We start from the raw sequence: 72,089 nt of genomic DNA, 5'->3' as shown, positions 1-72,089 counted from the left end.
CATTATCTTCTTTGAATGAGCAGCAAGATCAAGCTGGTAAGCTGAGAGAGGAACCTAGGAAGCCAAATCATTGTTTCTTAGGGACTCTTCTCCATGCAACAGAGCTTCTGAGAGTGGATCTGGACCCATGAACTGCTACATGTTTCTGGAGTTTCTACTCCCAAGTTGGACATTTTATTGTTGAGGTACTGATTTTTGCCAATTTGCAATATTTTTGAGCAGGGGCTACCTTGTATTCTTTTGGAACGGTTTGAGGCAATGCAGGACTGCTGCCAATTGTAGTTCTCTGCCACTTTGATATTTTGCTTTAGGTGTTACCAGAGCTCTTCGGTGCTATAGCTTCATAGGTTTTTGCACTGTCCAGGAGAACTTTGCCCTCCCCCTTGCTTCCTGGGCACCTCTGCCTGCCTTGATGCCAAGGGCTACTGCACAGTGTAACAGTCTATAAAGCCAGATCACAGAGAGGCTATGGTAGTCACTGATGCTTATTAGCATCATTTTCTAAGTTTATTTTAAAAGGAAGGATGTCATGAATAACAAATAGACATATTTGCTATTGTACAACACTTTGACAACTGCAATTAACATTTCACATCATGCAATTAAGCATTGTAAATCCTTCAGCCTTAAGATAGATTCTTATGAGTAGTACTTCTTGGCAAGTGTGTGGTGTGTCCATTCCATTTTATTTCTTCTATCTTACTTTTTTTTTTTTTTTTAAATAACTGGGGCTACGGAGGAATATGCAGCTGCAATGGCTAAAGTATAATATTTTTATTCTCTAGCAGGAAAAAAAAGCATCACTCACTGATGCAGTCACAATGGGGGTCATTTACTAAGGGCCCGAATGGCTCTTTTTAGTCGGGTTTCACGAAAATTACCGGTTTGCGCTGAATTGCCCTGGGTTTTTGGTGCACGCGATTGGAATTTGGCGCATCGGCGCCGGCATGCATGCAATGGAAATGGGGGGCGTGGCCCTCCGAAAAAACCCGACGGATTCAGAAAAACCACGGTGTTAAAAAAAAAATGTGTCACTTGACACACGCTTACCTGCACCCAGGATAGGATGGGGAACTCCGGCGGACTTCATTGCAGCAGCGACACCTGGTGGACATCTGGCGCACTGCCTTAGTGAATCGCGGGACCCGAATCCTCAACGGAGGACAAGCTGCTAGATTGCGACAGGACCGGGTAATAGTGGACACCACATACGGTCAGGCAATATGCTGTTTTGCATATGCTCGAGCATAAATGCTGATACGTACAGGTTTAGATACCCAATTTGGTTACGTCATCATGATACATATTGTACAAACAGAGACACTAATGTTTAAAAACAAATCAAATGCATCAATAAGACAAGTAATACAACTAGGAGAAGTACTGAAGTATGTCTCTATAGAAAATTGGGGAACATCATGGTGCAGTTGTGGGTGTAGGAAGAGGGCTCACAAACACCAAGTGTTTGCTGTCTTGCATAGCAAACACCCACCACTAACATCCCTTATCAGTGCTGGCACCAATTGTGGGTGTTAACTATTTAAATGGCACCGTCTCAATTTCAAAGCCCTGTGGGTATGGTTGCTGCCATTTTGAATCAGCCTTCCCCACATGTTGCATCACTCAACATGTTTGTATGGTCCCCAAGTCGTCCCATAAGAATGAAAGCTTTCATAGCTTTGTACACTGACAATACAAGTTAGCTCTTATTTGGGTAGTGTTCAAACTAACAATTGACCTATACCTTTCGACTATAAACTTTTTAAACCTGATGAAAAGAGCAATTTGCCCTTGAAATACATGGTTTGAAAATTTGTTTAAGCCAATAAAAACTGCTAAAAATGATCCAATTTTGTGGTCCCTTTATCAAGGCAGTGCAGTGGAAAATCTCTATTTTTTCTCTTTAAAATGCAAAACTCCAATAAAATGGAATACAACCTTGTACAAATGTGGTATCCTTGTGATTGTACCAATCCAAAGAGGAGGTGTCATTTGGTCACACAGGAAAATCTGTAAAAACGAGAAAATGGTTCAAATGTGTTTTTTTTTAAATTTCACTGCATTTGAATTTATTTCCTGCTTCCCAGTATATTGCATGGAATATTAAAAAGAGTCACTAGGAGGTACAATTTGTTACAAAGAAAACAAGGCCTCTTACAGTTCTGTATATGGAAAAATAAAAAATGTAGGGGAGCACCTCCTTTGTACCCCCTTTTTAGTTCAGCATTTGTGTTTTTGGATATTTTGGTATGCATCAGGCCATGCCTCTTTTGGCACACCAGTCACAAAGGTGAATGTGGTGCAAGGTGTTTCAGACCGCAATCTATATCTATGCCTGAGTTATTACATATATAATCATGGGCATGTATAATCATATGAATACAATAAGCAGTCATGTACAGGCAGTCCCCAGGTTACATACAAGATAGGTTCTGTAGGTTTGTTCTTAAGTTGAATTTGTATGTAAGTCGGAACTGTATATTTTATAATTCTAACTCCAGATAATTTTTTTTTTGGTCTCTGTGACAATTGGATTTTAAAAATGTTGGATTCTCATAATAACCATTAGTAACAATAAAGCTTCATTACAGGCACATGTGATAACTGTTATTAGCTGTTTATTGTAGCCTAGTGCTAAAGTACAGTAAATTACCAACATCCAGATGTCCGTTTGTAACTAGGGGTCGTCTGTAAGTCGGGTGTTCTTAAATAGGGGACCGCTTGAACTGTAAATGCTTCTTTTCACTTTGTGAGGGATTTTGCAGTAACGGAAGTAGATTTCAGTAGCACAGAACAGGTACCACTGCCACTTTCTAAGATCTTCTCTCTGTCTCTACCTGGTGGTTTATTTAGTCATAGATATTTCACTATCCACTACAATGTCTCTGGGAGACTACAAAATATGCTGAATGGCGGCCGCGATCCGAGCTATAAATTCAGCTTCATAGGAATTAAGTCTGAGAAATGGCCCAAATATCCTTTAGGAAAACAAGTTGAACATTAGACGTCTATGAATCTTTTATGATCACTTAGAAATCCCCTTTGTTTTCTTCTTCCCCTTGAAGTGCTGAATAATTATTCCATTTATTTTCTTTCATATTTTGCTTAATCTTGAATTGTATTTCTCATTACCATGTTGGGAGGGGATGGCGCCTTTTCCTTTGGTATCACTCAATTGCTTTTATGTTTCCGTTGTACAAAATTAATTACATTCTACCTTCAAGCATCGGGTTTTTTTCGGCAATGTCTCCGTTGCACTATGCCTGTTTTTAATTAATCTTCTAATACAGGTTTTACAGCCAAATGGGATGAGATTCTCAGCATCAAAGAAACAAAGGCTCTAACAAAGCTGAAATGTGAGATGAAGGAAATGTGTCAGAAGAGACTCAGTTACAAGTATGAAGCCCAACTGCTTCTTGTAGTTCCTCGTGAAGTGGCAAACCATTGTTTTATGGAAAATAATGGTAGTAATCACCCCCTTCCACTCTCCGACATTACTTTCTGAATGCAGGGGGGAAACTAACTATGCTTCAACACATATGAGAATCTGGAATGCTGGAATGAATTAATATGCCGCAACTTTAATGATTATATTAGGGAATGGCCGAGCTATTATTTCCCTAATATGTTATTATCTGAATAGCTTTCTTTATAAGCCGATTACTCTGAAGGACTGAGTGGATTTTTAGAGAGTTACCAACTATGGGCAATTCTATTTCTGTTATCACAATCCCCTAAAATGAATATGATTGAAAGGTGTCCTGTTGCTGGAATCCCCAGTAATAAGCAGAAATCTATAGGGGAACTTAGCAAAAAGTGATTTATTTCCCTACAGTGTAAAAACTAAGAAAATTCAGTTTTGCATTTCACAGTTCCCATAGAAATCGGCAAATGTTAAAACTGTAATTATCTATGCAATTATCTATGGGCTATACATGCAATGTAAGTTCTTCTGGTACGCACCACACTAGGTCAGGAAAGAGGGAAGAGCTCCTATTTTGGACTGAAAATACCCTATGGCCAGTGCCTCACGACTGTGATCAGTCTGTGAATCCCAAACAGCGCATTAGCTGGATTTCACATGCTGACCACAGTGGAGACTCCATGCATCGTATTCAATATGGCAGAAGCACCAAACTGTAATCATGATTGTTTTTTGTTGCCTGGGAAGCAGGGACACCTTATATAACATATATAACTTCAATACAGTCCTTGGTACTGTGGTCAGTCCATTAAATCCAGCTAGTGCATGATCCATGATTTAAGCACCGACCATGGTCATGTGCCACTGGACTTAAAGAGTATTTAAAATTGGATATCCTAAAACATATGTTTAATATTCCAGATAGGCAATTTAATCTGAATACATTGAATAAATGATGATTTTAGATTATTTTTTTTACAGTTTTCTGTTTTTTTGTGAGTTTATTTAGGAAGATTTACTAATCCAAATATTCCATAATTACAGAGCAGCCTTGACCATAACTCTGCCTTGTACAAAACCCAACAAGTGTTTTAGAGAGAAAAGCTTTTTTTAAAAAAAGTTTTATACTTAAATGAAGAGGTTTTAAAGAAAAGTGACTATAAGACTCTCTCTAATCTTGCACCTGCTATAAATTGGTCTATTGTACGCTAGAACATGCATCAAGCATTTGCATATTTTTTGGAACATTTTCTTGTTCCAAAAAGCCGTTGTGCCCCTTTTTATTGAAAAAATGTTAAACCATGATAAATCATCATCATTGTGTGCAAAACAGTGTTACAGGGTCCTTCAAACTACATTAGGGAGAAAACAGAAAGCATAATGTACCAGAATTCTTGCAGGATTTGTGCAATAAAATCAAAGGCAAAGGGAGATTTCCTAAAAAGTGGGCATGGCGAAAATTTGTATGGTGCATCGCTAGACAAGAGGATCTAATAGCGCAGCAAGTATTCACCAGGCAGCGACGATTCTCACAAGTGAAAAATGGAAAGTTTCAATGCTTTAAGTTTCAACCATTTTAATGTTGTACATAAGCATCAGTAGTCTGCATTGGAACAAAGAAAAGGAACTCTGTTATATTATATAGGAGACAAAATGTAATAAATAAACATACTGTTCCTTTAACCTCCGTACCACTTACGTAATATGGTCAATACAGGAATAAGCCAAGTGTTGCCTTATGTGCCCACAACATCAATAAAGACGCCAATATGTTTTATCAAGTTTGAGCTATTTTACAAGCTCAATACTTCTCATAGCTTCACAGAAACCTGGACATTAACCTCTTCTGTAACAGGTTCAGTCTTCTGCTGAATTCTGTTCAAAATGAATACAATATTCCTCATTCCTTGTACAATGTTAGCATGTTACTTACATGAGGGGCTATAAGTGTCTATCTCCCAAGAAAGAACAGACATAGGTGGATGGCGTGTGTGGCATTTCCATTTTGTATCCTATGCATTATGTTTTGCTTTTGCTTGTCTACAAGTCTGCAAAGAAAAACTGAAGGTTCAACATTTCTTAGAAAACACAACAACTGGTTCCCCAGCCTATAATCATTGGAAAAAAACTGACCCATCATCAGACTTCTATTTCCTTCCATGATCTGCATGCATGAAAATAGGACAGGTATCAAAATGTTTTCCACGGACAATGAAAAAAACACCAACAGAAAACAATGGCTCAGTAAGCCTTCAATGAAAATCACTGAAACACAGATGTGAAAACAACGCCAGTGTGAAAGAGGTAACATTTATCATATGATGAAAGCCACTGGATACATCAGGAGGCACCAGCAACACTGGCATACAATTCTACTTGAATGGTCACAGCCTATAGGGAGTACATATCTACTCCTATCAGCCCACTCGCCCATGACCCTTCACACCCATCTGACCTGGAGGTGGTGGAAAGGGGTAGGCAGTGCAATTATTTCAAGGCTTTTACACTGATGTCCTCCACAGTCGGAATAGTTTTATAGTAACCATTTCTGATTGTCCGGGGGAAAAAAGGTCCCTGTCTCATTACTTGAATATACAATGCCCATATGATCTTTGTGAATATTTTTGTCCCCAGTAGCCTCTTCTCAATATTTTAACCCCTTTCTGACCAGGCATTAAAAGGCTTTAATGACTGGATATTTTTTGTGAATTTTCGTACTTGGCCATAATTTTATTTTTTGGGCCATACCTTATCAGTTTTTGCAGCATTTATTAATTATTCTCGGGGATAGTTAAAAATAAAAAATGTTAAAGATTTTCTAGTATTTTTTTGTCATTTATAGTATTTTAAATTAACTCAAAATGACCATTATAAATCAATTTTCTAGTTTATGATGGTCATTTGGATATATAATGGACCACATTTATAAAAAGCGCAATTTACCTCACGATTATGCAGGGTGTGCCACATTATTGAAAAATGGTACCTGCACTATGCACTACTCGGGAAGCGTGCACCTGTTTTTTTTTTGTTTTTTTTTGGTGCACCTTTAACATACAGGATGCAACACAATTCTGTTAATTTGCTGTATTAAATGTGTCGTAAACTCTGACTAAGCACTGACACTCTCCTTTAGGCGCAATTTTTTTTGGTCTGGTTGACACAGTACAAGGATAAAAAAAACTGCTGCAGACACTTCTAGTGCAAAGTCATAAAACTGATGCAGCTAATTTAATAGATCTTGCCCAGTGTGTATATTCTCAGACAAACTGGGTGATTATTGAAATGTTGTTTTATAGTGTAGCGGTGGATTTCTTTTTTATTCGGAAATATAAATGTTTATTTTTAAATATTTATTAATATTTTGTGTGTGTGTTTTTTTACTTTGTGTCCCCCGTGGAGTCATAAAAGACCCATGGGGGCACTTCCTCAGTTCCTCAGCATCTATAAGAGCCCCAGTTACAGGGGGGAAACCACCCCTTGTGGGGGCAGATGTTTGATCAGCGCTGTACTTCATCTTATCAGACCCTGCAGTTCCTGTTAATCCCTGCAGACCTGGCAATCACTCTATTTGGTGAAGAAAGAGCATATGCAAACTGTGGGGAAAGGGAAGTGCAGAGAACATTGAGGGAGAAGAAAACAGGGTGTGGCGTCTACAAAGACTACAGAACGACAAAGACCATATCACCAGTAGAGGTCGATATCACTAGAGAATTGCAAGTCATGTAATTAAGTTGTAAAGCGGATGAATGGAACAAAACAGATAAATGAAGTATGTTAGGCACCTGCGGCCGGTCCATAGTAGAATGCAAAGATGAATAAAACCTTTATCCTAGACAACCCCTTAACAACCTTAATGTATAAAAACGTTTTCTCAATTTTGTTGTCCTATATCTAGCCCCTAATATTTTTGTATTTCCAATGACAGAGATGATTGAGGGTTTGGTTTTTGCAGCACAACCATATTTATACTATATTGCAGTCTGTTTGAATTTATATAGTGATTTTCAGGTATTTTTTGAGAAAACAAGTCACACCATTTTTTGTCTTTTACTATGGCTATATGAGGGTTTTTTGTAGTACAATGCTTAAATTTAAAATTCTTTAATTTGAGTGCACATATTAATTAATAATTAACTTCTATAAACTCTTCATCCGGCTTTGTAAAGCTAACTTTATTTTTGTTTTTCTACTGGAAGTGTTTCCCCTTATTAAAGCGGCTGCTGTTTTTGTGGATATTAATAGTCTTTAGTGAATTTGCAATTATTTTAACAAAGGTTGCAAAAAGTATCAAAAAATGTAGCTCAAAAACAGCTCTAATCTACTTCTTACACCTGGTAGGAGGCAGGAATGTTTATGAACAAAAATTTGTGACTTGTTTGTGACTTTAAAAAAACAAAAAAATCGAAATTCCATATTTGGAGTCTGCTGCTAAGTGGCAAACTTTGAAAGGAAATAGTCTTGGACTAAAAAAATGGCAAAATGGACCTTCAGAAAAAAGGCACAGATAAAGAAGAAAAAGCAAAGCCAAAAAAATAAATACATGTGCCCCAAAGTCTCATTGTTAATCTGCTTGAATGGGCATAGAGAGCTTTGGGCCTTGTCAGGCACTAGGTCCAGGACCGCTCCTATAGTTTCACCTTCTTTATAGGTGCTCTCACAATAAACAGAGCAAGCATGGAATTACTGACATGAGCCAGAATGTGTCTCATGATTTGACAGAACAGGCCCAACCATTTAATAAGCTGGCAAGCAATACTGTATTTACCCAGTAGTGGTCTCTACAAGGAGGTGCATGGCTAGCAGATGGTCTTGTGATTAATTCTAAGCAAAAATAAGTATTCATAGATCATAAATGTGCCGTGAACCGATGTATAACCCTATCCATATCCAATCTTATTTAATATGATATTCAACATCTTGTGAAAAGGTGAAAAAACAGAACATTATACAAGATCGTTTTACTAAAATAACATTTTGGCTTATCCGTCAGAAATTACTCTTGGAATGAAGCAAACGTTGATATATATGCCGTGACATTAAAAATCTTCTCACAACTAATTAGAACAATTTTCTGTAAGCGCTGCTGTAACCTCACTTGATATATGACAAATGTCATTTTACTAGACACCCCTAAAGCAATTAAAAATAGGACTTTCCTTTCTTGTGGTTGTGTTGTCATAAGTAGCTGAACAGTGGAATCCCAAGTCTCATTAATGATAGTAATAGAAAAGTAATCCCCAACATGCAAAGGGAGCATCCAGTCAAAAACACGCAAGTTCTGACTCAATGGTACATGTCTGGATTTTGCAAATAAGAGATAGCTCCACAGATGCATATGTTAGCACTTTAAATGCTATAGATCCTAAGGCTAATAGCCCATGGTCTATGGCAAAGTATCTCTGTCTCAGCTTCTTCTTCTGGTGGTTAAGGTAGACTGGCAGTAGTCTTCTCCAAGCTCTGTTCACTAACTGAAAAACACTAAGCAGGGGTGGAGTAAATACATTTTAGCACAAACACAATGACAAAGTGTTCTCCCATAGACTTACATTGAGTTCCCATAATATTCTATGGCACAGTTTCTAAAGTGTAAACAAGCTTCCAGACAGCACCCCTGATTCTAAAGGTCAGGCTGTCTGCTTGTCAAGTAAAGAATAGAGATGAGCGAACATGCTCGTCCGAGCTTGATGCTCGGTCGAGCATTAGGGTACTCGAAACTGCTCGTTACTCGGACGAATACTTCGCCCGCTCGAGAAAATGGCAGCTCCCGCCGTTTTGCTTTTTGGCGGCCAGAAACAGAGCCAATCACAAGCCAGGAGACTCTGCACTCCACCCAGCATGACGTGGTACCCTTACACGTCGATAGCAGTGGTTGGCTGGCCAGATCAGGTGACCCTGGGATAGACTAGCCGCTGGCCGCGCTGCTCGGATCATTCTGTCTCTGGATGCCGCTAGGGAGAGAGCTGCTGCTGGTCAGGGAAAGCGTTAGGGTGTTCTATTAGCTTACTGTTAGGCAGGAGTGATTCTCAAAGAACCCAACAGCCCTTCTTAGGGCTACAATAACGTTCTACTTTTTTTATTTTAATTTGCATCTTTTACCATTTTGTGAGGAATTAGCAGGGGGACTTGCTACCGTTGTGTTTAGCTCTTAGTGGCACACATATCCATAGCAAAGACCGAAGTGGGAAAATTCAGTAGGGGTTGGATTTCTATTAGGCAATAACTCAGTGTCATCTCATCTGGCATAGTAGTGTGCTTCCTTTGATACTTGGCTAGAAAATAGCCATAGGAGAATACAAACAGCTTCTTGAAGCCTACAGTAGCGTTCTATATATTTGATTTCTGGTTGATCTGCTGGTGGCTGTAGTTTCTGCAGTGCATGTACTTGCCAATTCTGAGCAATTTGTAGTGAGACTTGCGACCGCTGTGTTCTGCGCTTAGTGGCGCACATATCCATAGCAAAGGCCGAAGTGGCAAAATTCAGTAGGGGTTGGATTTCTATTAGGCAATAACTCAGTGTCATCTCATCTGGCATAGTACTGTGCTTCCTTTGATACTTGGCTAGAAAATAGCCATAGGAGAATACAAACAGCTTCTTGAAGCCTACAGTAGCGTTCTATATATTTGATTTCTGGTTGATCTGCTGGTGGCTGTAGTTTCTGCAGTGCATGTACTTGCCAATTCTGAGCAATTTGTAGTGAGACTTGCGACCGCTGTGTTCTGCGCTTAGTGGCGCACATATCCATAGCAAAGGCCGAAGTGGCAAAATTCAGTAGGGGTTGGATTTCTATTAGGCAATAACTCAGTGTCATCTCATCTGGCATAGTACTGTGCTTCCTTTGATACTTGGCTAGAAAATAGCCATAGGAGAATACAAACAGCTTCTTGAAGCCTACAGTAGCGTTCTATATATTTGATTTCTGGTTGATCTGCTGGTGGCTGTAGTTTCTGCAGTGCATGTACTTGCCAATTCTGAGCAATTTGTAGTGAGACTTGCGACCGCTGTGTTCTGCGCTTAGTGGCGCACATATCCATAGCAAAGGCCGAAGTGGCAAAATTCAGTAGGGGTTGGATTTCTATTAGCCAATAACTCAGTGTCATCTCATCTGGCATAGTACTGTGCTTCCTTTGATACTTGGCTAGAAAATAGCCATAGGAGAATACAAACAGCTTCTTGAAGCCTACAGTAGCGTTCTATATATTTGATTTCTGGTTGATCTGCTGGTGGCTGTAGTTTCTGCAGTGCATGTACTTGCCAATTCTGAGCAATTTGTAGTGAGACTTGCGACCGCTGTGTTCTGCGCTTAGTGGCGCACATATCCATAGCAAAGGCCGAAGTGGCAAAATTCAGTAGGGGTTGGATTTCTATTAGCCAATAACTCAGTGTCATCTCATCTGGCATAGTACTGTGCTTCCTTTGATACTTGGCTAGAAAATAGCCATAGGAGAATACAAACAGCTTCTTGAAGCCTACAGTAGCGTTCTATATATTTGATTTCTGGTTGATCTGCTGGTGGCTGTAGTTTCTGCAGTGCATGTACTTGCCAATTCTGAGCAATTTGTAGTGAGACTTGCGACCGCTGTGTTCTGCGCTTAGTGGCGCACATATCCATAGCAAAGGCCGAAGTGGCAAAATTCAGTAGGGGTTGGATTTCTATTAGCCAATAACTCAGTGTCATCTCATCTGGCATAGTACTGTGCTTCCTTTGATACTTGGCTAGAAAATAGCCATAGGAGAATACAAACAGCTTCTTGAAGCCTACAGTAGCGTTCTATATATTTGATTTCTGGTTGATCTGCTGGTGGCTGTAGTTTCTGCAGTGCATGTACTTGCCAATTCTGAGCAATTTGTAGTGAGACTTGCGACCGCTGTGTTCTGCGCTTAGTGGCGCACATATCCATAGCAAAGGCCGAAGTGGCAAAATTCAGTAGGGGTTGGATTTCTATTAGCCAATAACTCAGTGTCATCTCATCTGGCATAGTACTGTGCTTCCTTTGATACTTGGCTAGAAAATAGCCATAGGAGAATACAAACAGCTTCTTGAAGCCTACAGTAGCGTTCTATATATTTGATTTCTGGTTGATCTGCTGGTGGCTGTAGTTTCTGCAGTGCATGTACTTGCCAATTCTGAGCAATTTGTAGTGAGACTTGCGACCGCTGTGTTCTGCGCTTAGTGGCGCACATATCCATAGCAAAGGCCGAAGTGGCAAAATTCAGTAGGGGTTGGATTTCTATTAGCCAATAACTCAGTGTCATCTCATCTGGCATAGTAGTGTGCTTTGATACTTGGCTAGAAAATAGCCATAGCAATAGGATAGCATTGTTTGGTTTTAAAAACTCAAAAAAAAACAAAAAACACAAAAAAAAACAAAAAACACAAAAAAAAACAAAAAAAAGTAAAAAAAAAAAAATAAAGTTATAACTCTCATTTTAAAAATGTTTAACCCGAGGGCTAGGGGTAGAGGACGAGGGCGGGGACGTGGGCGTCCAACTACTGCAGGGGTCAGAGGCCGTGGTCCTGGGCGGGGTGAGACACCACCTGCTGATGAGGGAGCAGGGGAACGCCGCAGAGCTACACTCCCTAGGTTCATGTCTGAAGTTACTGGGACTCGTGGTAGAGCACTGTTGAGGCCAGAACAATGCGAACAGGTGATGTCGTGGATTGCTGACAATGCTTCGAGCAATTTGTCCACCACCAGTCAGTCTTCCACGCAGTCCACCCATGTCACCGAAATCGCCACTCCTCCAGCTCCTGCACCTCAGCCTCCTCCCCCCCAGTCTGCCCCCTCCCAGGAAAATTTGGCATTTGAACCGGCATACTCTGAGGAACTGTTTTCTGGACCCTTCCCACAGTCACAAACCACTTGTCCGGTTGCTGCTGAGCAATTTTCCGATGCCCAGGTTTTCCACCAGTCACAGTCTGTGGGTGATGATGACCTTCTTGACGTAGTGGAAGTGTGTAAAGAGGTGTCCGACGATGAGGAGACACGGTTGTCAGACAGTGGGGAAGTTGTTGTCAGGGCAGGAAGTCCGAGGGGGGAGCAGACTGAGGGATCGGAGGATGATGAGGTGACAGACCCAAGCTGGGTTGAGAGGCCGGGTGAACACAGTGCTTCTGAGACGGAGGAGAGTCCTCGACCTGAACAGGTTGGAAGAGGCAGTGGTGGGGCCAGACGGAGAGGCAGGGCCAGAGCTGGTGCATCAGCGCCACTGTCAACTAGTGAAGCTCCCGTGGTGAGGGCTCTTGCGGCGAGGGCTAGATCTTCAGAAGTGTGGAGGTTCTTTAAGGAAACACCGGATGACCGACGGACTGTGGTGTGCAACATTTGCCAAACCAGGCTCAGCAGGGGTTCCACCACTACTAGCTTAACTACCACCAGTATGCGCAGGCATATGAATGCTAAGCACCCCACTCAGTGGCAACAAGCCCGTTCACCTCCGGCCGTGCACACCACTGCTCCTTCCCCTGTGTCAGCTGCTAGTCAGCCCCCTGCCCAGGACCCTGGCACAAAAACCCCATCGTCGCCTCCACGATCCTCCACAGCATCCACCAGCGTTCAGCTCTCCATACCCCAGACGCTGGAGCGGAAACGCAAATATAGTGCAACCCACCCGCACGCCCAAGCCCTTAATGTGCACATCTCCAGATTGCTTAGCCTGGAGATGCTGCCCTATAGGCTAGTAGAGACCGAGGCCTTTCGCAACCTCATGGCGGCGGCCGCCCCTCGGTATTCGGTCCCCAGCCGCCACTACTTTTCCCGATGTGCCGTCCCAGCCCTGCACCAGCACGTGTCAGACAACATCATCCGTGCCCTGACCAACGCCGTTTCTGACAAGGTCCACCTGACCACGGACACGTGGACGAGTGCTGCCGGGCAGGGCCACTATATATCGCTGACGGCACATTGGGTTAACTTGGTGGAGGCTGGGACCGAGTCTGACCCTGGGGCTGCTCATATACTGCCGACGCCGAGGATTGCGGGGCCTACCTCGGTCCAGGTGTTTCAGGCCTACTATGCCTCCTCCTCCTCCCACCCCTCCTCCACCTCCTCCTCCGAACTACCATCCGTGGGCACGGCGCCATCAGTCGGTAGCTCTAGGCACAGCAGCAGTGCCGTCGCTAAGCGACAGCAGGCGGTGCTCAAACTGCTGAGCCTAGGCGACAAAAGGCACACCGCCCAAGAGCTATTACAGGGCATCACGGCGCAGACTGATCTGTGGCTGGCACCGCTGAACCTCAAGCCGGGAATGGTTGTGTGTGACAACGGCCGTAACCTGGTGGCGGCTCTGCAACTCGGCAGACTGACACATGTGCCATGCCTGGCCCATGTGTTAAATCTGATAGTGCAGCGTTTCCTCAAGACATACCCCAATCTGTCTGATTTGCTCACGAAGGTGCGCCGCATCTGTGCGCATTTCAGGAAGTCCAGCCCAGATGCTGCCACTCTCAGGGCAGCGCAGCGCCGCCTCCAACTGCCCGCTCACCGACTGTTGTGCGACGTGCCCACGAGGTGGAATTCAACACTGACCATGTTATCCAGAGTTTACCAGCAGCGCAGAGCGATTGTAGACTGCCAGATGTCAACTTCCACCAGAACTGGTAGTCAGGTCAGTCAGCTTCCTCAAGTCTACAATGAGGAGTGGACGTGGATGTCTGATATCTGTCAGGTGCTGAGTAACTTTGAGGAGTCAACACAGATGGTCAGTGGCGATGCCGCCATCATCAGCCTCACCATCCCGCTGCTTGGCCTGTTGAAAAACTCTCTGGTCAGCATGAAGTCGGAAGCTTTGCGCTCCTCACAAGAGACGGGGGAAGAAGATTCCCTTGTTGATAGCCAAAGCACCCTGAGGTCTGTTTCTCAGCGCATATCGGAGGAGGTGGAGGTGGAGGAGGATGAGGAGGAAGAGGAGGAGAATGTTGGCGAGACACAAGAGGGGACCATTGTTGAGTCCTTCACTGTTCAGCGTGTATGGGCAGAAGAAGAGGAGTTGGAGGAGTTGGAGGAGGAGGAAATGGACAGTCAGGCCAGTGAGGGGAGTGAATTCTTACGCGTTGGTACTCTGGCGCATATGGCAGATTTCATGCTAGGCTGCCTATCCCGTGACCCTCGCGTTCAAAGAATTTATTCCAGCACCGATTACTGGGTGTTCACTCTCCTGGACCCACGGTACAAGCAAAATCTTCCCACTCTCATCCCTGGAGAGGAAAGGAGTGTGAGAATGCATGAATACCAGCAGGCCCTGGTGCACAAGCTGAAACAGTATTTCCCTTCTGACAGCGCTAGCGGCAGAGTGCGTAGTTCTGCGGGACAAGTAGCGAGGGAGAGTAGGCGAGCAGGCAGCTTGTCCAGCACTGGCAAGGGTACGCTTTACAAGGCTTTTGCCAGCTTTATGTCACCCCAGCAAGACACTGTCACCTGTCCCCAGTCTCGGCAGAGTAGGGCTGATCTTTACAGAAAGATGGTGAGGGAGTACGTAGCTGACCATACCATCGTCCTAAATGATCACACAGCTCCCTACAACTACTGGGTTTCAAAGCTGGACATGTGGCACGAACTGGCGCTCTACGCCTTGGAGATTCTTGCCTGCCCTGCCGCTAGCGTCTTGTCCGAGCGGGTTTTCAGTGCAGCTGGTGGCATCATCACCGATAAGCGTACACGCCTGTCGACTGACAGCGCTGACAGGCTGACGCTTATTAAAATGAATAAAGGCTGGATTTCTCAGAATTTCCAATCTCCACCAGGTGAAGGAAGCTCAACCTGAATAATTGATCCACTCCTCCTCCTCCTCCTCATTTTCCTCCTTCTCCTCCTCTTTGTACAGTAAAGCAGAGGAAACTGGCTATTTTTTGACAGGGCCCACTGGCTCTTGCTATAGTACTTCATGCATTTAATTTTTCTGGAGGGCCACCTACCCGGTCCTCTGTTTGAAACAATTTTTGTGAGTGCCACATACAGGCACTCAATCTATTCCATTTTAATGCAGGGCCACCTACCTGCTCCTCTGGTTTGAAACATTTTTGGGACTGCCACATACAGGCACTCAATCTATTCCATTTTACTGCAGGGCCACCTACCTGCTCCTCTGGTTTGAACAATTTTTGGGACTGCCACATACAGGCACTCAATCTATTCCATTTTACTGCAGGGCCACCTACCTGCTCCTCTGGTTTGAACAATTTTTGGGACTGCCACATACAGGCACTCAATCTATTCCATTTTACTGCAGGGCCACCTACCTGCTCCTCTGGTTTGAACAATTTTTGGGACTGCCACATACAGGCACTCAATCTATTCCATTTTACTGCAGGGCCACCTACCTGCTCCTCTGGTTTGAACAATTTTTGGGACTGCCACATACAGGCACTCAATCTATTCCATTTTACTGCAGGGCCACCTACCTGCTCCTCTGGTTTGAACAATTTTTGGGACTGCCACATACAGGCACTCAATCTATTCCATTTTACTGCAGGGCCACCTACCTGCTCCTCTGGTTTGAACAATTTTTGGGACTGCCACATACAGGCACTCAATCTATTCCATTTTACTGGAGGGCCACCTACCTGCTCCTCTGGTTTGAAACATTTTTGGGACTGCCACATACAGGCACTCAATCTATTCCATTTTACTGCAGGGCCACCTACCTGCTCCTCTGGTTTGAACAATTTTTGGGACTGCCACATACAGGCACTCAATCTATTCCATTTTACTGCAGGGCCACCTACCTGCTCCTCTGGTTTGAAACATTTTTGGGACTGCCACATACAGGCACTCAATCTATTCCATTTTACTGCAGGGCCACCTACCTGCTCCTCTGGTTTGAACAATTTTTGGGACTGCCACATACAGGCACTCAATCTATTCCATTTTACTGCAGGGCCACCTACCTGCTCCTCTGGTTTGAACAATTTTTGGGACTGCCACATACAGGCACTCAATCTATTCCATTTTACTGGAGGGCCACCTACCTGCTCCTCTGGTTTGAAACATTTTTGGGACTGCCACATACAGGCACTCAATCTATCCCATTTTACTGGAGGGCCACCTACCTGCTCCTCTGGTTTGAAAAATGTTTGGGACTGCCACATACAGGCACTATCCAAATTAAATTGTCTCCATAGCAGCCTCCACACGTTGTCTCCATTGCTACCTCCAAAAGTCGTCCATATAGCTGCCTCCATACATCGTCCCTTTATCAAACGAGGTGTGTCAGGCAGAAATTTGGGTTGTTTTCATGGATTCCACATCAAAGTTGTTAACTTTGTCGCCACCCTGCTGTGTTATCCACAAAATATACTGGCAAACTTTTACCATTTAGGGATATTATTTCAGCGCTTCTTGCGCATCTGTTTACATTCCCCTCACCCGGCATATCCTAAACTTATAAGAACGCTACTACACTTGATCTTATACAAAAGGTTCTTAGAAGTGCTGTTTGGGGAGTAGCCTAGAGACAGGGGCTTGGATTGGCGAAAGCTCGCCTGGCAGCGGAACGCCAGCTCCATGCGCATCATGCGCTTCTTGCGCATCTGTTTACATTCCCCTCACCCGCCATATCCCAAACTTATGAGAACGCTACTACACTTAACTTGGTGCAGGCTGGGACCGAGTCTGACCCTGGGGCTGGTCATATACTGCCGACGCAGAGAATTGCGGGGCCTACCTCGGTCCAGGTCTCAAAGGCCTACTATACCTCCTCCCACCCCTCCTCCACCTCCTCCTCCTCCGAATTACCATCCGTGGGCATGGCGCCATCAGTCGGTAGCTCTAGGCACAGCAGCAGTGCCGTCGCTAAGCGACAGCAGGCGGTGCTGAAACTGCTGAGCCTAGGCGATAAAAGGCACACCGCCCAAGAGCTATTACAGGGCATTCCACATCAAAGTTGTTAACTTTGTCGCCACCCTGCTGTGTAATCCCCAAAATATACTTGCAAACTTTTACCATTTAGGGATATTATTTCAGCGCTTCTTGCGCATCTGTTTACATTCCCCTCACCCGCCATATCCTAAACTTATAAGAACGCTACTACACTTGATCTTATACAAAAGGTTCTTAGAAGTGCTGTTTGGGGAGTAGCCTATAGACAGGGGCTTGGATTGGCGAAAGCTCGCCTGGCAGCGGAGCGCCAGCTCCATGCCAAGATCCAAGATACTACTAGTTCACTGCCTCCATACATCGTCCCCTTATCAAACGAGCTGTGTCAGGCAGAATTTTGGGTTGTTTTCATGGCTTCCATGTTAACTTTGTCGCCACCCTGCTGTGTAATCCACAAAATATACTGGCAAACTTTTATCATGTACCGATATTATTTGAGCGCTTCTTGCTCACCTCCTTTGGTTCCTCTCTGCCACCCATTGGTTTGAAGCCTGAGTCCATTTAGGGTATGTCGCCATGACACTCTCTAGCCTGCTGCCGCTGCCTCTGCATGCCGTCCCCTATAGTGTCAGGGTCAATTATTGGATGTTTTAGATGCTATCTAGCTTCATTCTGTCACTCTGTCATGGCCATGCTGTTGCCCATAATTTTGGCATAATGGTGCGATTATGCAGCCTCAGAGGCATCCATGCATGCTGCCCCTGCTGTTTCCTGTCCATTTCCGTGGTGTTTCCATCCTTTTCTGAGGTTCCCAGGTGTTTGGCCAAGCTTCCCTGTGCAGAGCCTTGGTCCCCTTGAAAAATGCTCGAGTCTCCCATTGACTTCAATGGGGTTCGTTATTCGAGACGAGCACTCGAGCATCGGGAAAAGTTCGTCTCGAATAACGAGTACCCGAGCATTTTAGTGTTCGCTCATCTCTAGTAAAGAAGCCTGTTTTTCTTTCTTTTACAAAACAATCGGTGAAAAATTAGCTTCTATGAGCGATAGAGATGCACAGTCAGAAATGTCTCTCAATGTTTAATAACTCTTTCTGCTAGTCAATGCAGATACAGAATGTATATAACAAAACACTATAGATTAATGTAAGTTAACCCTTGATGTAAAAGAAAGTAAGAAGTGTTTAGTTTCATAGGAAAAATATTCAAATGGCCAGAAATGTCTATAAAAGTTCAGTGCTTCTCTGTTACAGTGCAGTACATATATTTAGCTTTAAGATGACTCCTTAAAGGATATCTACCACAGCTTATTAGGAGCTGAGTTACTGCAGTTTAGTTAAAAATGTATGCTCTGGCACTTCTCCTCCTCTTCCTCCTCCTTACTCCATGTACACTCTCTGCCCGGCCCCCCATCTTCCCAATCTCACAACAGCACAGAGGATGTGTTACCTGTGCTGCATCACGATTTCAACAGACAGAGGGAGGAGGCTGGGTATACTGGGGGAGGCTGTGTATACTGGGGGAGGCCATGTATACAGGGGAGGGACGGCTGTGTATACAGGGAGGAGGCTGTGTAAGACTGGGGAGGCTAAATTAGGGAACATAATAAATTGTGGGTGCTATATGTGCAATAATTTATTCTGGTGACTATATAAAGGATGTTTTATGTGGGATTTTAGGGTATTTGCTGCCTGAATCAAAAATTGAAATGGCCCCCCACCCCCCTCAACACCAGATCTCCTCTGCTTCCAGGATATGTTTGGCCCACTGAATTTCCAAATTTTGAAAAAGCATTTACATTTACTCACAGGTGACAATCTCCATCTGAAAGAGAACTTCATTACGTCTTCTCCCGCCCAGGACTGTTGAATTTGCTTGCAGATGTCTTCAGTTCTCAATACCACATCTCCGCACTGCACCCATAAAATACCACAGTCCCTTACAGTATAAAGTGACCTAAATAGTAGTGTTCCTAAATCATATACTGTACACCTCTCATGACACAACGGACCATTGTGCCTCCACCATACACACAGAGTGGATATAGAATCAACAATGTGGCCCTTCTTCATTTATTTTAAAATATACAATAAAGGCTCCTCTCCCCCAATTAAATTATAAACAGATCCTTTAATTTAATTAAAATCCAACCCCTATATCCAGGTTCTCTAACATGTTTAACTATATACAGATTTACCGCACCAAAATTATATTTAAATTGTGCCCTATATATAGCCCTCACTCAATTAAATTACATACAGTGCCCCATATAAACTCCCCTACCTTTTAAATACAGCCCCTCCTATATTTACATTATATACAGTCCCCTCCAATAGTGTTATAATGATTTACCCTTAAGTTATATTATATATAGCCCACCTTGATTAAATAATATGCAGTTCAATTATGGTTAAAAGCCACCCCCAGGTTATATAATGTCCAGCTCACCTCCCATATTGTATAATATGCAGCACCCTTATTATAAAATATATAGCCCCCATTATATTATACACAGTCCCCTCTTATAAAATATGCAGCCCCCATATTCCATAATATACAACCCCCTTATATAATATATAGCCCCTTTTTTAAATGATATGCAACCCCCCTATTATTATTTAATAATATGCAGCCCCTTATATTATATACAGCCCACAATATTATTTTATATACAGCCTCCTTTTTATATCATATATAGCCCCCTTATATTATATGTGCCCCCTTATATTATATACATCCACTTTTTATATTATATACAGCCCCCTTATATTACATACAGCCCCTTTATTCTATAGTATACAGCCCCACTTAAATAATATTTAGCCCCCTTATTCTATAAAATATCATCCCCCGTATTGTGATATCCAGACACCCTTATCATATAATATGTAGCCCCCTAATATTATATATAGCCCCCTTGTTATTACATACAGCCGCCTTTTTCTATTATATACAGCCCCCTTTTCTGTTATATAAAGTCCCCCTTTTCTGTTATAAACAGCCCTCCTTTTACTATTATATACAGTCCCCTTTTTGCATTAAATACAGTTCCCCTCTTCTGTTATATACCTCCTCCTTTTATATTATGTATAGCCCCTTTATATTATATGCACCCCCTTATATTATATACATCCTTTTTATATTATATACAGCCTCCTTTTTTTATTATATACAGCCCCCCTTTTCTGTTATAAACAGCCCTCCTTTTTCTATTATATACAGCCCCCTTTTTGTATTAAATACAACCCCTTTTTTCTTAAAATAATAAAGAAAATACATCGACTCCAGTCATGCTCTCCAATCAGTGTGCTCACATCCTCTTCTGTTTCCTTGTGCTCTGTGCAGAGATGCAGGCAACATGATGTCATCCCACGCTTCCTGGTCCTCCAGAGCAACAGAGCGACACAGACAGAAGGATATATACATCATTCACATCTGTAACTTAAAGATACAGACATGATTGATTTTTCATGTGGGTGATTCGGGCAAGAATGGCCACCCTAATTGCTCACATTGTGGCCCCATATTTTCCCCTCCTGCCTCAGGGCATGGACATCTGCCACCTGAGGCGAGATTCTCATCTCGCCTTAAGGCAGATGCGGCCCTGCAGGCAGTTGCAGGACATATGATGTGGACAAATGACCATCTTCTGTTCTGTGTCTCTTCCACAGGGACAAAGTCATAGGACTGATAAAAGGGACAGTAGTATTTTAATTCTTCATTATAGCCTATATTCACAACATTTTTCTGGTAAGAGGAGAAAATTTTTAAATAACTAATAACATGTTAGCATACATTTTAATCAGTCATTTGAATACGAATTATACTTATTAGTGGAATACCCCATTAATGTTTAGTGCAATGTGCCACAACCTTTTATTTCCTAAAAATCTTTTGTCAGGATAGAGTAATTATAATTTATCAGTTGTCAGATTGAGAACTTTCTTTCCTTATTTGTAAAACTTACTGGTAAGACTACTGTCACGGGTGCTCCCGCGATCCCTGTCACGGAACGCGGACGCATCCGTGCTCCTTCATGTGCCCCCGCTGCTGCCCGGTGTCTCTTACCTCTCCCGGCTCCTGCACTTCCTCGGACTGCCGTGCGCGCGCGTCCCCGCCTCCTAGGGCGCGCGCGCGGCTCCGGCCGAAAATTTAAAGGGCCAGCGCACCGCTAATTGGTGCACTGGCTGAACACCTCACCTTTAAGAATCCTGCCTCTTCCTGTGTTCCTTGCCGGATCTTTGTGCCTCATAGCCTTAGAGAAAGCTTCCAAGCGAGTATTCCTGCGTTCCCGTGTATTCCTGCGTTCCTGTGTATTCCTGTGTGTTCCTGTGTGTTCCCGCTCCTGAGTCCTGTGTTACCTGAGTTCCTCCATGTTGCTGTGTTCCGTGTGCCTGTGTTCCCGTTCCCACCTGCCTGGACCTCCCGTTGCTGACCCCGGACTTGGACCTGACGTTGCATCTCTGCCGCCTGCCCTGACCCTGTGCCTGGACCTGTCTACGAGATTGTCATCCGCTAAGGTACCTCGACCTCGGCTGCCACCGTGGGCTAGTCACACCTGGGAACGACCTAGTGGTATCCTGCCGCAGCAAGTCCAACCCGCTTTGCGGCGGGCTCTGGTGAATACCAGGTGCCGCTAGGCTCCGGTTCCGGGTGTTGGCTAGTTACATCTCCCGCGGTGGTCCAGAGGATCCACTGATCCTAACAGTAAGATCCGGCCATGGATCCCGCCGAGGCTCCTTCTCCCAGTCAGCCTGATCTCGCCACCATCGTGATCCACCAGTCCCGGCAGATTGCAGCACAGCGGAATCAGCTAGAGCAAGTCACCGCCATGCTACAACAACTACTTGCTACCCAACATCAGCAACAGTCTCCTGAAGCGGCCGCTGCGACCCCTGCTACCCCGGCTTATCTTCCTGCTGCTGAACCCAGGCTACGCCTCTCTTTGCCCGGCAAGTATGATGGAGATCCCAAGATGTGCAGGGGCTTCATAACCCAGTGCTCCTTGCACATAGAACTCATGCCGTCGCAATTTGCCACAGAGCGGTCCAAGGTGGCATTTGTCCTCAGCCTTCTTTCCGGGAAAGCCCTGGCCTGGGCTACTCCGCTTTGGGACAGAGATGACCCGGTTGTGTCTAGCCTCACTGCGTTTCTGTCAGAGTTCCGGTCAGTCTTCGAGGAACCAGCACGAGCCTCCTCTGCGGAGTCTGCATTGTTGAACTTGCGTCAGGGCAACTCATCGGTGGGAGAGTACGCAGTTCAATTCCGCACTCTGGCTTCTGAACTTGCTTGGAACGATGCAGCCCTCATCGCTACATTTAAGAAAGGGCTCTCTGCGCAGGTCAAGGACGCACTGGCAGCTCGGGATCTTCCATCTACTCTGAGTGACCTCATCACCTTGGCCACTCGAATTGATGTTCGGTTTAAGGAGCGAGCTGAGGAACTACGCTCCGAGTATCCCCAAGGCCGTGTTAGACGCATTCCTCGCCTGGCGCCAGTCTTCCAAAGGCCGCTCCAGGTCCCGCCTGAATCTTCTGTTGAGGAACCCATGCAGGTTGACCGAACCCGGCTCACTCTACAACGGCTTTCCAGACGACGTCAGAAGAACTTGTGCATGTATTGTGCCAGCCCACAGCACTTTGTCGGGACTTGCTTCAGGAGAAGCGTCCCTAGGTGTGAATAAAGCTTCTCCACGCTTGATTCTCCCTGTACTCCTCAGCATTGGCACCTGTACTCCGGTCCAGGTCTCCGCTTTCCTGGATTCGGGCTCCACAGCGAACTTTGTAGATGCTGCACTGGTCGCCCTGCATCACTTCCCGGTGGTTCGTCTTGAGAAGCCCTTGTCCATTGCCTCAGTCAGTGGCCAGATTCTCTCCGTGCCTATCTGGTTTCGCACTGAACCCCTGCTCCTTCAAGTTGGTGCATTGCATAAAGAGAGACTCTCCTTTTTTGTGCTGCCACAGTGCACTTCCACTCTCCTGCTGGGTCTCCCCTGGTTGCAGCATCATGCCCCTGTTCTGGACTGGTCTTCTGGGGAGATTCTCCGTTGGGGTCCGGATTGCCCCTCACGCTGCATGACGGTTCCACATCCGCTTCCTGTCAGGACTGCTACCTTGTCTCCCAAGCCTCTGGAGGGACTTCCAGCTCCGTACCGGGACTTTGCAGACGTGTTTTATAAAAAACAAGCCGAAATCCTTCCTCCACATCGTCCCTATGATTGCCCCATTGACCTGCTGCCTGGATCTTCTCCACCACGGGGTCGGGTGTATCCGCTTTCGGTTCCTGAGACTGCCGCTATGTCGGAATATGTTAAGGAAAATCTGCAAAGAGGTTTCATCCGCAAATCCTCCTCGCCAGCTGGCGCTGGTTTCTTTTTTGTCACAAAAAAGGATGGCTCTCTCCGCCCCTGTATAGACTATCGCGGTCTTAACAAGGTCACCGTTAAGAACCGCTATCCTCTGCCGCTTATCACGGAGCTATTTGATCGTTTGCGGGGTGCAAGAATTTTTTCCAATTTGGATCTTCGTGGGGCCTACAACCTCATCCGCATCAGGAAGGGTGACGAGTGGAAGACCGCCTTTAACACCCGTGATGGGCATTTTGAATATCTAGTTATGCCCTTCGGACTTTGTAATGCGCCAGCCGTTTTCCAGGAGTTTGTAAATGATATTTTCCGGGACTTATTGTACAGTTGTGTCGTGGTGTACCTGGACGACATCCTAGTGTATTCTGCCAATCTCGAGTCCCACCAGTCTCATGTACGGGAGGTTCTCAGCCGCCTCAGGACAAACCACCTCTATGCCAAGCTGGAGAAGTGCCACTTTCATCAGAGGAGCCTTCCATTCCTCGGCTACATAATTTCTGATAGGGGTTTGCAGATGGATCCTGCCAAGTTATCTGCGGTTCTTCAGTGGCCACGCCCAGTGGGACTGCGAGCTATACAAAGATTTCTGGGCTTTGCTAATTATTATAGGCAATTTATCCCACACTTCTCATCTTTGGTCGCGCCGATGGTGGCACTTACGAAAAAGGGTGCTAATCCCCGTGTCTGGCCACCAGCAGCAGAAGAAGCCTTCACGAAATTAAAAACTGCTTTTTCCTCCGCTTCAGTCCTTACCCGACCGGATACTGAAAAGCCGTTCCTGGTGGAGGTTGATGCCTCCTCCGTGGGTGCTGGGGCAGTCCTTACCCAGAAGGGTCCCAGGGGACGAACACTCACTTGTGGTTTCTTCTCCAAAACCTTCTCCTCCGTGGAGAGAAATTATTCCATTGGAGATCGGGAGCTTCTTGCCATCAAGCTGGCTTTGGAAGAGTGGCGTCATCTGCTGGAGGGAGTCCGATTTCCAGTCAGCATTTTCACGGACCACAAAAACCTTCAAAACCTTCAGACGGCTCAGCGTTTGAATCCACGTCAAGCCCGGTGGTCCCTCTTCTTTTCTCGCTTTGACTTCCGAATCCATTTTCGCCCTGCAGAGAAAAACATCAAGGCTGACGCCTTGTCCCATGCTTCTGATGTTATGGGGGAGGACTCTGCTCCGAGGCATATTGTTCCTCCAGAGAGACTTGTGCTTGCCGCGCCGGTGGACCTCCGGCAGCTGCCTCCCGGCAAGACTTATGTGCGACCTGGTCTCCGAAAGAGGATTCTGACCTGGGGACATTCTTCTCGTGTGGCTGGGCACCCTGGGGCGCAGCGCTCTGTGGCCTTAATTTCCCGATTCTACTGGTGGCCTGATTTGGTCAAGGACGTTCGGGATTTTGTGGGTTCCTGTGCCTCTTGTGCCCGCAACAAGCCTTCACGACTTAAACCTGCTGGTCTTCTGTTGCCGTTACCCGTGCCTACCAGCCAATGGTCTCATGTGGCTATGGACTTTGTTACGGATCTACCGCCATCTTCTGGCAACACCGTTATCTGGGTGGTGACTGACCGCTTTTCGAAGATGTCTCACTTTGTCCCTCTACCAGGTTTGCCTTCTGCTCCACGTCTCGCCAGCCTCTTCTTCCAGCATATTTTCCGGCTTCATGGTCTCCCTCAGCACATTGTCTCGGATCGAGGAGTTCAGTTTGTGTCCAAATTCTGGAGATCTTTGTGCAACCAGTTGCAGGTGAACTTGGACTTCTCTTCTGCCTATCACCCACAGACTAACGGCCAAGTGGAGAGGGTGAATCAGACTTTAGGTTGCTATCTCCGCCACTTCGTCTCTGCCCGTCAGGATGACTGGGCATCTCTTCTACCATGGGCGGAATTTTCTTACAATTCCCTGGACTCCACTTCTGCCGGTTCTGCTCCCTTTTTTATTAACTAAGGACTGCATCCTCGGCCTCCTCTTCCGTTACCTATGTCTGCAGATGTTCCTGCTGTGGAGGACCTGGTACGTGATCTGAAAGCCATCTGGGAGCAAGTCCACACCTCATTGCTCCGAGCTACAGCCCAGACCAAGCGTCAAGCAGACAAAAGACGCCGACCATTCCTTGTTTTAGCTCCTGGTGACAAGGTTTGGCTGTCCGCCAAGTATGTTCGGCTGAAGATCCCGAGCTATAAATTGGGACCTCGGTTCTTGGGTCCATTTGAAATTCTCGGCCGCATCAACCCGGTGGCTTACAAGTTGCATCTGCCTCCCAGCATGCGCATTCCTAATTCTTTCCACGTTTCTCTCCTTAAGCCAGTCATCTTCAACCGCTTCAACCGACAAATTACTCCTCCTCCGGTACCACAAGCTGATTCCACCGATGTCTTCGAGGTGAAAGAGATCCTGGATACTAAGACTGTGAGAGGTAGACGGTTGTTTCTGGTAGACTGGAAAGGATTTGGTCCTGAGGAGAGATCCTGGAGCCAGAGGATAACATCCTGGACAAGAGCCTGCTCCAACGTTTTCTCAGGCCCAAGAAGAGAGGGAGGCCGAAGGGGGGGGGGTACTGTCACGGGTGCCCCCGCGATCCCTGTCACGGATCGCGGGCGCATCCGTGCTCCTTCATGTGCCCCCGCTGCTGCCCGGTGTCTCTTACCTCTCCCGGCTCCTGCACTTCCTCGGACTGCCGTGGAGGCCTAGGAGGCGGGGACGCGCGCGCGGCTCCGGCCGAAAATTTAAAGGGCCAGCGCACCGCTAATTGGTGCACTGGCTGAACACCTCACCTTTAAGAATCCTGCCTCTTCCTGTGTTCCTTGCCGGATCTTTGTGCCTCATAGCCTTAGAGAAAGCTTCCAAGCGAGTATTCCTGCGTTCCCGTGTATTCCTGCGTTCCTGTGTATTCCTGTGTGTTCCTGTGTGTTCCCGCTCCTGAGTCCTGTGTTACCTGAGTTCCTCCGTGTTGCTGTGTTCCGTGTGCCTATGTTCCCGTTCCCACCTGCCTGGACCTCCCGTTGCTGACCCCAGACTTGGACCTGAGGTTGCATCTCTGCCGCCTGCCCTGACCCTGTGCCTGGACCTGTCTACGAGATTGTCATCCGCTAAGGTACCCCGACCTCGGCTGCCACTGTGGGCTAGTCACACCTGGGAACGACCTAGTGGTATCCTGCCGCAGCAAGTCCAACCCGCTTTGCGGCGGGCTCTGGTGAATACCAGGTGCCGCTAGGCTCCGGTTCCGGGTGTTGGCTAGTTACATCTCCAGAGGATCCACTGATCCTCACAACTACCAGCCAGCACAGGCGCATCTTCTAAAATACGTAATAAGAATAGCAATAAGAAATCAGCATTTTTCGTTGCTGTTGCTCCTTACAGCTTACCCATTTTTCACAGGCCATAAATATTGACACCAATTCTCTGGTCTTTCCAACCTTCCAACCCTATAGGGAATATTACAGGTGCTGAAATTCCGGTTTGGCACAGATCTTCAATCTTAAGGGATTAGGGGTCTAAGGTAAAACAAAAGGTAATTGGGAGGATAAGGATCCATCTGAGCTATTTGATAAAACACTTGACCTAGATGTGTCGTATCTGGTGAGTTCTCTTTTTTTTTTTTTTGCTTTCCCTTTCTATGTGTAACAAAAAAACTGTAAAAGAAGAAAATCTTTAATGTGCCTTTATTTACTTAATTAATCTTACAGAAGATAATAAAGTTAATGGATAATTAAACTAATACTAGATATCAGATAATGGAAATAATCAAACTTAGACTTAATTAACAATAATGAATTTTTAACTAGCTAGTAATTAAAATAGCTTCCCTATATATGAAATAATGTATCCCCTGTTGTGCTATATAAAGATAATAGCAGATCTATGTCCATGGAAATGCAGTCATTTACATACTAGCATATGGTAAAGAATGGAAAAGTATCTTTAACAATGAAGCATTTATAAGTATTAAGACACAATTGTCCACAATTAAAAAAAAAAAATTTAAAAAATGCACCTAGCCAGGGGCTCAGCTCCCATGGTGATGGGAGGAGTGCGAAGTGCTACCCCCCATCTCCACCCAGCCTGTTTGCGGCTCATTTCTGCATATGGTTGCGGGCATAAGGCCTGATACGAACGAGTCTTCGACCTGTGTGACATCACATGACCGTGGAACGGTTGTATAACTTTTCATTTTACAAACTAAACCATTTCTTTGCTGCAACAGGACAACCCCCTAAATGCAGAAATCTGCTGCGTAGGGCCTCAGGCATTTTTACACTCCGTTTTGCAACTTTTTTGCTCGCATTGGTGGAATTGTGCATCTTTTGCTACTTTTTCTCCTGCTCAGAAGCAGATGTTGATGTTTAAAAAGTTGCACATTTTTTTTTAAAAGAAAGTTTCAAAAACCAAACAACTCAGATGCTAGGTTTAATATCCTCTAAGATAAATCAAACAAACCCAAAAGAAAAAAAAGACAGGTACAAATTTATAGACTTAAATCTAAATTAACCCAATGGAGTTTTTTACTGTTTTTGGTGCACATTTACCTGTAGACACGATTGATTTTTCATGTGGGTGATTCGGGCAAGAATAGCCACCTGAATCGCCCACATTGCGGCCAGCACTCGGGCATCTAGGGAGTCCAAAGATGCTTAGTTTAGTGGTGTTTTGCAAGACACATTGTCAGGAACTTTCTTTGAACAAAGTACGATAAAGAATGATGCTGATGATGATCAGCTATAGTCACAGCATAACGTCTCGTAAACATGAATGAATGGTACGGATATGGGGAAATGTAGTGCACAAATGTGGTGCAGTGTAGGCGAGTCACAAATACGGCACAAACATACATTACTGACAAAATATTTACAAACAAAAGAAGAAAAAAGACCCAAGGATGAAATAATAACCCCCCCCCCCCTTATTTTTCATTGGGGGTCTGCTTTGCAGTCTTGGTAGTATCAGCAACTGAAATTGACTGTAGTGACACAAGGCACCCTGCCCAAAGCAAAGATTGGGAGCATCATAAGAGCTTCAGCATCTGGAGAAAAATTGAGCAAGTTAGATTTAATATTTTTTGATGTTGCCTATAAAAATATATAATCTTACTTCTTCATACAAGAGATCTACGTAAGTGTGCTTCACAATTTTGGTGGTTTGAAGCCTCTATCACAAGAACATTTGTGACACCCCTTTAAGCAGGCACAGCTGATGCATCCTGTGTCATTGTGAGACCTGATAACCGGTAAAAGCAATGTGATTGGCTCTGTACACACTCCCTGTCTTCTATCTGCTACTGTGCCGTAACTGAGAAAATCAATTCCTGTATTTGCCAAAGGACACAATTGTTGTGACATTCAATATTTACTACATTATCCGCTCAGCTTCTCTTGTGGGACTTTTGCCCCCAACCATAACCCTTAAACAGTGAATCCAATTAAACCTTTGGCTAACCATAACCCTAATTAAGCGTTTGGCAAGCTACATGTCTTGCATTGTATTTTATTTTGTACTGTGGGTCTTCAGGCAACATAAAGGTTAATGGAGGCGATTTAATATATAAACCCTTGTGTGTACATTAAGTAGGTCAGAGAAAGTTGACCAGATGTGCCTCATCCATTATTCTCTGTAATATCCCAGTGTATAATCATTCTTTCTATTTTAATGTCTCAATTCTGATTCTAACAAATGTTATATCAATTATAAAAATATGAGGTTAATGTCTCGCTGAAAACTGATGAACATTTGCACACATTAAAATGATTAAATAGCATTTGTAAAATAGCAATTACTTCAGCAAAGCTTTGTGTTAAAGTTGGGCTGCATTCACACCAATGTTTTTGGGGCCCATTTTGTCCTAAAACAAGATTACAGGCAGATAAGAAAAAAAAACTAAACAATAACCCAGTGCCTTCCTATATTAAGCATTTAAGTTTTCAATGGAAGCTGTGTGATAGAAAAAACATTGACTATTGACACACTACCAGAATGAAGAACTCCAGTGGATATGTCTGAGACAGGGTGTGTCCCAATCCTCTGGTTAGCCTTTGCCGGTTCATTCATAGGGTCATTAGGGACTCCTAATCACACTCAGGACATTCTGGCTCTTTTTAGCTTAAACAGTCCCGCCACCATGTTTACTCTTGGACCTGAAGAAGGGAACAGTACAATCCAGAAACATGAAGTCCATTACTGTTTGAAGAAAACCACTGAATCTACATATCCACTGGAGTTCTTCATTGTGATAACACGTCGATATTCAACCTGGTTTTACTATTTCTCCACTTCCATTGTTCTTATCCTGACATTTACTGGGACCCAAGAGTGTTTTGCCTAACAAACTGGACTTCCTAGTGACATATTGCTTGTGACATCTTCCTTGCTCTGTATTGGGAAACTGAAAAAAAATTGTAAATGCAATTAAATGGCAATTAAAAACACCATTTTCTTCTGGACATTGTTTTTATGTATTTTACTGTACAGACCAAATGATACGCCTTAGGTTTTATAGATTTAAAAAAATGAAAATCTTTTGTACAAAAAAAATGGTTTTTTTTACATAATTCTGACGTAATAACTATTTCATACATCAGTGTTCGGACCTGTTTAAGGTGTTATTTTTTTGTAGGATGAGCTGATTCTTTCATTGCTACCATTTTGGAGATAGTAAAACCTTTTGGTTGGTGCCATTTTGTGGTTCACCTGCAGGAAATAACCAATTTTAGAGTTTGATAGTTTGAGACTTTTGGGACACAGCAATACCTGACATGTTTATGGCTTAATTTTTATTTATTTTACTTTTTTTTTAGTTCTATATCATTTCTAAGGAAAGGGGGGCAGAATTTTTAGGTTTTTTAAAAAAGTTTTAAATTTTTTTTGTATGCTAAGGATCTATAACAGTGTGCCTCCAGCAAACTGTTACAGATATTGCCTTATGACAGGTCCTGGAGTTTTAATTTCCGATAGAAGTAAAATTGTTAACACCCATTGGATTGCAGAATGTCAGTGGTGTCAGGACCGGGAGTCTGTGGACCCTCTGGACCACCGCGGGAGGTGGTACTAGCCGACCTGGGACCGGAGTCTAAGTGGAAACCCAGTGTTCACCAGAGCCCGCCGCAAAGTGGGGTGGACTTGCTGCGGCGGGATTCCAGCAGGTCGTTCCACAGGTGCGACTAGCCCATGGTGGCTGCCAAGGTAGTAATACAGGAGACACCCCTCACGTCAGAAATCGCAGGAGCTGGCACACAGGAACGCAGGACCACAGGGACGGACTGGCACACGGGAACGCAGGACCACAGGGACAGACTGGCGCACAGGAACGCAGGACCACAGGAACGGACTGGCGCACAGGAACGCAGGACCACAGGAACGAACTGGCACACAGGAATGCAGGACCACAGGAACGGACTGGCACACAGGAACGCAGGACCACAGGAATGGACTGGCACACAGGAATCACAGGAATCACAGGAACGCAGGAATCACAGGAACGCAGGAATCACAGGAACGCAGGAATCACAGGACAGCTTTCTCTTCATGGGAAGACTTGAAGATCCAGCAAGGGCAATAGGAAGAGGCTGGAATTTAAATCAGGCCAGCGCTAATTATTGGCGCACTGGCCCTTTAAATCCTAGCGAGCCGGCGCGTGCACGCCCTAGGAGCCGGGGGTGTGCGCGCCGAGCCGCGGAAGCAGCGGAGGACGCCGCTGGAGCCGGGGGAGGTGAGTGCAGCCAGGACCGGAACATGGAGAGGCACCGGAACTTCAGTGAAAAGTAGTTCTTATTCCAGTGCACCAACACTGATGCCCAGCTCAACTCACCACGGGCCTACACATTATTAGCATCTGTGGTAGAAAGCAGGGGAATAAAGAAGAAAATAGGTGCACCAGCAGAGACAGTTCAGAGACAGACGGTGCACCAGAAACCTAATTTGCATAAACAACACTTTCTGTAAAATTACAGATCACTCGGAAACAAGGTATTTGTAGGAAGCTTACCATATAAAGTGGCTTACACAAGTTTTATCTTACTTGGGTGATTATTTAATGCAGCTCATTAAATTATTGAATGCAAATGGTAAAAAAACAAAGCAATGCCCAGATATTCATACTCAGCGACCAGGTATACTTTTACAGCAACCTGGTAAATAATGCCATACAATGCAGACAATGGGGCACACTTTCTTACCTTGTCTGGAGGAGTACCCGAAAGTGCCATGTCTGTAGATAATGCACTGTGCCGCGATTCACTAAGATTGTACGCCTGATATCCTGCACGTGTCGCTTCCCTGCACAGGTCCACCAGAGTTCATATTTTTCTTCCTGGTGTATGTAAGTGCTTGATCTTGCGACACAAAAGTAGCCAAAAAAGGACCGCATGCACCTAAATCCAAGCCGTGCAATCCCTGAAAATGGCGCACAGTCTGACGAAAGTGCGTTTTACAACCCTTAGTAAATGAGCTCCAATCAGAACTGTTATTATCTCACATTTCCATATAGATCTAGTTGTACATTTACCTCTTTTATTGCCTTGTTATAATATCCCATCATAGCATTTGGATATCATAAAGTGAGATCTGCTGAGCAAGGCAAACCTTGTCTGCATTCATAAAGCCCTGTCTCATAAATACTGATGCCAATACTATAGGTATTTTTAGGGCATGTAGGCTGTACATTAGAACACTACCTGAATATGTAAACTCAATCCAATTAACTCAATTAGGACTGAGATTCATTGTATAATGTGCGACTATCAGCTGTACACTGCGGTGCTGAAACACCATGACAAGTCGCTGCACTTGTGAAAGTATCACAGTCCCTTTAGTCAGCTGATTTGCACTGAAAAGTGGGAATCTGAGCCCCTCTAATCTGATATTTATGATTTATAATAAGGATAAATATTTAGTAAAAGAAACTCTTTATCAGATGTTCCCTCCTCCAATTCTGGGCCGTTTCACCCCCTGACAGCTGCATGGATATTGTGTGCGAATGCATGCACGTCAATAAACAATGCCATCTATCCATGCGTGAAATTCTTTTACATCAGCAGACTCATTACCAGGACATTAAAGTGAAATAAATGTGTTCATCATTATGTAAAATACATTATATTTGTATTACAGCAAGTGCTGCTTATATTAAAGAATAATCTATTCATGGCAGAATGCATTTCTTAACACGTATATTACAAGGAAAATGCATTTTCAATGTTTTCACTGTGCCAAGCTTACTAGATTTGTGATAGCACTGAACTGTAATCGTCATTTTTATATAACTCTCAAATAACACTGTGACATTAAACATGTCATTTTACATATGTTAAAAATTAGAAATCCAGCCAAAATTGTCTGATGATAGGCCAGATCAGCAGGGGCAAGACCTCTTAATGTCTAATGGCAAGGTTAAACCTTTATATTCTTGATGCTATCCTGCACAGTAGTGCCACATGAGTGATTCACCTTTACAGAACACAGTCACAGAACAGATTATATACAAATAATTAATCTTGACGAAATACCTCTGTAATGCAAGAATAAACTCTCAACTCTTACACCTGGACCTTCCTGGAAATGCAAGATTTATTCAAAGGCTGAAGCCACTGAATAATTCCACACCATATCATGCATACTAGAAATGGATAAATCAGCTGCCATGATGTGTAAACCAGTCCTTATCAGTGCCGAGCCACATAGTTCATTTGAGGCCCTTGGGTCATCAAGGCCAGGCATAGTAGAATGCAAGTAAAAGCAAAAGCACAATACATCTGTACTTGCTACAGGTCATAGATGCTAGTGGCAGTTAGGTAGAGTTTGTTGTGGGTAGGTACAGTCGCATAGCATAGCATATACTTTTAATGGTTGGCCACCACAGATTGTCAAAATAAAATAAATCCAAGCACCCATATTGTTTAAACTTGCAAAGTGTGAAGGATCTTTCTTTATCGGTGGCATTTATAGTGTAATGTTTCAGCCCCCCCAAAAACAGATGAAGAAGACAATTTCAATATTAGAGATGATAGTATGGTTCAATTGTAAGACATCATACATCAGTATAGGAGCAGATGCAGGGTCCTCTCACCGGGGCCTGACCAAATGGCTTGGGGACACCTGCATTCCCCTGGTACCTGACTGGCTGGCTTTAGCACGGCCTAGTGCTAGACTTGTCACAGACGCTTGAGGAAGCTGGCTGTATGTAGTCTGTCAGGAACTTAAGGCTGAAGAAGGTAGAAGCTGCTTTAACAGCAATATTAGGGCAGACATTGTATACAGTGGGTGCAGAGCTGCAGCAGGCCTGATGGAGGGGGATTATCCCCAGTTACGAGGCAGCAGTAGCAGGCTGCTGTCTGCAGATTTTGTGCCCTCTCAGGACTCTCACCATGTTCTGTAACTTCCAGCTAGAGGGAGTATAAGTTAATACCACCCTGGGGGAGTTCCAGACATCCACCAATTATCATCCACCAATCTATCATCCATAGTTCCCACATAATACTGTATCATCCATAGATCCCACATAACACTGTATCATCCATAGATCCCACATAATACTGTATCATCCATAGATCCCACATAACACTGTATCATCCATAGATCCCACATAACACTGTATCATCCATAGATCCCACATAACACTGTATCATCCATAGATCCCACATAACACTGTATCAGCCACAGATCCCGCATAACACTGTATCATCCATAGATCCCACATAACACTGTATTATCCATAGATCCCACATAACACTGTATTATCCATAGATCCCACATAACACTGTATTATCCATAGATCCTGCATAAGACTGTATTATCCATAGATCCTGCATAACACTATATTATCCATATATCCCACATAACACTATATTATCCATAGATCCCACATAACACTGTATTATCCATAGATCCTGCATAACACTATATTATCCATATATCCCACATAACACTATATTATCCATAGATCCCACATAACACTGTATTATCCATAGATCCCACATAACACTGTATTATCCATACATCCCGCATAACACTGTATTATCCATACATCCCGCATAACACTGTATTATCCAAAGATCTCACATAACATTGTGTAATTTACAGTACATGGTGGTAGTATTGGTTATATCGTTTTTGTATAGAGTATGGTTGTTTCTGACCATGATATCTTGTATTACTTTTGCATCTCTGTGGTGTGATAGGGGTATCTATGTGAAGCAAACTTTGCCATGGAATTTGTTGTGCACCTCTGTTACTCCACAATATGCGGCATGGAGATGGGGAAGTGATTTTGTGTGTGCACTGGTAAGATTTGTGTGCCAGGGCTGTTATGTAGTCCCTCTCAGGCCCTGCTTTCGGAATAATAGAAATGTAACATGAATGTCAGAAGCTAGTATCCTGCTTCTTGATACTAGCTTCAATACCATCTCCTCCATTTCTGCTTATTCTTCTGCTTATTCTTTCTGCTTTTATCTATAAGGTCTCTTAATTGGAGTGGTTCTGCTCTGCTGATGCTACAGGTATAGTGTGATGGATGCCGCCACTCATGCTTCTCCCAGTGGATAAAAATCATTACTTTATTTCTATTACAGACCAGGAAATGTGAAGAGTACGGCAGGAGCCAGACGTCTGCTCTAGTCTTTTTTCTTGCTCAGTATTATTTATGTTCTTTTGCATATTCCCTAAACATATTCTTCTTAGAAGTCTCCACTTTAAAGTCTGCAGTTCTTTACACTGAGTATACCTACAATTTATTTACAGGGGTAAATGAACGTTCACATTTGTATACTTAACTTCTGATTTTAACCAGAAGACAAGATCTTGGACAACTTTTGCTCAATTCACCAATGACCTGGAGCCACTTTGTGCCTTATTAAAAGCTTTCCTTCAATGGATTGTAAATGGAGACTGGAACTTTAACTCAGTTCTATAGCCTTGCATTGCTCTTTATGAGAAATATCTATTTATTTTATCTCTCCTCCAGTAGATCTTTTACAACGTCTTTTACATCATATATATATTAAATGCAGCACTCCAGGGTTCCAAAATAGAAAAAATGGTGAACGCTATTCCATGGTGCACTGCAACATATCAGTTACAAACCGGCTTCCTCAAGCATGCATAGCCACAAGTTAAGTGAAGAACCTAAAATGTGATGATGTCATAAGGGGTTCCATGACAGCATTTCGGAGTCTCCCAGGTTTGTTCTTAAGTATTACCATTTCAGGCTTGCTGGAGGTAGGCTGTAATAGTAAAGCTGTTGTGAGAAAGTGAGAGGTATTGTTTGGGAGGACCGCTTTCTGTCCTACAGGCAGATAAAAGGTACATGGTAAAAGCCCTGAATATATCTGCAGTAACTCAAGGGTTAAGGCAGACATGTCGTAAGCAGGAGAAGTCTGTTTGGTCTATGTTGGCCTAGCTAGCATAGACACCTTTTTAATGTCCATACTGGGCCTGTTTATTATGGAGTAGGGGTACGCTGGTAGTTGGACTCCTACTCCATCTGGGCTTCGGTCCTGGGTTTCTGTATAGCCCACAGATGCAGGTCGCAGGTCTCATTAGAGCCTGATTTAGACTGCAGGCCAGAAGCTAGAGAACTGAAGGCTGGTCTGAGTTCACACAGCAAAGGTAACTGAGTGCCTCCTGATATTCAGCCAAGAGCATGTGCTTCGCAGCCTGGTTCTCTTAATGTATTAGGCAGTGCCCAACTGGGCAGGGTTTATTTTGTATGTGCTTAAGCCAAGGCTGAATTTGTGTTTTGACAAAGAAGCGCGAGTAAAACACTTGATTTGGCCAGGAGTGAACAATAAGTTAATAATATGTTGTAAAACTTGCCCTGATTGTCAATTGCATGCTCCCATGGTACACTTTCGAAGTCCGATGGTACCTCTGCCCATTATTGAGGTAGCATTTGAAAGCATGGTTCTGGATTTGGTGGGTCCTCTGGACTATGCTACCCGATACCCTGAGGCCATCCCACTACGGCACACATCTGCAAAATTAATTGCTAAAGAATTGTGTGGCATTTTTTGCCAAGTAGGACTACCTTAGGAGATCCTCACAGATCATTGAACCCCATTCATGTCAAAAGATACTAAGAAGCCACGTTGGCAGATGGAGTATGCTAAAGAAGGTGGTAAAGAAGGATGGGAAGGACTGAGATGTACTGTTGTCATATTTAATGTTCCCCATCCGTGAGGTCCCACAAGCCTCTACTGGGTTTTAGCCATTCGAGTTAGTGTACGGAAGACATCCCAGGGGCCTTCTAGACATAGCCAAGTAGACATGGGAACAAGAGCCCACCCCCCACAAAAGTGTAATAGACCATATCGCAGATATGCAGGACAGGGTGGCGGCCGTCATGCCCATAGTCAAGGAGCATATGGAGGAGGCACAAAGAACTCAAAGCTGGGTTTATAACAGGTCAGCAAAAGTAAGGACCTTTAATCCCAGTGATCAGGTACTTGTGCTAGTCCACACTGTAGAGAGTAAATTTCTTGCCAAATGGCAAGGACCGTTTGAGGTTCTAGAGAAAATAGGAGTGGTGAACTACAGGATATGCCAGCCCGCCGCAGAAAATCCAAGCAGACTTATCATGTAAATGTCTGGAAAGACAGAGTCTGCTTACAGAGATGGTTCTGTCTAGTCCACCTCCTGCAATACCCTTTACAGGCTGCAAATAATGCAGAGATGAGAATAGCAGATACTCTTACCAAAAGACAACAGCGAGAGGCTCGAGAGTTTGTTGCAAGAAATACAGATGTGTTTTCAGAGTTGCCCAGATACACATCTGTAATTAAACATGATATTGTCACTGAGCCAGGGATAAAGGTAAGATCATGGCTGTACCGAGTCCCTAAGGCTCAAAGAAAAGCCATTTCAGAGGAGGCTCAAAAGATGCTCAAACTACTGGTTTTTGAGGAGTCCAATCCAAATATTAAGTGAGTGGGCCAGTCCAATTGTACTAATTCCCAAACGTGATGGGATATTGTAATTTTGGACATCATACTGGATCTAACTAAAGGATATTGGCATGTACCCCTGACAGATTGGGCTAAAGAAAAGACAGCCTTTATCACCCCATGAGGTCCTTCTTCACTATGTTGTGTTACCGTTCGGGTAGGTCTTCTTTATGAGTATTGTTAGTATCCTAGTAGAAGACGCCCTTCTACCAGCATCACCAGCTGTCTGCATAGCAGCTGAGTTGATGAAAGAAGAAATTTGTGATAGTATTTGTAAAAACTATAAATTTTGCATATCCATGTAATGGGCTAAAGAATAAAGGTGTCGTGTAGAAAGGATGCAGAAAGGGTCAGACAGATGTTGGTGGTAGGGGATTCTATAACTAAGCGGGCAGGTATCTTCCAGGTGCACGGGTTCGACATGTTGCGGATCAGATGGACAGATTGCTGGACGAGGTTGGAGAAGATCCAGCTGTCAAGGTTCACATTGGTACAGTCTGTGGGAGATTAAAGGTCCTTAAAAATAACTTTAGGGAACTAGGTGGAAAGCTAAAATCCAGGACCTCCAAGGTAGTGTTTTCGGAAATACTACCAGTGCGACGAGCATCGCTAGAGAGACAGCAGGAGCTTAGGGAGTTTAATAAGTGGCTTAGAAAATGGTGAAGGCAGGAATGGTTTGAGTTAATTGAGAACAGGGCTGACTTGTCTGCTGGCTACTGGCTTTTTTTTGCTAGGGACAGGATGCACCTAAATAGGGGAAAAGATGGTAAGTTGCCTGGAGGAGCTTTTAAACTAGGATGTGGGGAAGAGGAAAACTGTACAGATAGAGAAGACAGAAAGAGTGGTAAAACAGTGGGGAAGGGTTCTTTATAGGGGGTGGGGTTAACAAGCAAAGTAGGGAGGGAATCAAGAACACAACTAGACCAAAGAAATATATAGGTATAAAAGATAAATGCTTGTTGACAAATGCAAGTAAGCTAACAGGGAGTGAAAGGAATAAGGATGGGAGGAACAATATAGTTCATGTACACTAATGCCACAGGCCTCACAAGCAAGGTGGAGGAACTGGAAGTCTTAATTTTAGAGGGCAAATATAATATAGTGGGTATTCAGGAAACATGGCTGGCCAATAGTTATGACTGGTCTGTTACTTTAGATTGTTAAAGTCTTTTTAGAAATTATTGTGAAAATGAAAAGGGGAAGGGATTTGTTTATATGTGAAAACAAAATTCAAGCCCATCCTTCGAGATGACAACAATGAGGAAAATCAGAATGAGTGCTGCTGATAAGTCAAATAGATGTGGCCTCAAAGCATGGAGAAGTACTCATCATGGGGGTGGGGAACTTAAACTACCCTCATATAAACTGGGGGAGGGGAAGAAAATTGCAGGTTTTTGGCAATAACAATGACAATTACCTGTCACAACTGGTAAAAAACCCAATAACAGGGGCTGCATCAACAGCCAAGCAAGGACCTTAATAGTATAGAAAAAGTAAGCAGGCACTCCAGCGAGAGTAAAAATTGAAAATATCAAAAAATATTTAGGAAAAGCATATTAAAACCTAACTTTTAATTGTTTGGTTAAAAAGCCATGTGCACATGGAATAGGGTAAGCCATTGACGCGTTTCGGAAGTTACTCCTTAGTCATAGTGGCGCCACTATGACTAAGGAGTAACTTCCAAAACGCGTCAATGGCTTACCCTATTCCATGTGCACATGGCTTTTTAACCAAACAATGAAAAGTTAGGTTTTAATATGCTTTTCCTAAATATTTTTTGATATTTTCAATTTTTACTCTCGCTGGAGTGCCTGCTTACTTTTTCCACTTTGACTCGGAACGGCCCGACCCCTCTACTCCGTGCAACTGGTGAGATACGGCAGCCTCTGTAATGTTTGGTGAGCTGAAAAAACAGCTTTTTCTTTTTGACCTTAATAGTATAAACTGGGAAAATGTTTTTTAAAATAAAAGCACTGGAAATAAATGGGATGTTTTTAAAATTATTTTACAAAGTTCCTGTGAAAGACATATACCACATGGGAATAAGCACAAAAGAAACAGGGAATAAACAATGTGGTTAACTAGTACTGTAAGGCGGGCAATAACCAAAAAGGTTAGGGCATTTGAGTTACTAAAACATGAAGGTAGCAATGATACGTTACAGGATTATATCATCCTGTAAAAAAACAGATTGGGGGTCATTTACTAAGGGCCCGATTCATGTTTTCTTGACGTGTTACCCGAATATTTCCGATTTGCGCCGATTTTCCTGTATTGCCCTGGGATTTTGGCGCACGCGATCGGATTGTGCCGCATCGGCGCCGGCATGCATGCGACGGAAATCGGGGGGCGTGGCCGAGCGAAAACCTGACGGATTCGGAAAAACCGCCACATTTAAAACAATAAAAGTGTCGCTTGGGATGCGCTTACCTTCACTTGGTCCGGCCCGGTGAACTCGAGTGCGTTCAGATGCTTTTCAGCACAGCAGCGCCACCTGGTGGACGTCGGAGGAACTACCTTAATGAATCCCGGCCAGACCCGAATCCACCGCAGAGAACGCGCCGCTGGATTGCGAATGGACCGGGTAAGTAAATCTGCCCCATTGTCTGTTAAAACAATAAATTTCTTGGTAAAACTCATGTAGAAAAAGATTTGGGGATATTGGGTGATAAACTCAATTTTAGACTTTTAGAAATAGGAGACCTCATTATATACCTTGAATGGACCAGAGATCTTTTTATACCTATCCAGGACAAGGGGGCATCCCCAAGCCTAGAGGAGAGGTGGTTCTACTATCACCATAGACTTAAAGGGGTATTCGAGGAATATGAACGTCTGATAGAAAAATCCTTGATGCTATAAATAAATGAATGCAACAAAACTCAATGGCATTAGTCAAAAAATGGAGCTTAAATAGTTTGTTTGTGGCCTTTGTTTTCAACCAACAGACTACAGCCAAACCTGGTGGTGATCACATGACCTGCCCTGGCAGGTGCAGGACATGTGATGTGGACATGTGAACAGCGGCCATCTTCTGTCCTGTGTCTGCTTCGCACCGAGAAAATCAACTGACTGATTAATTAATGAATTAATTCTTCATTACAGTGTATGTCAGCAGCATTTTTCTGATCAGGGGAGCAAATTTTTAAACAACAAATAATTACATTTTAGCTAATATTTTAAGGACCCATTTCTTTATGAATTATGCTGATTCCTGAAATACCGCTTGAAGGTTCCTGACTGTAAGAGCAGTGCGACTATATAACTCTCTGCCACAAGATGTAATGGCTGATAATTTGAACATGTTCAAGAGGGGCCTGGATGCCTTTTTGGAATGCAATAACATCACCTCATATGGCAATAAAACTTTTTGTTAGTGGTTCTGTTGATCCAGGGAGTTATTCTGATCGCCATATAAGGGGTCGGGAAGTAATTTTTCTCTTTCTTTGGGCTAATTGGCGTCAGCTTTGCAGGGTTTTTTGCCTCCTTATGGATCAACACAATATAATGTATAGGTTGGACTTGATGGACTGATGTCTTTTTCTTACCTTTTTAATATGATATTATGACTCAACAGATTTGTGTCGCATGCTGTATGTTAAAGGTGTACCTAAAAAAAGATGGTGCTCACTTTTCGAGCAGTTCAGGAGCGTCAGATTATTGAAGACTGTGGCATATTCAATAATCTAGGGCACCCTGCACATTAAGCGCTGTTTGCCTCACCATTGATAAATCTGGTCCAATTTCTAAATTTATATTTATCTTTTTGGCAAACTATATATATATCTAAATACATATCTCAGTATGTGTTTATCTATGCAATAGCTTTTTGCATGATCCCGACCATCCGATAGCTATTCCCATTATGTCACTTAGACATGGACTTTTTAGGTGGAAGATACTTCGGCGATCCCTCAGTTTGAATTTCCGTCTCTTCTCCTAATAAATGGCTGATTTATGCTGGAAGCATGTAAATAATACATAAATGTTATGTATGTACAGCTTAAACCTGTACAGCTTTTTTTTAGCAAAACTCTCATACTATCACTCACACACTCTCATATCCTGTGACTCTGACAAAACGTCTTCTCTTGGTACAGAATAGGTTAACAAATACATCTGGCAGATAAAGCCAATTTTTAATGAATAACCGAATAACAAGCACCAAATGTGGTGCAGTCTAGCAGAGCCGCCGTATCTATTATTTTCATATCTCATTTATTTTATACACACTGAATCGCAGTTGATGCTGTACGTTTTTGCCTGGGGAATTTTTAAGGCAGAGTTCTATAAAAGAGCTATTGCGGGAAGAGAACCCACCAGATAGGACACAGTATTTAATCATAATCGTGTTTTTTTTGTACTTCTTTCCAAGCAATTTTTCTCTGTGACAGGGCAAATATGTCTAATATTCTAGGCAGATCAGTTGTGTGCCTAATGCCAACACTCATAGTGTTTATTGGTTCAGTTTATCAGACAAAACTGTCACAAGTTTCTTATTAATCTGTCTTCTATGGATCACAATATTGCAATAAATTATGTGTCTTTCGTAAGTTAGTGCCTTTATCCTCACAGCAGTAATTATGAGGTGTGTAACCACTTGAAGGTGAGCTTCACATTTCCTGGAGCGTTGTCTACAAATAACTTACAGATTTACTGGGTTATATTAAAAGAATTGTCTCATTCAGGCAAATCCTGCAAATTAGCCCAAGAAAGGCTCACTGACTTTATGACGGTGGTGGAAGGGTTAGTTTATTATTATGGAATTGTCTCTAGGACAAGAGTTCAGGACCACTAAGTGGTTATAATAGACCATGTATTAAATGTTCTGCATGTAATAGTCTACTTCTCCTGCCTTGGTCACTGAATAAGAATCTATGTGTAGACTACACTTTCCATGGGGATAATCACTCATAATTCAGAAACTGGACTGGAGATGTGTTACAAGTTTTTACTTGTTGCATGAACTTCTGTGCATTTACTAATAGAAATATTCCATAATTATTGCTTAGTTGGCAACCTAAAACTGGTACACATGTCTTGAAACATAAACATTAAAAAATATAGACACTTTTTACAACTGGTATGAGATGGGGTAATGCTTAACGGGAAAGGGGCAGTTTTGGAAGAGAAAGGGGAAGGGCTTACAATACAGTACCCCAGCTATTTGTTGGCTTAGTTTATGTCAAAATATACATCAATCTTAACCGATTTAGCATCCATCATTAGCCACTGTAAAATATTTCCTTATTTCTCGCATGTATAGAGAATGAGTGTTCTGGCATCGGCTTATTTCCCTGTGAGTAAAAACAGTGGGCAATTAAAATCCAGCTAACTAATCCTCCCCTGTTTACAATGAATGCAACCAGCAACTGAATGCAATAGGCTCAACTAATAAACATATTAGCTATGGAATATACTGTACAGTAGGACCAGACAAGTCTATTTTGACTTGCCATTTATTGCCTGGCAGGACCTGCTAAATTGATAGCAAGTACAGGTACAATCTAGAATGATTAATAAATTACATGTAGTGAGTGGAACTGAAACGCAAAGTCTGATGCTTGCTAGTGGCTATTAACTTAGCCGCAACTTTGGGAAGGTTTGTTGCTCCCGATTACTTCACCAGGAGCAATGATCTACACAAAATGGCGCTATGAGCATGTCCATAGTGATTCAAATGCCATGGGTGACTTTGCCAGGGGCATTTAAATTGTTAACACCAACGTTCAGTGCTGGCACCATCAGGGTATTAAAATTCTCCGAATTTTAAAGGCTGTATCAGAGACAGACTCCATAATATGTTAAAGGATATCTACAATGTTGTCTTCTCAACCCCCCCCCCCCCCCAACAGAAAGGAAAATAGGGTACGGTCAGACTATGAATAAGGAGTTATTTTCCAGAATGCGTAGGCTGTAACGCTGGTTGTGTGTTTCCTTTGCTGTCAGTCACATAGATTTTAAAAACCTGAAATAAAGAAGTCTGAATTTTTATTGAACACTGTTGGATTTTTTTGTGAGCTGGATTCTACCCTATTTTTCTCACTGCTGACTTGGAACAGAGACTATTCATGCTCAATCCCACCATGCTACAAGCTTAGCCCTCAGGTCAGCTGACTCTCCTTCACAATGTGTATCCCCCCCAACAGATGTGTATGCCCAAAAAAAGATTAAACTGTGGAGAAAAATCTGTATGCAGTAAAGTTACAGTTCCTTTATGATACAGTGCCTAGTAGTCTGGCTGCAGGGCCCCTCATTCACCTTGGATCCCATGTTGGCCACAATGGCTCCTATAGTGGTTGTTATCCCCATGCCCTTTGAGGACCCTAAGATTTGCATAACAGCTCATATAGACAAGGATAGACTGATAAGTCAATATGAGTATATCAGCAGTTGCACTGGTACTTAACATTGGTTTTATACATAATTGGTGTACCATATTTCCCCTAAACAAGAAAATGGAGTCAGAGATATAGAACCATTTCCTTATACACTGCAGTTCAGTCTCTGCACATATAGGCAATTTTTATACATGAACTATACATGTGATGACAAACTCAGCTAAGCTACATTTGTACTAACTGCACATTATAACAATAACCTCTCTGTCAGTTAACAGTAAACAATCTTAAATGATCCTGCAATTGGGAAACAAGTCAAAGTATTGCTGACCGCTACAGAAGGTTGATGGCTTTGCCTGAGTAAGAAATAAATTGTAAAGAGGTTCAATGATCTCCCAGAATGGCCCATAAAGCACAGTACTATGACATAGGAGAAAAAAAAAGACTGACATTGCTAATTACATTATTGCGTAATATCAATCAGCAGGTCGAAGGCAAACATGTGCTTAAAGGCACATGTGCAACTACTGCATAGGTACAGAATACTTAGTGTCCCTTTACATGAGGAACTGATATTCAGGATCCTCATCTGTTAGCCCTATTAATTATAAGAGAACATCTGAGGCTGGGGGCACATGATGCTATTGTGTTGTCTTTTAGAAATCCATTGCAAGTGCATACAAAAGTATCACTACATGCATTTAGTTAATAGGAAATATTTAACCCTTGTTTTCCATGGTAATGACCAGACCAATTCTCAGTCTTTTTCATCAGTGCCCTGGATTGATGATTAAAACATGTCAATTAGGGCATTGTCGTACAGATACATACTGTCCCTACATGGGGCAGGGAGTGGAGAGTTCTCTCCCTGTCTCCTCCAAGTGGGACAGTATGGGGGAGTTTCTAAAGGGATCGGGTCTCGTACCTTAACCCGGAGACTCGGGGCCGTGATCGGTGCCAGGCGGCCTCCTTCCTGGTCCCTCGGAGTCTCCAGCCGGCTCTGTCTGCGGCTCCGGGAAGCCAAAGCCACCCGGCGCCACCATCTTGCTGCTTCCGACCACGCCTCGGGAGCCAAATGATGACTTCATTTACGAGCGCCAGTTTCAGGGGCCACTGACATCACTTGCGATGGGACGCGGCCCACCGGAAGTGATGTCAGTGGCCCCGAAACTGGCGCTCGTAAATGACGCTCACTGATCTGAGGTCTTCCAGGATTTTTCAACAGTGGCACGTCAGGACTGATCCTGCACACTGCTCTGAGGTCTTCTGTGATTACCATCAGTTGTTGCAGATCCGATATCCACTTCTGACCCGGTGGGGTGTAAGGTACCGGAAAAATTGGGGTTTAGCCCTTAGTAATGTAAATAGATCCTAAGGTTATTGTTCTTGTCAGCAGGTGCTGTTATGTACGGCAAGGTCTGAATAAGGTCAGAGTTGTCTTCCTGTAGTGCACATGTACTTTAGATTTATTCTAAATGTATGTTACTCTGTCTAGAATGAAAGCGCCGAGTCCCTTAACATGGATATGTTTCTACCAGATCCCCTGCTTGTAACTCCTGTGAGTGGTTTCGGGGTTATCCTCCTTCTCAATTCAATCTCAATCTCTTGTGGACAAACCTAAATAAGTTGAGAAAAAGAAAACATCTTCCCGAAGATGTAATATGTGTTATAATAAGCTTCCCGCAGTTTATAAAAAAAACCTGTATGCAAAGACTGTATTGACAGATTAATGCATGAAGAAAAATCTTCTTTTATGGACGAGATGAGAAGCTTCGTTAAGACTGAAATTCAGACCTCAGTAACTTCATCTGTTTCCACATTAATTCCGCAAATACAACCATCTTGCAAAAGGCCAAGACTAATAGAGACTTTGTTTGAATCTGATGGTGAGCAACTTCTACATCTCACGCAGATCCATTTGAAATTGAACCGCCTCCTTCTTCATCAGCGACAAAAATGGAATGTGGATACACGTTTGTCTCGGAAGATCTAGAACCTTTTCGTAAAGCTGTACGAAATACGTTTAAGATTGGCGATATTTTGGAGTCAAAAACAGTTCAATATGAACTTTTTGGCATCCTAAGATCTAAGAAGAGGAGAGTCTTTCCTGTTAATGAGACACAGAAAGAATTAATTCTAGATGAGTGGAGGGAGCCAGAGAATAGAATTTCATTATCCTGAGAATTTCAAAATAGATTGTTTTTTGACGAACAAGATTCTCGCTTATGGAACAATCCCCCTAAAGTGGATATTCAGGTGTTGAAAATTTCAAAAAAGACAGACCTCCCATTCGAAGATGTGATACAATTAAAAGATCCACTGGGTAGGAAGGCCTCAAAGCAAATATAGCAAATATAAACCTCAAAGCAAATATAGCCACAACTTCAGTGTCCCACACAATGTTTTTCTGGTTAACGGAGCTGGAGAATCATATCAGAGGTGGAACTCAGAGGGAAGTACTTCTGGACACAATAACAACCATTAAGTCTGCTGCTGCATCTATAGCTGACGCATCGGCAGAATGTGTAAGATTTAGTGCAAAAGAATGAGCACTGTCTATTTCAACCAGGTGTACATTATGGTTGAGACAGTGGAGTGGTAACTTCCATTCCAAATTGAAGTTATGTGGCATCCCTTTCTAAGGAGAGTATGTGTTCGGTCCTGAACTAGATGCAATCCTTGAAAAAGCAGCAGACAAAAAGAAAGGATTTCCAGAAGTAAAGAGTATCCCGAGAAAACAGCCCTTTGATGAAACAAAAGAAAGAAGATTTTCTTATAGAAAGGGAAGCAAGGGAGATGGAGTCATCCCAAAGGAGGAAGAGGATTCCAGAAAGAAATGACGCCAGAGTGGGGGGAAGACTCCTGGCATTCTATCAACAGTGTTCCCAGATAACTGAAAATGCCTGGGTCTTGAATATCCTAGAAAATGGCTACAGATTGGAATTAACAGCTCTTCCTCCCCAAAAGTTTATCTTGACTAAACAACCAAACTTTTCTCTCTCTCTGCAATTATAGCAGGAAGTAGTGAAGCTTCAAGACGTGTGTGTGATAATACCTGTACCACAAATTTCAGGCTCGGATGGACATTATTGTCGTCTATTCCTAATAAGAAAACCCAATAGCTCCTTTCATCTCATATTCAATCTGAGGACTTTAAACAAATGTATCCTTTACAGGAAGTTCAAGATGGAGAAGATCATTTCAGTCACCAACCTAATCCCTCAACACGCGTTCTTATGCACAATAGACCTAAAGGATGCATATTACAATCTGCCGATTTACCCACCGTCCCAAAAATATCTCCGGTTTGCAATTCCCTCTCCAGAAGGAGTGATAACCTGTTTCCAGAACTGGGCCTTACCATTCAGTCTCCTCTGCTGCAAGGACTTAATAATAATAGAGGTGGTAGCCCATTTGAGATTGAAGAAAGTGAAAATCATTATCAACTGGGAAAAATCCAAACTTACTCCTAGCCAGGAGACAATGGGGGTCATTTACTAAGGGCCCGTTTCGCATTTTCCCGACGTGTTACCCGAATATTTCCGATTTGCAATGATTTTTTTCCCTGTATTGCCCCGGGATTTTGGTGCACGCGATCGGATTGTGGCGCATCGGCGCTGGCATGCACGCGACGGAAATTGGGGGGCGTGGCTGAACAAAAACCTGACTGATTAGGAAAAACCGCCTCACTTGTTGCGGAGCTTGCAATTACCTTCACTACGAATAGGCCGGTGAACTTGAGTGCATTCCAGGGAACTTCAGCGCAGCAGCACCACCTGGTGGACGTCGAGGAACTGCCTTAATGAATCCCGGCCGGACCCGAATCCACCACAGAGAAGGCGCCGCTGGATCGCGAATGGTAAGTAAATCTGCCCCAATATTTCTGGGGACTCTACTAAATTCAAGTCGCCAGATGTCTTTTCTTCCTGCAGAGAAAAGAGATACACAAGAATCTTTCAGAGCTGGATATCCTGGTCATCCTGGGGCAAGAATCCTCTACATTTGGATCAAAAGATCCATCTACCTTCTTCCATCAATTCAGCTCTAGCATTGTGGACAGAAAAGGAGCATCTAAAGAAGGGGATTCACTGGTTCCCTTGGCCTGTGAAGATCACACAGACGGACGCAAGTCTGTCAGGAGGGGGAACATACCAGAGAGGAAAGTGGCTTCAGGGCCTATGGCCCTTAAAAATCCCAAAATGTTCCTCAAATTATTGGGAATTGAGAGCAGTTCTGGAAGTCTTGAAAGGGAGCTCCCAGTATCGAAAAAAATTCCCATGTAAAAATCTATTCGGACAATATGACTACGGTAGTCTATCTCCGTCACCAGGGAGGCACTCGCAGTCAGGATCTACTACAACAATCGAAAAGGATCTTCTGGGCAGAGCACAACATACTGGGGCACATTTACTAAGGGTCCGCAGCCGCGAATCCGTCGGGTTTTTCCCGAATATTTCTGCTTTGCGCTGTATTTCACGGGATTGTGGCGCACGCGATAGATTTTTGGCGCAATCGCGCCGACTTTCACGCGACAGAAATCAGGGGGGCGTGGCCACCGGCCAACCCGAAGGATTCGGAAAAACCGCGGAATTTAAAAAGCCATTTGTGTCGCAAGTTCAAGCACTCACATACATCAGAAAAAAGCAGGTGAACTCCAGCGGACCTCGGCGCAGCAGCGACACCTGGTGAATATCGGCGCACGGACCTTAGCGAATCCCGGCAGAACCCGAATCAGCGCCGGAGAACCCGCCGCTGGATCGCGACTGGACCGGGTAAGTAAATGTGCCCCACTGTCTTTAACAGCAATACATCTGAAAGGAGAACAGAATGTAGTGGCAGACTTTTTGAGTCTGAACATTATAGACCAACACGAATGGTCTCTGAACCACGAAGTGTGTGGTCAGATCACACAGAGGTGGGAAACCCAACTTTAGATCTATTTTCCACCAAAGAAAATTCCAAAACCGACTGTTTCTTCTCACTACACAGAGCAGACTCAGTCTTCCAAAGGGACGCATACAGTCACAAATGGGATGCTCCATTAATGTATGCTTCTCCCCTAATTCCAAAGATGATACAAAAGATCTCATCAGACAAAGCAAGGGTGATTGTCATTGTTCCATTTTGGCCAAAAAAGAATTGGTTTTCGGCTCTAAAAGATCTGGTGGCAGCAGAACCAATAGTACTTCCACTCTGGAAGGACATTCATTATCAGGGAACGATATATCATCCAAACCCCCAGGCCCTAAACCTTTCGGCCTGGATCCTGAATGGGGACTTTTGAGATCAAGAGGATTGTCACACAGTGTGATTGCTACACTTGAGGCAAGTCGTAAACCAGTAACCTTTGCAGTATATTCAAAAATTGGATTTCGGCCCACATCAAAGATCTTACTTTAAAAGTAACCTTTCAGCCATAAGATTGGAAGAGATTCAGGCGCTTTCCATTAGAGAACCCTATTTAAAAATAGCTAGTGACAGAATAACTCTAACACTAGATAAATTCTTTGTTCCCAAGGTCTCTTCTGATTTTCAGATAATCTTACCCTCCTTCTGCCAAGAACCAAAAAAAACTGAAAGAAGTAGCATGGCACTCATTGGACGTCAGAAGAGCTTTCTTACAGTATCTAAAGCAAACTTAATCATGATGAAAAGATGGTAACATCCTCCTTCAATATGGGGGCAGCAACAAAGGCAAAAAGCATCCAAAGCTTCAATTGCAAGGTGGATACAGAAGATCATTAAAGCAGCATATGCGAACCAGCAGCTACAGGTTCTTGAATCAATAAAAGCACATTCAACTTGGGCCATGGCAGCCTCCTGGGCAGAAAAGAGAGGAGCCTCAATAGAAGATATCTGTAGGGTTGCAACTTGGTCCAGCCAAATGACTTTCGCTAGACATTATAGACCAAATATACAGAATACTAAAGAATTGGCCTTTGGTAGGAAGATCTTACAAGCTGTTGCCCCCCCCCCCTAAAAGTGATTTATTTGTTACGTCTCCAAGTGGGGCAGTCATGGGGGACGAAAGGGGAAAAGTTGAATTATTCACACAGTTAATTACTTTCCCATTAGTCCTCCATGACGGCCCATGTATATTCCCACCCTATGTTGATTTGTTTTTGGTTGATATCAATTTCATGTATTGTTACCTGTAATGTATGTGAACTTAACATTCAATAAATGGGCTGTATCCACTGCCAGGTGTTGTTATTGGAAGCCACTAGTATGTCGATGCAGGGGGGGGGGCTATTTAACCTCTCCGCTTCCTGTCCCTGCAGGGTCAAGGGTCATCCTCCAAGTGGTGCCGTCATGGTGGACTAATGGAAAAGGAATTTACGGTGAGAATAATTCAACATTTTGGCGCTCTAAATCTGCAGTAATATATACTGGAATGTTACATTGTGGCTCGAGCGATTGATGAATTAGCCACAATTGAAAATGGTCTGAACTGTCTCCACTATCGTGAAGGTGAAATAGAACTTGGCTGGCCAGCTTTTAGCTGCTCTAATTGTGCGCCAAAAAAGTATGGGAAAACTGGAAAACCCAAATTGTACAACCAAAAAAAGGCGTAGGAAAGGAGTCGGAAAAACTGCTTTTTGTGGTGCTGACGGTACTTGGTGAAAATGGTGAAAAGATGATAATGATAATGTTAATGATAATGATAATGTTATGTGCATGGCGATTATGTGTGCTAGTGTTTTTTTCTAAAGAAAATTTAGACTATTTTTTTTTTTTGGCATAAAACAATATACTTTATTTTTTTATAGGGGACTTTGGGCTGCCGTGAAATGCCATTACCTCTCTGTCGATAGGTGACAGAGGGACCTCATTCCCTGTGTACTCGATTAGATAACGTTTGACTGAGGTTAAACCACCAGAATCAGTTTTTCTAGTCCTTGGTGTTCGTGATCCAATTTCGGCAACAGTAGGATGCTAGGTCCAGCAATCTTCCTCTGATGCCGTGCGCTGTATCAGAATATGTACTGTAAACAGTCATTGTAAAGGCGTTAATCATCAGCATTCAGTATAAAAGACAAAACACTATTACCAGTTTACCTGTGTTTTTGTATGCATGTTTCCCAACGTGTTTATAATGCGTTGCAAATTGAACGCTTCATATGATGCGCAAGATGATCTTTTGATCAACATCCCTTTGATGCACTTAATTATCTACATCACTGAGGTAAAGTATGGCACCATTTTAATGTATCACCTGGGTTGAAAATCTTGCAACATAGAAAGAACAAATCTGAAGTAAGAAAAATGAAGACAAAAGAGGTTTACAAATCCATTTAGCCAGATTAAATATGCAGGAATTTCTGAAGGTGACATTGTATTAAGCAACTCCCCTTCCTCTTTTGTTCCTCTAACTTTATTTTTGACTCCATGACATGTTGCCTGCAAATTGGTAATCCCGCTTTCCGTTGAAAAGACCCCTAAATCTTGATCTTGTTGTGTCCAATAACTCGCCATGTACAATATTCTAACCAATTTTCTGACCACCACATATCATGGCTACAGCCTAAGCCTACCTACACATGTGTATGCAGTTCTGGAGCTGCAAACCATGTTCATGTGGACCATTATTTGTGGACCTACTGTCTTCGGCATGTGAGTACCAATGATATTACAAAAAACTTCCCCATCGTCAAACTCGGAAAGGAACAGCACCTCCTACTCGGGAAGGAACAGCACCTCCTACTCGGGAAGGAACAGCAGCTCCTACTCGGGAAGGAACAGCACCTCCTACTCGGGAAGGAACAGCACCTCCTACTCGGGAAGGAACAGCACCTCCTACTCGGGAAGGAACAGCACCTCCTACTCGGGAAGGAACAGCACCTCCTACTCGGGAAGGAACAGCACCTCCTACTCGGGAAGGAACAGCACCTCCTACTCTGGAAAGGAACAGGACCTCTTACTCTGGAAGGAATAGGACCTCATCCTCGGGTAGGAATAGGACCTCCTCTAGCTTTTTTGGCTTGGCCAGTCATACATAGGGCTTTGGAATCCACACCTGTGGGCATGAGCCCATAGAGCTAAAAAACGGCTCGCAAATGTCCCCATTTCATGTCTGGGTGCATGAGCCCTAAGATTGTTGTCCCCCGATCTTGCATGCTTTTATTCTCACCTTGACTGATGCATTTACCAGAGATAAATTGTTACTCCATGTTGTTATACTGCTTCTACATTAAAAGACAAAGACTACACTTGATGCATTTCCCTGGAGTAGTGCAGTAGAATCCACACAGCAAAACAAGACTTTAAAAGAAATACACACAAAGAGCGAAATAGGTTTGCTCTTGGTAGAAAAAAAAATCAATTGGTTTCGGACAGATTTTTTTTTTAAGGTATTAATGCCAATTCAGCCTAAGCTAGAAAATTTAAAACGAAAAAGTACCCATAGAGAAAAAGGTTGTCAAGCTCTGGCTAAGATAACGAACAATGATTAATTAGGATAAGCTTCACCGAGCCTCATTACTTCCAAGTGTTGCTGTTTTGCAAGTTTTTCATGAATATATCTAGCGACCAAAGCTGAAAATTAGTAATGCGATGTCAAGCTGTACTGCAAACACGGCCACTTTCATTTATATAATAAGTAAAAGTTTGGTGACAGTTTTGTTAAAGATGTCATACTAGAGTAGATTCATGATCTCCGGCTACAGGCAGAATCTCCAGGCTTCTACCACACCAATTATTTTCCAACATAACTTGTTAGGATCTGGGATGGGACATTGAAGACAGAAAAAAAATTTGAATTGGAATATCAGGGCTTTTATGTCTGGTCCCCATATTGCTACACAGAAAAATTATGTTTAGGACTTTAAAGACATTTGAGCAGTGATTTTGGGCTGAGAGACCTGCAGGCACCTTAGTATTCATCCACCAGGAGTACAAACCTGCCAAAACCTAAAAAAAGGAATCAATAGTATCCATGCAATATGATCACTGGAAAGTAAGCTACTTTTTATTTTTAGTGGCCACATTCAGGCAGTCCCTGGGTTTCGTACAAGAGAAGTTCTTAAATGGAACCTGTCATCAGGGGCCCTTTTTATTTTATTGCATTACAATATAAGTGAGTGTTATAAGTTACCTGCCTTCCTGACAAAACCCTCTGTTTAGTCCAAGGGGTTGGCTTTAGTTTCGATGCATTTCAAAAAACAACATGTGACTTGTCTGTGCTGCAGACTGCTCAGCTCTCAGCCCCCACCTTTGTGTTTTTGTAAGCTTCTCCCTCCTGCTCTTTCAACTTAGCTCACAGCCTGGTGAGCTTACATAAGTGGGAGAGGGAGAAGCTGTACAGGAGCACTACAGAGCAATCTGCAGCACAGAAAAGTCGCATGCTGTTTTTGAAATGCATCCAAACCAAAGCCCAACCCCAGGACTTAACAGAGGATTCTGCCAGTGTGCAAGGGTAGTTATAACACACAATGATATTGTAATGCAAATGCTTAGAGAAAGCAGAAAGTTATTTTTGTAATGCATGTGTGATGGGCTTCTGCATCCTGTCAAGAAAATTAGGTTTCTGGTGACAGGTTCTGTTTATAGGAAGAGAGGAGGCATGTTGGGAGGAACAGTAGTAGAGTAGTGCAAAGAGTACATTGAATGATGTCACAAGCATCATAATCTTGAATGCGTTTACCTGATGTCACAACCAGGAAGTCCCACCCACTTCAGGAATAGCAGAATATAATTTATAAGAAGGAATGATAGATATACCAGGCTGCATATCAGGATTGGAAGAAACCAGCATCATGGTACTGGTGTCGTTGGTAATGTTGTCAAAGGCTCTTTGTTGTGCTAAAACTAATTTTTGTCAGTAACTTTACAGTTCCACTTTAAGTCAGGAGCTGCCTGTATATCTCTTTCATCTGAAGTCCATACTGTAGATATAATAATGTAGCTAATGCAGGGGTCAACATCAACATCAACGTTGATTAATATTGACAAATAGCTAGCTTCAGCCTACTGAGAGAAGGTGGCTGGTGGGAGTTCTTGGGTCCCTAGAGCCAAAAACCCTTCTGTCCTTTCTACATAATTTTTCTCCATTTACATAAAATTTGTATATAGAAAAGCAAAAATACTGTTAGATTACAAACAATGATTTGCAACTTTATAGCAACCATTGCTTATTTTGCCCTACAACTGCTGCCTCGTATAAAACGGACAGCAGGTGATAGCAATTTTCTTCAGTTCCTGCAACTTTACTGCGGCTTGCTGCACCTGTTTTGGCCCCAAGGACCTGCCATTCAGCATACAGTACCTGCCCAGGAATCAGATCACTAATGTTCTCCAGCCTCATAGCAGATGCTGTGCCTTTCCTGATCTGCTGATGTGTTCCAAAAGTTTGATGCCCAGCTGTGCTGGAGGGAGGTCACAGTTCAATCTGCTAGTGATGCCCCTGTCACACATGAAAGACACAGAATAGTTGCTTGAGGGTATGAGGGAGCGACGGCATGTCTCTGTGCAGTGCGGCACATTGTAAATACACCGCAAGGTGCATTGCTAACATATGCAATCACTCAACAAAGCCTCCCAGTGATGACAGCGCTTTCTGTCTTTTGTGAGCGATAAACAAACAAAACATCTATTCCTAAAATGAAACTATTAAGCAGCGGTCTTACGCATGAGGTGATATCACATCTGGCAGTAGACAACAACCCTGTGTAGCTTGATGGAAAAAACTGGTATTTGGAATTATCTCTTATAAGTGATCTTTATTCTTTAATGAGCATTACAGAGCCTAAACAAAGAAAAGGGCTGCATTAAATATAAATAAAACATATGAATTTGTCACATTCTCATCTCAGAAGCTGACTGATATATTGTGTGGAAATGAGTGGCCGCTCAATGTTTCACATTTTATCCATTCCTCTTGATGGTCCCTGCAAAATATCCATATTATAAGCAGATTTTCTGCAATCAATTTTCATCAGTACAGAGAACCCACGGCCTAATACAGAACAATTAAACTGAATCAGAGTTTGAAAACCTTTTCATGCGGCAGATTTTTTTTTTTATTCTAAAATACTGATATAACATAACTATTTTATATTCATGTCAATTTTCTGTCTGGATTTTAGTTGTGGATTTCACTAGAGATGAGCGAGCACTAAAATGCTCGGGTACTCGTTATTCGAGACGAACTTTTCCCGATGCTCGAGTGCTCGTCTCGAATAACGAGCCACATTGAAGTCAATGGGAGACTCGAGCATTTTTCAAGGGGACCAAGGCTCTGCACAGGGAAGCTTGGCCAAACACCTGGGAACCTCAGAAAAGGATGGAAACACCACGGAAATGGACAGGAAACAGCAGGGGCAGCATGCATGGATGCCTCTGAGGCTGCTTAATCGCACCATTATGCCAAAACTATGGGCAACAGCATGGCCATGACAGAGTGACAGAATGAAGCTAGATAGCATCTAAAACATCCAATAATTGACCCTGACACTATAGGGGACGGCATGCAGAGGCAGCGGCAGCAGCGGCAGGCTAGAGAGTGGCATGGCGACATACCCTAAATGGACTCAGGCTTCAAACCAATGGGTGGCAGAGAGGAACCAAAGGAGGTGAGCAAGAAGCGCTCAAATAATATCGGTACATGATAAAAGTTTGCCAGTATATTTTGTGGATTACACAGCAGGGTGGCGACAAAGTTAACATGGAAGCCATGAAAACAACCCAAAATTCTGCCTGACACAGCTCGTTTGATAAGGGGACCATGTATGGAGGCAGTGAACTAGTAGTAGATTAAAGGTGCTGCAGTTAAAACTATGTTAGTTGGATCTTGGCATGGAGCTGGCGCTCCGCTGCCAGGCGAGCTTTCGCCAATCCAAGCCCCTGTCTCTAGGCTACTCCCCAAACAGCACTTCTAAGAACCTTTTGTATAAGATCAAGTGTAGTAGCGTTCTTATAAGTTTAGGATATGGCGGGTGAGGGGAATGTAAACAGAAGCGTAAGAAGCGCTGAAATAATATTGGTAAATGATAAAAGTTTGCCAGTATATTTTGTGGATAACACAGCTGGGTGGCGACAAAGTTAACAACTTTGATGTGGAATCCATGAAAACAACCCAAATTTCTGCCTGACACACCTCGTTTGATAAAGGGACGATGTATGGAGGCAGCTATATGGACGACTTTTGGAGGTAGCAATGGAGACAACGTGTGGAGGCTGCTATGGAGACAATTTAATTTGGATAGTGCCTGTATGTGGCAGTCCAAAAAAGTTTTCAAACCAGAGGAGCAGGTAGGTGGCCCTCCAGAAAAATGGAATAGATTGAGTGCCTGTATGTGGCAGTCCAAAAAAGTTTTCAAACCAGAGGAGCAGGTAGGTGGCCCTCCAGAAAAATTGAATAGATTGAGTGCCTGTATGTGGCACTCCCAAAAATTGTTTAAAACAGAGGACCGGGTCGGTGGCCCTCCAGAAAAATTAAATGCATAAAGTACCATAGCTAGAGCCAGTGGGCCCTGTCAAAAAATAGCCAGTTTCCTCTGCTTAACTGTACAAAGAGGAGGAGAAGGAGGAAAATGAGGAGGAGGAGGAGTGGATAAATTATTCAGGTTGAGCTTCCTTCACCTGGTGGAGATTGGAAATTATGAGAAATCCAGGCTTTATTCATCTTAATAAGCGTCAGCCTGTCAGCGCTGTCAGTCGACAGGCGTGTACGCTTATCGGTGATGATGCCACCAGCTGCACTGAAAACCCGCTCGGACAAGACGCTAGCGGCAGGGCAGGCAAGAACCTCCAAGGCGTACAGCGCCAGTTCGTGCCACATGTCCAGCTTTGAAACCCAGTAGTTGTAGGGAGCTGTGTGATCATTTAGGACGATGGTATGGTCAGCTACGTACTCCCTCACCATCTTTCTGTAAAGATCAGCCCTACTCTGCCGAGACTGGGGACAGGTGACAGTGTCTTGCTGGGGTGACATAAAGCTGGCAAAAGCCTTGTAAAGCGTACCCTTGCCAGTGCTGGACAAGCTGCCTGCTCTCCTACTCTCCCTCGCTACTTGTCCCGCAGAACTACGCACTCTGCCGCTAGCGCTGTCAGAAGGGAAATACTGTTTCAGCTTGTGCACCAGGGCCTGCTGGTATTCATGCATTCTCACACTCCTTTCCTCTCCAGGGATGAGAGTGGAAAGATTTTGCTTGTACCGTGGGTCCAGGAGAGTGAACACCCAGTAATCGGTGCTGGAATAAATTCTTTGAACGCGAGGGTCACGGGATAGGCAGCCTAGCATGAAATCTGCCATATGCGCCAGAGTACCAACGCGTGAGAATTCACTCCCCTCACTGGCCTGACTGTCCATTTCCTCCTCCTCCAACTCCTCCAACTCCTCTTCTTCTGCCCATACACGCTGAACAGTGAAGGACTCAACAATGGTCCCCTCTTGTGTCTCGCCAACATTCTCCTCCTCTTCCTCCTCATCCTCCTCCACCTCCACCTCCTCCGATATGCGCTGAGAAACAGACCTAAGGGTGCTTTGGCTATCAACAAGGGAATCTTCTTCCCCCGTCTCTTGTGACGAGCGCAAAGCTTCCGACTTCATGCTGATCAGAGAGTTTTTCAACAGGCCAAGCAGCGGGATGGTGAGGCTGATGATGGCGGCATCGCCACTGACCATCTGTGTTGACTCCTCAAAGTTACTCAGCACCTGACAGATATCAGACATCCACGTCCACTCCTCATTGTAGACTTGAGGAAGCTGACTGTCCTGACTACCAGTTCTGGTGGAAGTTGACATCTGGCAGTCTACAATCGCTCGGCGCTGCTGGTAAACTCTGGATAACATGGTCAGTGTTGAATTCCACCTCGTGGGCACGTCGCACAACAGTCGGTGAGCGGGCAGTTGGAGGCGGCGCTGCGCTGCCCTGAGAGTGGCAGCATCTGTGCTGGACTTCCTGAAATGCGCACAGATGCGGCGCACCTTCGTGAGCAAATCAGACAGATTGGGGTATGTCTTGAGGAAACGCTGAACTATCAGATTTAACACATGGGCCAGGCATGGCACATGTGTCAGTCTGCTGAGTTGCAGAGCCGCCACCAGGTTACGGCCGTTGTCACACACAACCATGCCTGGCTTCAGGTTCAGCGGTGCCAGCCACAGATCAGTCTGCGCCGTGATGCCCTGTAATAGTTCTTGGGCGGTGTGCCTTTTATCGCCTAGGCTCAGCAGTTTGAGCACCGCCTGCTGTCGCTTAGCGACGGCACTGCTGCTGTGCCTAGAGCTACCGATTGATGGCGCCATGCCCACGGATGGTAGTTCAGAGGAGGAGGTGGAGGAGGGGTGGGAGGAGGAGGAGGCATAGTAGGCCTGAAACACCTGGACCGAGGTAGGCCCCGCAATCCTCGGCGTCGGCAGTATATGACCAGCCGCAGGGTCAGACTCGGTCCCAGCCTCCACCAAGTTAACCCAATGTGCCGTCAGCGATATATAGTGGCCCTGCCCGGCAGCACTCGTCCACGTGTCCGTGGTCAGGTGGACCTTGTCAGAAACGGCGTTGGTCAGGGTACGGATGATGTTGTCTGACACGTGCTGGTGCGGGGCTGGGACGGCACATCGGGAAAAGTAGTGGCGGCTGGGGACCGAATACCGAGGGGCGGCCGCTGCCATGAGGTTGCGAAAGGCCTCGGTCTCTACTAGCCTATAGGGCAGCATGTCCAGGCTAAGCAATCTGGAGATGTGGACATTAAGGGCTTGGGCGTGCGGGTGGGTTGCACTATATTTGCGTTTCCGCTCCAGCGTCTGGGGTATGGAGAGCTGAACGCTGGTGGATGCTGTGGAGGATCGTGGAGGCGACGATGGGGTTTTTGTGGCAGGGTCCTGGGCAGGGGGCTGACTATCAGCTGACACAGGGGAAGGAGCAGTGGTGTGCACGGCCGGAGGTGAACGGGCTTGTTGCCACTGAGTGGGGTGTTTAGCATTCATATGCCTGCGCATACTGGTGGTAGTTAAGCTATTAGTGGTGGAAGCCCTGCTGATCCTGGTTTGGCAAATGTTGCACACCACAGTCCGTCGGTCATCCGGTGTTTCCTTAAAGAACCTCCAGACTTCTGAAAATCTAGCCCTCGCCGCAGGAGCCCTCGCCACGGGAGCTTCACTAGTTGACACATTTGGCGCTGATGCACCAGCTCTGGCCCTGCCTCTCCGTCTGGCCCCACCACTGCCTCTTCCAACCTGTTCTGGTCGAGGACTCTCCTCCGTCTCAGAAGCACTGTGTTCACCCGGCCTATCAACCCAGCTTGGGTCTGTCACCTCATCATCCTCCGATCCCTCAGTCTGCTCCCCCCTCGGACTTCCTGCCCTGACAACAACTTCCCCACTGTCTGACAACCGTGTCTCCTCATCGTCGGACACCTCTTTACACACTTCTTCCACTACGTCAAGAAGGTCATCATCACCCACAGACTGCGACTGGTGGAAAACCTGGGCATCGGAAAATTGCTCAGCAGCAACCGGACAAGTGGTTTGTGACTGTGGGAATGGTCCCGAAAACAGTTCCTCAGATTATGCCGGTTCAAATGCCAAATTTTCCTGGGAGGGGGCAGACTGGGGGGGAGGAGGCTGAGGTGCAGGAGCTGGAGGAGTGCCGATTTACGTGACATGGGTGGACTTGGTGGAAGACTGACTGGTGGACAAATTGCTCGAAGCATTGTCGGCAATCCACGACATCACCTGTTCGCACTGTTCTGGTCTCAACAGTGCTCTACCACGAGTCCCAGTAACTTCAGACATGAACCTAGGGAGTGTAGCTCTGCGGCGTTCCCCTGCTCCCTCAAAAGCAGGTGGTGTCTCACCCCGCCCAGGACCACGGCCTCTGACCCCTGCAGTAGTTGGACGCCCACGTCCCCGCCCTCGTCCTCTACCCCTAGCCCTCGGGTTAAACATTTTGAAAATGAAAGTTATAACTTTAATTTTTTTTTTAACTTTTTTTTGTGTTTTTTTTTTTTTTTTGTGTGTTTTTTAGTTTTTAAAACCAAACGATGCTATCCTATTGCTATGGCTATTTTCTAGCCAAGTATGAAAGCACACTGCTATGCCAGATGAGATGACGCTGAGTTATTAAAAAAATAAACGTAAAATAAAAAAGGAAATGGCAGACTGTGCCTAATTGAAATCCAACCCCTAATAAATTTTCCCACTTCGGTCTTTGCGATGGATATGTGCGTCACTAAGCGCAAAACACAGTAGTCGCAAGTCTCACTACAAATTGCTCACAATTTGCTAGTAGATGCACTGCAGCAAGTACAGCCACCAGCAGATCAACCAGAAATCAAATATATATAACGCTACTGTAGGCGTAAGTAAGCCGTTTGGATTCTCCTATGGCTATTTTCTAGCCAAGTATGAAAGCACACTGCTATGCCAGATGAGATGACGCTGAGTTATTAAAAAAATAAACGTAAAATAAAAAAGGAAATGGCAGACTGTGCCTAATTGAAATCAAACCCCTAATTAATTTTCCCACTTTGGTGTTTGAGGTGGATATGTGTGTCACTAAGAGCTAAACATAACGGTAGCAAGTCCCCCTGATAATTCCTCACAATATGGTACTAGCTGCAAATAAAAAAAAAAAAAAGTATAACGTTATTGTAGCCCTAAGAAGGGCTGTTGGGTTCTTGTAGAATCACTCCTGCCTAACAGTAAGCTAATAGAACACCCTAACGCTTTCCCTGACCAGCAGCAGCTCTCTCCCTAGCGGCATCCAGACACAGAATGATCCGAGCAGCGCGGGCAGCGGCTAGTCTATCCCAGGGTCACCTGATCTGGCCAGCCAACCACTGCTATCGACGTGTAAGGGTACCACGTCATGCTGGGTGGAGTGCAGAGTCTCCTGGCTTGTGATTGGCTCTGTTTCTGGCCGCCAAAAAGCAAAACGGCGGGAGCTGCCATTTTCTCGAGCGGGCGAAGTATTCGTCCGAGCAACGAGCAGTTTCGAGTACGCTAATGCTCGAACGAGCATCAAGCTCGGACGAGTATGTTCGCTCATCTCTAGATTTCACCTCTTTAACATCACATAGTCACCCCAGCAAAGCCTCATTATTATCGTTCGAGCATTAGCGTACTCGAAACTGCTCGTTGCTCGGACGAGTATTTCGCCAGCTCGAGAAAATTGCATCTCCCACCGTTGTGATTTTTGGCGGCCAGAAACAGAGCCAATCACAAGCCAGGAGACTCTGCACTCCACCCAGCATGACGTGGTACCCTTACACGTCGATAGCAGTGGTTGGCTGGCCTGATCAGGTGACCCTGGAATAGACTAGCCCCTGCCCGCGCTGCTCGGATCATTCTCTGTCTGGATGCCGTTAGGGAGAGAGCTGCTGCTGGTCAGGGAAAGCGTTAGGGTGTTCTATTAGAATAGTGTTAGGCAGGAGTGATTCTACAAGAACCCAACAGCCCTTCTTAGGGCTACAATAACGTTATATATATATTTTTTTATTTGCTTGTGGCTGGGCTTGCTGGCACTAGTAGTGCAGCTAGTACCATATTGTGAGGAATTTGCTCACTTGCGACCGTTGTGTTTAGCTCTTAGTGACACACATATCCACCTCAAACACCGAAGTGGGACAATTTATTAGGGGTTTGATTTGAATTAGGCACAGTCTGCTGATTTATTTATTTTTTACATTTATTTACTTTTATAACTCAAAGTCATCAGGCACAGCACAAAATCCAGTTGTGTGCTGTCAGTGTAGGTTAGAAACTAGCCATAGCAATGGGATAGCATCGTTGTTTAAAAAAAAAAAACACAAAAAAACAAAAATTTACAGTTTACACTTTAATTTTGAAAATGTTTAACCTGAGGGCTAGTGGTAGAAGACAATGGCGTGGACGTGGACGTCCAACTACTGCAGGGGTCAGAGGCCGTGGTCCTGGGCGGGGTGAGACACCGCCTGCTGATGAGGGAGCAGGGGAACACCGCAGAGCTACACTCCCTAGGTTCATGTCTCAAGTTACTGGGACTCCTGGTAGAGCACTGTTGAGGACAAAACAGTGCGAACAGGTGATGTAGTTGATTGCGGACAATGCTTCTAGCCATTTGTCCACCAGTCAGTCTTCCACGCAGTCCACCCATGTCACCGAAATGAGCACTCCTCCACCTCAGTCTCCTTCCCCCCAGTCTGCCACCTCCCAGGAAAATTTGGCATTTGAACCGGCATACTCTGAGGAACTGTTTTCTGGACCCTTCCCAGAGTCACAAACCACTTGTCCGGTTGCTGCTGAGCTATTTTCCGATGCCCAGGTTTTCCACCGGTCACAGTCTGTGGGTGATGATGACATTATTGATGTAGTGGAAGAAGTGTGTAAAGAGTTGTCGGACGATGAGGAGACACGGTTGTCAGACAGTGGTGAAGTTGTTGTCAGGGCAGGAAGTCCGAGGGGGGAGCAGACTGAGGGATCGGAGGATGATGAGGTGACAGTGCTTCTGAGACGAGGCGAGTCCTATACCAGAACAGGTTGGAAGAGGCAGTGGTGGGGCCAGATGGAGAGGCAGGGCCAGAGCTGGTGCATCAGCGCCAAATGTTTTACATAGTCAAGCTCCCGTGGCGAGGGCTAGATTTTCAGAAGTCTGGAGGTTCTTTAAAGAAACACCGGATGACCGACGGACTGTGGTGTGCAACCTGCGCCAAACTAGGATCAGCAGGGGTTCCACCACTACTAGCCATTCCCCTGTGTCATCTGCTAGTCAGCCCCCTGCCCAGGACCCCGGCCCAAACACTTCCAGTGCGAAAACCCCATCTTCGCCTCCACGATCCTCCACAGCATCCACCAGCGTTCAGCTCTCCATACCCCAGACGCTGGAGCGCAAAAGGAAGTATAGTGCAACCCACCCACACGCCCAAGCCCTCAACGTCCACATCTCCAAACTGCTTAGCCTGCAGATGCTGCCCTATAGGCTGGTAGAGACCGAGGCCTTTCGAAACCTCATGGTGGCAGCCGCCCCTCGGTATTCGTTCCCCAGCCGCCACTACATTTCCCGATGTGCCGTCCAAGCTCTGCACAAGCACGTGTCAGACAACATCATCCGTGCCCTGACCAACGCCGTTTCTGACAAGGTCCACCTGACCATGGAAACGTGGACGAGTGCTGCCGGGCAGGGCCACTATATATCGCTGACGGCACATTGGGTTAACTTGGTGGAGGCTGCGACTGAATCTGACCCTGGGGCTGGTCATATACTGCCGACGCCGAGGATTGCGGGGCCTACCTCGGTCCAGGTCTCTCAGGCCTACTATGCCTCCTCCTCCTCCCACCCCTCCTCCTTCGAATTACCATCCGTGGGCATGGCGCCATCAGTCGGTAGCTCTAGGTACAGCAGCAGTGCCATCGCTAAGCAACAGCAGGCGGTGCTCAAACTGCTGAGCCTAGGCGATAAAAGGCACACCGCCCAAGAGCTATTACAGGGCATCACGGCGCAGACTGATCTGTGGCTGGCACCGCTGAACCTGAAGCCAGGCATGGTTGTGTGTGACAACGGCCGTAACCTGGTGGCGGTTCTGCAACTCGGCAGACTGACACATGTGCCATGCCTGGCCCATGTGTTAAATCTCATAGTTCAGTGTTTCCTCAAGACATACCCCAGTCTGATTTGCTCACGAAGGTGTGCCGCATCTGTGCGCATTTCAGGAAGTCCAGCACAGATGCTGCCACTCTCAGGGCAGCGCAGCGCCGCCTCCAACTGCCCACTCACCGACTGTTGTGCGACGTGCCCACGAGGTGGAATTCAACATTAACCATGTTATACAGAGTTTACCAGCAGCGCAGAGCGATTGTAGACTGCCAGATGTCAACTTCCACCAGAACTGGTAGTCAGGTCAGTCAGCTTCCTCACGTCTACAATGAGGAGTGGACGTGGATGTCTGAAATCTGTCAGGTGCTGAGTAACACAGATGGTCAGTGGCGATGCCGCCATCATCAGCCTCACCCTCCTGCTGCTTGGCCTGTTGAAAAACTCTCTGGTCAGCATGAAGTCGGAAGGTTTGCGCTCGTCACAGGAGATGGGGGAAGAAGATTCCCTTGTTGATAGCCAAAGCACCCTCAGGTCTGTTTCTCAGCGCATATCGGAGGAGGTGGAGGAGGATGAGGAGGAAGAGGAGGAGAATGTTGGCGAGCGCTGACAGGCTGACGCTTATCAAGATGAATAAAGCCTGGATTTCTCCGGATTTCCATTCTCCACCAGGTGAAAGAAGCTCAACCTGAATAATGTATGCACTCCTCCTCCTCATTGTCCTCCTTCTCCTCCGCTTTGTACACTAAAGCAGCGGAAACTGGCTATGTATTTAATTTTTCTGGAGGACCACCTACCTGCTCCTCTGGTTTGAAAACCTTTTTGGACTGCCACATACAGACACTATCCAAATTAAATTGTCTCCATAGCAGCCTCCACACGTCGTCTCTTTAGCTGCCTCCACACGTTGTCTCCATTGCTACCTCCACACGTCATCGCCATAGCTGCCTCCAAAAGTCGTCCATATAGCTGCCTCCATACATCGTCCCCTTAGCAAACGAGCTGTGTCAGGCAGAATTTTGGGTTGTTTTCATGGCTTCCACATCAAACTTGTTAACTTTGTCGCCACCCTGCTGTGTTATCCACAAAATATACTGGCAAACTTTTATCATTTACCGATATTATTTCAGCGCTTCTTGCGCATCTGTTTACATTTCCCTCACCCGCCAAAACCCAAACTTATAAGAACACTACTACATTTGATCTTATACAAAAGGTTCTTAGAAGTGCTGTTTGGGGAGTAGCCGAGAGACAGGGGCTTGGATAGGCGAAAGCTCGCCTGGCAGCGGAGCGCCAGCTCCATCCCAGGATCCAACTAACATAGTTTTAACTGCCGCACCTTTAATCTACTACTACTTCACTGCCTCCATACATCGTCCCCTTATCAAATGAGCTGTGTCAGGCAGAATTTTCAGGTGTTTCACCAGATACATAGTGGAACTCGGCCCATCTGTTGCCGCCATGCTGGAGACCTGAAGTTGCAATCATAGCAGCGCAATATGGATGCCCCATACTGTCGCTCTTAATCATGGAAGTCGTCCCCATGGTTGCCTCCACATGTCGTCCCCTTATCAAAAGAGCTGTGTCAGGCTAATTTTTCGGGTGTTCCACCAGATACGTTATGAAACTTGGTCACTATGTCGCCACCATGCTGTGTTATCAACTAAATATACCGTCAATCTTTTGTTCACATAGGAAATAATTTCAGCGCTTCTTGCTCACCTCCTTTGGTTCCTCTCCTTTGGTTCCTCTCCACCCATTGGTTTGAAGCCTGAGTCCATTTAAGGTATGTCGCCATGACACTCTCTAGCCTGCCGCTGCTGCCGCTGCCTCTGCATGCCGTCCCCTATAGTGTCAGGGTCAATTATTGCATGTTTGCACTCGAGCGTCGGGAAAAGTTTGTCTCGAATAACGAGCACCCGAGCATTTTAGTGCTCGCTCATCTCTACTCATTATTCATACCTCAAAACATTTTAATACTCACCAAAATTTTTTGAGAAGATGTAATAATCCACACCAGGGGTGTTGCTAGGGTCATAAAAGATCCAGGGCATGGATCCCAGTGCATATGTACCACATTTTCATTGGTTTCCAATCCTGTACATATCCCCCTCACACATGCTTGCACCAAAAATCAACTGTACCAGGCAAACACAGGCAAATTTATGTTCCCCAAATGTAGCCTCATAATGCAACCTGCACTTAATAACTGTGGCCTCTACTAATTTCTCCTCAATGTGACCTGCACTGAATAATGCCCCCCGATAGTGGCCCCTTTCTAATCATGCCCACTGAAAAGAGCCCCCACACTAAATAATGCCCTCACCAGTAAAAGATAACCCCATACTGAATAGTGCCCTACAAAATAACCCCATAATAGTGCCGCTACACTAAATAAGTAATGTCCCCCACAGTCCTCACACTAATTAATGTCCCAACGAGCCCTAGAATTTGCCGCCTACGGCAGGATTTTCATTCTGCCTCATGGCAGATGGCCCTGCCCTCAGTGCTCCTTAGTAATATTTACCCCTCAAAACCACAGCCGGATTAAGTTTGGTGGGGGCCCCTGGACTTAAAATATGGTAGGGGCCCCCATTGAATGTAGTCAAGACAGAAAACAGCAATCGCTATATACTGCTTCCCAGCAATAACTATATACAGCGTCCCTAGTAATCACTATATACAGCCCCGAGACATCACTACATACAGCACCCAGTATTCACTATATACAGCCCCCAGACAGCACTATATACAGTTGCCAACAACCACTATATACAGCGGCGAGACACCGCATGCTTACTGCACCGTGACCAGAAGCCATAGCTAGTTGTGGTAGTCGCGGCGTTTCTGCTGCCAAGTAGAGCTGCAGAAAAGCATAAATTCTGTTTACTGGTGAAAGACTGACATAAGTTTGTACACAAACCTTAAGTCATACTATTTGACAGCGTCGGACTGGCCCACCGGAGTACCGGAGAAACCTCCGGTGGGCCCGAAGTCCCAACACTGACTCGGAACCCGAGATGATGGTGATCGGGCAGTTCACAACAACAGCCATAGCAGTGGATATGTCGCAGGTGGGGTCCGCGATGGACGGGCATTCAGACAAAGTATAATTTATTAAGTTCCTTCCTGCCTCTGGCAGGAAACCAGAACGCTAGTTTAATGATGTTAATGATGTGTCCCCGGGCCCCTCCCACTACCTCCCCTGACTACAGGCAGCATATGAGTAGGTTGGAGAGGTAGTGGGAAAGGCCCGGGAGGGACATCATTAACGTATAGTTAATTAAAGTATAATTTGGCTTCCCTCTGCTTTCCAGCAGAGTCTCCTGACTGCTGCTAAAGGAGCTTGGCCGTCCTGCCTCGCTCCGCCCAACTCGGCATGCCCCGCCCACCTCGGCTCATATGCAACCCGGCCCGCGCGCCTTACATATGGCCTTGGGGCAATGCTCCTCACGTCAGGCCTGGACTGCGCTCCTCAAAGGCCTGGCCGTCCTCTCCTACACTGTCTCCAACCTGACATCTTCATTTCCTGTCCGAGGTAACATCCAGCTGAAGGTGGGTAAGTATAATTATTATTTATGTAAATGGATGTATCTGTTGTATCTGTGCATATATGCTGTGTGTATATCTGTGTGTATATATACTGTGTGTGTATCTGTGTATATGCTGTGTATCTGTGTATATATGCTGTGTATATATACTGTGTATATATGCTGTGTGTATATCTGTGTATATATGCTGTGTGTATATATGCTGTGTGTGTATCTTTGTATATATGCTGTGTGTATATACAGCATATATACACAGATATACACACAGCATATATACACACAGCATATATACACAGATACACAACATATACACAGATAAACACACAGCATATATACACAGATACACACACAGCATATATCTGTGTATCTGTGTATATATGCTGTGTGTGTATATCTGTGTATATATGCTGTGTGTATATATGCTGTGTGTGTGTGTATCTGTGTATATGCTGTGTGTGTATCTGTGTATATGTTGTGTATCTGTGTATATGTTGTGTATCTGTGTATATATGCTGTGTGTATATATGCTGTGTGTATATCTGTGTATATATGCTGTGTGTGTATCTGTGTATATATGCTGTGTGTATATATGCTGTGTGTATCTGTGTATATATGCTGTGTATCTGTGTCTATATGCTGTATATCTGTGTTGTAAATAGTTGCAGTATATGATGTAAATTTGATGTGTATATACTGATGTGTATATGTGTGTATACAAGTAAAAGTGATTGTGATTGTGTAAATGTGTGTGTAAATTGCATGTATTTTTAAAGGGAAGGAGGCCTCATTACACAAATACAGCACCAAATTATGCTCCATACTATACAACATAAATGCATTAATGCTTGGTGCTGCAGTAATGTACGGAGATTGGTTCTGGCACTGTATTTATATAGTGCACTGTCTAATGTTCGATGCTTTTAATAAATCTGCCCAAATGGGTTTAATACTGTAGAAGTCATTTACGATTTTATACATGAAGGATGGGCCCCCCCCAAATTTTCTCTGGCGGGCCCAATGTACTCCAGTCCGTCACTGCTATTTGACTACCCCACCCCATAGCATTCCCACACAATATAATACTCACCCTAATGCCCCTCTATTGGCCTTCCTTACATTGCACTCTTTACCTTGTGCACCCTTCTTGCACTCCAGTCCCTCTGCTCCTGTTTCTTACAATATGTCCCTTTCCTTGTTGAAAAAAAAAAAAATAACACACCTCTCCCTGCCCCCTTGCAAAAGTCCTGCTTCCTCTTCTACACAGGTATACCTCTGCTGCACACAGTGACGATGATGATTTATCATTCAGCATCAGCCACTATGATAAATCTGATGCAGCATAAGGCCATCTACTGTCTAGTCTACAGTTAACAGATTCCCGTAGCACTATGCTAACTATTGCCCACATCAGAAGCTGATGGGCCCCAGTGCAAACTCTGTGCCAGGCCCCCGACTATAATATATGGTTTATAGTAATAGTCTTCTCATATGGGAAAGTGACACCATAAGGGCCATCTAAACCTCTTGGGCCCTGGTGCGAACGCAACCTCTGCCCCCCGCTCAAGTTACGCCCCTGATTGCCCATATTGTTTTTAGCTAAAAAATGACCAGTTCCTATCCCTAGAAAATGAACATTGTTAGCCTACCTGGCATTCTGCCAGAAGGAGCTGTGAGTCCCAAGAGTGCTATTCATGTGAGTCACTGTGTGTCATCATCTGCTCTGCCAAAGGAATGAAGGAATAAGGGAGATGCTGGAGACATGGGCCCTTGTGACTTGCTGCTCCTTCTGGAAGTGTGCCAGTTAGGTTCACAAAGTTCATTTTCTGGTGTTTGCAATTGTTCATTTTTTGGTGATAGGAGGAGGGGGTGAGGACAATGCAGTGTCAATTCATGTGAATAACGGCAGGACTGTACTGTATGTTGCTAGGTTTGCAATAAATATAATAGAAGTACATGTTTTGTCTGGAGTGTTTCTTCTCCCTTACTTGATTCTTGCATTCATTTGTGACATGGATAATTCTTTGCAGAAAGATTATTATTAGGCTCAGTGTCAGGTCTAGGCACCAACAGGCTGTATAATTGGATAATTAGCAAGTGCCTTTATTGTCATTGCTCATTACTCAGAACACTGCACCCTGTGCCCCTGTAGATGACTGATCATGAAGTCAGTCTGATCATGGATTTTCTGTATTTGTGAAAGTTTGTTTTTCCGGTTGATGTTGATGATGCAATATACAATTCTTTTTTTTTTTGAAAATACAGAAAATACCAGCTTAAACACTTAAGAGAAGCAGCAGCTGGAACAATAAATGATCACTTTCATTGGGTTATAGCAAAATGTCAACAAGTTCTGAGCATGGCGTTGAGAGTGCAGCTTTGATGCGCCAATTAATTTAAATATTTCTGAAGTATAATTATTTTTATGCAAGTACTATGTAATCACTTGGCACGCAGCATTTTGCTCAATCAATTATACTTATAGCTACTTATCAGTTCCCAAACCTGATTTCTAAGGTCATCAGTTAATGATTTTTACTTTTCACTCATTTTTTTTTCTATGCATTACCATTTATGAATACACTGCTGGGCTGGAAATAATGTATTCTTATAGTGGATCACTCCTTGCCTCATGCTGAGAGTCAGTATACCAATACTTTTATTGAGCATTGGCTCCGTCTGACCGCTCTTCCCGGCTCTTGTTTAATAAACCCAGCTGTGAGATATATTTCTTCTATAAATCTGTAAAATAAGTTGATGGAGAAGGAGACAGTTTGCCGTCTAGAACTTCATCAACTGTGGAATTAATGTAGATTATATATGTGGATCCCACAGTGCTGGTCAGTAGTGTGACTAGTTAATTTATATTAAGTGAAACATTATGCTGTTTGGTGATGTGGACAAACTTCATTGTACAGCTTTTCATTGGTTAATGTAATATAATAAAGGTCAGTTAACTTTTAAAGGAATCCTACCACCACGGATCTATCTATTAAGGTAGATCCAGTGGCAAGTGCATCTAACAAATTTAAGGATAGCCCTTTTTAGGGCTAATCCTTTACTCCCCTCTATCTTTTCTAATCTTTAATCAGGGTAATATGCAAATTTTCTAGAGGCTACTTTTGATCCTCCTAACCAGCCATCTTCAGCGCGCAACTACAAGGAGCTGTGTGCACTCGTCCGCGAAGCGTTAAATGCACCTACCACTGGATCTACTATAATAGGTCGATCCATAGTGGTAAGTTTCCTTTAATACTTACATTGCAAATCGTGGGCTACACATCATTTGCCACTCTCTAGCAAGAAAGTATGGCATATATTGCACCGATTTAACTTATTACTTATTTGTTACTGCCATATGAGCGACTTTGTTGTTCAGGAGCCAGGAATTCCAATTTTCATTTGGCTGCATTTCTGACTGGTCTCAGGGAATTTCGGTCCAACATTTTGGCTTCTGATTGTAAACTACTAAGCTGAAACAAAAGCAAAACACCTTCTCCAATACAAAATGTTTCAACAATGTGGGGTAGATAGGATGCATTAAACTATTTGGAAATACAAAAGAAGAAAAGTTAGGCTTAGTGCAAAAAAGTATCCCTTTTACTCCACCGCAAAAGTTGGGAGGTATGGCCCATCAAGACTATTTCATGGCCTCCTTATAACTTGGCTATGGGGCCTCAAACATGGGGCTGTGATCCCTTTGTTGTGCCAAAATAATAGAGAAAGAATGCCCAAGCTGACCTGTCCTATCTTGTGCGTCCTGGGTAGTCCATAGAAAGAAATGGGATTTGCCAGCAGCTGAAAAAAAAAGCTGAATTTCACATGAGGCATAAGGAGAGACCTTCTTACAGATAAGTATAACCTATAAGAAAATGGGTTTACATAAAAGGTGGTTTCACAGTATTTGCAGTATTTAGCTCTGCAAATCCTCATTGGATTAGATTACTGTACAGATCTTATTTTTATTTATTTTTTGTAAACCGATTCTGGCATCAGAAGGGGGGGTGTCCAGACGGTCTTCCCCTCCCATCTAATCCTGCCTTATGCCTACTTACTGGTCACAGTTTATGTCATGTGAGCAGAGTGACATCATCTCAGGTCTTGTAGACTCTTAACAATAGCAAACTGTACCCCATGCATGTATCTGGCCAGATGAAGTCACAGCAGCCTCCATCCCTCATGGAGGCTGCTGTGATTTCATGTAATCACATACATGGGGGCACATTTACTTCATAAAGTTCACAAAGTACGGAGTGTGCGCTGATATCCTGCATGTGTTGCTTCCCCACTCAGGTCAGCTGGAGTTCACCTTCTTCTTTCCGGTGTATGTAAATGCATTGTCTTGCGACACAATTTTATATCCCGCTCTCAGTCCGAATCAGTTGGATCATCCGATGGCCTGCCCCCCATTTCTGTCGCATGAAAGCCAGAGCAGCTCCGCCACAATCAGATCGTGTGACACAATCCCGAAAACTTAGAAGATCCGTGGACCCTTCGTAAATAAGCCCCATGGTGTACAGTTTGCTATTCTTAGATGGCTGAAGGACCTGCAATGATGTCACTGGTCACCTGTCATGAATGTAACACAAGGCACCATGTAAAAAATGTAAAAATTTCCCATCTGTACATAAAGCATTGCATGTCTGTAGCTGAATATTAGCAGACGGTCCCTAAATACAAGGAGGCAGAGCAGTGATTTGAAGAGACACAGCTGTCTCTGACTCTTCTTCTCTCTCAGGCTGCCAGAGAGGAGTCAGAAAAGTTAATTTTCATATCAGTGCCCCACTGGCAACTACTGTAATTTTAGGTGATATAGGAAGGTCTTGTGACTCTTTATCAGTAGGCATTGTTAGTGGGGGGGGGGAAGAAAATCTGGTGACAGGTCCTCTTTAATGCAAAATAATTGGGTTTTAAACCCATTCCTCTCATGTGTTCAATAAAAATATTTGTCATCATTTTTTAAGCTCAATCTGTCCCCATTATCCCTGCCAAATAAATTCTACTTTGTTGCCACGGTTTTCTGAGTATACAATTATTTATGTAGCCGGCGTGTCTATTGTATTATGTTGATTTATTTTTTATATACTGAAAGAAATAATTCCACATAATTATTAAGTGCAGAAAATGCATATGTGTCTCTAGTCATTTGAAGTAGAACTTCAACCAGCTGTCA

The sequence above is a fragment of the Engystomops pustulosus genome, chromosome 6, assembly GCF_040894005.1.
Source record: "Engystomops pustulosus chromosome 6, aEngPut4.maternal, whole genome shotgun sequence".
Taxonomy (NCBI): Eukaryota; Metazoa; Chordata; class Amphibia; order Anura; family Leptodactylidae; genus Engystomops; species Engystomops pustulosus.
Note: the sequence above shows the minus strand (reverse complement) of the source record.